The 72089-nt window shown below is 39.1% G+C and overlaps 1 protein-coding gene across 1 annotated transcript; it reads left to right on the top strand.

Annotated features, from left to right (window-relative positions):
- The first annotated feature begins 9571 nt into the window (after positions 1–9571).
- Positions 9572–52621, top strand: LOC107207949 (vitellogenin-1-like). Its single transcript, XM_033516462.1, has 35 exons — positions 9572–9611; positions 10153–10304; positions 12738–12989; positions 15128–15289; positions 15976–16127; positions 18819–18969; positions 19067–19224; positions 19325–19490; positions 20565–20687; positions 22250–22468; positions 24529–24746; positions 24826–24923; positions 29051–29175; positions 29261–29362; positions 29447–29566; positions 29820–30009; positions 30098–30191; positions 30299–30484; positions 35536–35680; positions 37209–37428; positions 38302–38471; positions 39101–39527; positions 39935–40200; positions 40283–40339; positions 41156–41362; positions 42374–42580; positions 43624–43766; positions 44268–44406; positions 45576–45711; positions 46400–46586; positions 46999–47096; positions 47667–47761; positions 47862–48021; positions 49195–49356; positions 52315–52621. The coding sequence occupies exons 1-35, from the start codon at positions 9572–9574 to the stop codon at positions 52431–52433; spliced, it is 5646 nt and encodes a 1881-aa protein (XP_033372353.1). The 3' UTR covers positions 52434–52621.
- The last annotated feature ends 19468 nt before the right edge of the window (positions 52622–72089 follow it).

The raw sequence follows: 72089 nt of genomic DNA on the forward strand, positions 1-72089 counted from the left end.
AGCTCCCATTCTCTGCCCATCTAACCCATGAGTACTCATGAGGTGTATTCATCCCTCTCATTTTCCTGAAGCCCCCACAAAGTAATGTATATTATTGAGAGGTTTAGAGAGCTGCAGGATGGGCTTTTTCAGAGAGCAAAAAGCCATCTGAGGAATATTGTTGCCCTCGCTTGACTTTGAGACAGTTTCTATGTCTATACTGTGACAAAGCAAGAGACAAGCTAAAAACGGTGGGAGATGTTCAAATAAATTTTCTAGATAAAAAAGAGAACCTAACTGGAAAAAAAAAAATATATAAAATTCAGGGGTCTTCCAGAAGTTCAAGACTAAGAAAAAGAAGATATCTGAAGTTCTCTTATGTTGTTCTGAAGGATCTGTGAAGGCATCAAAGAGAAAAATATAAAGTTTTCCCCGGTTCCTTTTTTTTCTTCATTGTACACTTGCTCCTGGCTTTCAGATAAGAGACTGGAGTAGACACCTTTTTCCAGCCTTCTAATCTGAAGTATATTAGATGGACTTCAAAATGGAAAAATAAAATTCTCTATATATGTCTATCTTTTTTATTGTGTAGCTTCAAATTATTCTCATTTGTTTCCAGAGTAATTTTTAATGCGTATTTATCTAAAGTGTTTAAAACCTCTCTATTGTCTTTCATATTCAAGGGCAAATCCATACCATTTTTCCCCAAGACAGAGAGACAAAAATAAACTACTTAATACTGAGGTAATAACATGGACAAAATGTCACTCGTGTCTTTCAGTTTAAATCCCTTTTTCCCTCATGTTATTTCGATCTGCCTATTGAGGAGACCTAAGAGTCTCTCTGTAAAAACAATAGGTTTCCAATTAAGTCTCATTAGTAGGACAAAACCACCTGTTTTGGGTTAAAGATCTTATAAGACTCTAGATCAAAATGAGTGACAGTGAGGGCAAAGTGTTCTGATGAGAAATCGAACAACTCCTTCCCTGAGAAGTCCATCGTCCCTTCCCGCTCTCCAGATCAATCTGAAGCTGCTGTCAGCATCTTGTGTCATTCGTGCTTTTTAGCAAAACAGACTCCCCTTTTCTCTTGGGGTCTGGGAATATTCTCATGAAAAACCTGGCTGCTTCTCTGAATCTGCGCTTCCATACAGTTGTCACAATCTTCTCTTCACTCCTTGTGCCACCTTTCATGGCAGGCAGCTCAAGCCTGTTTCAGGAATATCCTTCCCACTGTTTCTGAAGAGTCACACTGCCTCCTTTTGCCTTCGGTTGTGGTCCTTGCACCTTATTTCTTACAGCTGGAGGCTGATCATCTCAGTCCAGGTCCATTTTAAAGAGCTGCCCACAGGTCTGACTGTTCCTGCATGAGGAATTTTACCCATTAAATGGCAATGAAATCTTATTTGCTGTAAGTGCAGGATGGAAAGGCAGACTGTTTCAAACCCATTGCTAAACTGCTCCTTGGAGTCAGAGAAAGTTATCTAGAAACTCCTATAATGGTCTTCATTTCAATGTGCTTTGAACCTGCTGCTCCAGTAATCTTCAGTGATAAGGTTGGCTCACATACCTGTGGTTCCATGTGTGCTGTAGACAGTTCTATAATTTTAGAGCCTATTAACCAGTAACTTACAAGTCTCTGGTACTTAAATTTTGTGACTGCTTTGTGAGGCTTAGGCTGATAGCCTATTTTCTTGGTTTGCCTTTTTTTCTTGTTTCCCAGGTGACTGGCCTGGCTTTTCAAACTGTACTGTGAGATTGGTTTCTTTTCTATGCTTCATTAAGACAGAACATTTGTTACCCTCTCTTCAGACATTGCCTAAGTCTTTGTACGTGGACTTTTATCTTTTCCTGTACGTTTCCCAACACATTGAGTGAGTAGAAATTTACAGATGGAGCTGCTGATGTGCTTTCATGTAGAGCATATCTTCTTGTACAGCTGCATGTCTCATATTTTGATTTTCCTTTGCTGATACCTGCAGTTACTTTTATGCCTTGAAGACGAGCTCTTCCCACACTCCTCCATAGTTTCTCCTAGCAACATTTCTTTGTGTACTGGTTGGTGAGGAGAGCTGAAAGGTTATAGGGCTGCTACCTTCCAGAAAGACACTGAATTATTTAGTATCACCACTTCTACCTAAAATGATAGCATCATTTAACTCCAAGTTCAACCGTAGCACTGCCATCATCTGCTCAAGCACACTGCTGCTACAGAAAACCCAGGAGCTGTCTGGAGAGGCTAAACATGAGCAGATTTGAAAAAATCTTTAATGTTCATAAGTAATAGTTACACTAAGAATGATAGTTGAGCTTCATAGACACGAAAATCTTATGTTAAGAGTCTTGGCTGCGTTAATAGGCCCTTCTGCTGAGACTCTGTGTGAGGTGGCAGCCACTGGCACCTGCAGTGAAGTGTAGATGCCTGTGATGGATGGACCAAGAACACAAGCAGTATAAAATGTTTGTATAATTAATCAGGAGTTTAAAAAAAATCTGTATGCTTAAATGCACATATTCATTACACCTGACTGTGGTATATGCTGCATGTATTTAGAAGTGCACAAGCACAGAATGGAGTGGTTAAAAATTAACATTCACTTCTGAAAACTCACAGAGATATGAATCCAAATAGTTTTATTTGCTGCAGGAAAGATCTTAAATCAATCTTTAAATCAAGAGGAAGATAAATTTCCATTCACTTGTGTCACGGTGTCCAGAAAACCTGGGAAGATGAATAAGAATGCTTGAATCATTTACTAGATTGCACGTATGGTTCTTTGTGTTTTGCAGTATAAGTCCTCAATTAGAGAGTTAATGCACTAGTAATCAGTTCAAGGGAACTTAGTTTCCTGTTAGAAAGTCTCTAAAAAATCAAGAAGTTAGTATCAACCAACATCTTCCTAGGTTAAAAACTGTAAAATACTAAGTACATAGCTGGAGTAAACTGACCCAATTCCATTTAATTACAGCTACATCAGTTAATTCCAGAAGAAATTCAACCAGTGAATTAATTACAAATAAATTTTCAGAGGAGGAAGGAAAGCCAACAAGACAAAACTGCAGAAAATATCCATGGAATCTCTCTGGATTTATTCCGTTGCCTTCTCTGAAGAATTAAAAAATAGATAATTATGTCCAATTTAAGTTTTGAGATTGGCATTATTTGTTGATCAGTGCAAGCATTCATTGAAAATTAAATTTAGAAGTTTCTTTCCCAGTTACTTGCCTTTGAAAACCAAGAAAATAACAATCTTTCTAGTGTTCTTTCCAAAGGTGAGCAAAAGGAATTTACCAGAGATATTATTATTAAAAAAAAAATAATTGAATAGTTAAAAAATTGGATGGTTTCTTAAATAAAGTTATCATATAGCATTTTTAATGTTCTGAGAGGTACCTATGCATGACCAGATTTTCAAGCCCTATTCATACTGAGAACAGTTTTACTCCTTGAGTGTTTGCACTGAAGCTACAGTAAATTCTAAATAAGCAAATTAGTGTCAACATACACTAGATATAACTCCAATTAAACTCCATGAACAGATATCATTAACTTCAGTGCAGGGTACAGAGAGTAGAGAGCAGGGCCTGCCTTTAAATTTTTCTAATTCTTATATTTAAAAGTCTTGAAAATAGAATTTGGGTATTTACACATGAAGGCTGCACATACCACACTGGAGAATAAAATTTTAGTGATATATGTTCTTCTTGCAGGAAAAGATGGTCTTTATCATGTAAGAATTGTTCCCAGACAAATGGATAAGAGATTTTCTGCAAGATGGGAGAAAATGCAGTTCTGTAAGTGCATGAGACAGCGGGCCTGGATCTGCATCCAGATCTGATTTCTCCTGGCTATACAAATTTGTTCAGCCTTAATTTTTTATACTAGGGGGATTAAATTAAATCTTCATGGTCTTAGCCCAAGGTGTGTTCAAGAGTTAGTTTACCCTCTGATTTTTATGGGTAATGCTGAACCATAGTGCTGCAGTCCTTGATAAGCAGGTATGAATATCAGTGCTCCATTTAATATTTTATCTGTAACTGTCTTTTAAAGAAAATATTGTGATGAGTAATACATATTGTTGTGGGAATAACCATGTAGCAACTTTCTTTTAAACTGATGTAACATGGTGGCCAATTTATCACTGAATAACTTTCACATTAACTTTAAAACAAAATGTGTTCTTATTTGTATATGATTAGGCCTTTTATACTTTGGAAGTCATGGTCATTCATTAAGTACCAGTAGGTGATTTTGCTTTTTTTACCTATTTTGTGAGGGTAAAGTCAATGCCTGTTGTTTGAACTGGCTGGATATTATCTGCTCCTTCCTTAGGAATAATACACAGCTTATCTTATCTGACCCATGACCTAATGTCACAGTGACCCCGTGCTGTGAAACTAACGTATTGCTCACCTCATATATTCCCTACTGAGAGAAAATTCATACCCAGCTTCCTCCTGACACCATAAACCTGTCTGTTACTCTGGCACTGGAAAGGGATGATCCAGACCCATCCTGCTCTTGCACTGGTTCTGTGATACAAAGGAATATGTTACTAAGATGAAGGCTCATGAAGCAAAAAACAAAATCATCATTATACCACACAACATTGACTTTTAAGAAAAAAAACAATGTTTTCCCCTTCATTCTTAAAAAAATTTTCCACATTTTGAGTGGAACCACAATATAAGTAACAATTTTAAGAAATCGTATATTTTTACATCTCCACACTTTGAAAATGAAAAACAGTATGGCAAATTCCTTTCTTAGGAGAATATGGGGTTTTGCAGTGGAATAAGCTTGGGCTGTTGAAAAGAAAAAAGAAAGCCTCGAGAATTTTCTTCTTTTTAAAATGCCTCCACCACTTACTTGGGCATTGTTCCTCCAGGGATAGGAAGGCATCCTCATGCAGTATGGCAGAGGGTCATGGGTTGTTTTCTGAAGTGGCAGCTGTTTTGTGTGTTCACAGGACCCTGAAAAAGGGTTGTGATGCTGGGTCAGCTAAACTGGGTGTTCTCCCTCTTCCTGCTTTCCATCCTGAGCACATGGGGTGCTCTGGGTTCTCCTCACCTCCCTGCAGCAGTGCTCACACTGTATATACAGTCACAGTTCACCACAATAAACATTTCACAAGTATTTTCCCTTCAGAGAAGTTACCAGCCACGACACCCACAGCCAGGCTTGCAGCACCTCAGCCTGCTGAGCAAGCCTGTGGGTGCAGGGCACAGAGCTCTCTGTGTCCTGGCTGGCCATCACCATTTCACCCCAAAGGGACTGAGCTGGACTCCTGACACGGCTAAATTTCAGGGCTACCCGATTTCCTGTCAGCACCAACCCCTCAGGACCTAATCACTCTGACCATGAAGTCTAAGGGTTAAGATAAACTTATTAGTTATCTTCTAGTGCAATGGAATTACATAGCAAACACCAGTCCTCAAATATGACGTGACTCAAACCTCAGATGCAAGTTGTCTAACATTTAACCCTCCTGAATGACTTGGGAAACAGTATATCCTGGAAGGGGAAGGGGGGAAATCCTGAAGCCACTGAATCAGTATGCTGGCTGATGAGCCAATGATGGCTGTCATCAATGCTGGTGGACTGTCAGGCTTCAGAATGTGTTTTCCATATTTGAATACAAATAAAAACCTTTGAGCTTCTTAGTAAAACTAAGTTGTATCAAAACAATCTGTTTTAGATTCCACACTCCTCTTTTTCAGTTTCATTCTTTTATCTGGAAATGACAGGCAGTGCACGCTTGGCCTTAGGAGGAGTCCCACCAACTTCTTCACAAAATGCACCAAAATGTGGTTTTATCTTAGCAGCATATCTTAGCAAAAAGCAAATTTATCAAAATAAAATTCTACAGCTATTCTATAAATCTAGGCCAATAGTATCTTTCAAACCATGCATACATCAAAAGTTAGAAAATACGTAATAACATTTTCTACCTGTTTTAGTTTTCAGTCTTTCTAACCAATTTGCACAGTTATCAATCTATTGGTGGTGTGCCAGCATCAAATTGGGATAACAGTCAAAAAAACCAAAAACCTCTTTTAAAGAAATCTAATGGAAAAAAATCCCTTTGTGAATGTACTAGAACCAGCATATGGCAATTTAGCCCAACCTAGAACACATTCTTATTCATTAGATGATGTCTCTGGAGAGAATACCAAACATTATCTTGGAAGCTATGCCAGACTTACAAATGCTGAATGTTTTGAACAAAAAATTCAAGGAGCGAATGTTAAATATGAAGTAGGTGTGAAGCTTCTTTTTAAAAATCTTTTGAAATGAGGAAAACTGAAAGCTAAAAATCTCTTCACCTAGCCAACTGGTTATATCTATTTTAACCTGCTATGGTTGCTTGGGAGCTGTTTGGCTAATCTCTGCTTTGTCATTAGGCTATACATTAGCAGGATGGAAATGGCATCACTGCACCATAATTCAGCAATGTGAGTACAGAACAAGGAGAGTGCAGAGCTATCAGTGGCAGTACAACAGCAGATAATAGGACTCTGTTACTCAAGCAGAATGTGTTATGCAAAGACAATTGCTGTGTAGAAGCAATAGCTCTAATCAGGTTAATTAGGCTGTATTCATGTTTCATTTATGGTGCAAGTGCCCTGTAAATTCAAAGCAGTCTACCTCCTCTTACTGCACTCCTTATACAGCCATCCCGTTCTTTGTAGCACTCAACACCATATATTTTCTTCTTTAAAAGAAAAAAGTCCCAAGATATTTCCCACTGCTTTTTAACAATTCCTTTTCTTCATTTTTTGCACCTAAAAGAAGAAAAAAAGGAAAATATACAGGCTATGTATAAAGCCTCTGCCCATATTAAATTTCAACCTCTGCAACCAAATTAGGTACTTGGAAATTGTTTGTGGAGGGCCTGTTTCATTGTGGATTATATACTTTTCATGTGTTTTCTTGCTCACTCACATGACCTGTTGAATGTTTAAGAAAAATTGTATTGCCTTTAAAAAGTGTGGCTCTTACCTTTTCTCCTTTTATCATTTCCTTAAAGTGATAGATCTCCTGTTTATTCCCTCAGAACCAGCTGGAATGATGTGTCTACTTTGAAGGAAGGATTAGAGCTCAGTGCTGTGACCCTCAGACTCTAGCTGTGTCTCCTCTCTACTTACTGCATTTATTCAGCAGTTCCTTTAAAGTAATAATGGGTACAACAATTCTGAGATCACTTTCTTTTCTCGCCCAAGAAAACAAGCCTGGGTAGAGTGGAGCTGTTAAAAAGGGAGAGTACATGCTGCAAATGAAGAGAAAATGGCAGCTCGAACCATCTTAATTATTACAGTTGTTATTTTAGCAATCAGGTATCCACATGCAGATTGTAAGCTTAGATTCAGTGTGATTCATTAGAAAAAAGAATTGCAGTATTTTCACTACCCATTTAGGAGATATTTATTTGTGTTACACCTTAATTATAAAACCTTTTATTAAACTTGAAAAATGCTATAGTTCTGTTTTAATATTTATGTGTCCCTCACACAGTATTTCAATGAGCTATTAATAACAATGTTTAAATAAATATTCTTTCTCACACAGTTCTGTATATAATAAAAACTTTATCTTCTACATTCTGCCCAGTGGAATGGAGCTAGTTGAGCTCAATAAGATAGCACAATATTACTGCAGAGGTCAAGCTGTGGCACTGATGAGCAGTGTCATAAAAGCAGGGTGATCGAAGCAGGAGTTTTGCATGTTATCACCAACAGTATTGCTTTGCTGCTGTGCATTTACTTCCATTCTGGCTGCAAAAAATGTAACTGTTTGTAAGGAATTTCTGACTACATCTCACAGCACCAAGGTGCGCTGCTGAATTTCACAGGGCTCACAAACATGGTCTATCTTGTCATAGCTCACAGCACTTAGCACCCTAGGAGAACACATCAAGGAAAATCTGTGTGCACTCAATTTTTCACCACCTGAGCTCACACTGAACCAAAGATGCAATTATTAATCTCTTTTAATGGTTCATATATCTACTATATTTAAATATTTTACTGGACAGGTTTCATTTCAGGGAAGGTCTGACTACTCATGTAATTCTGTGTCGCTCCCTCCATGAAGGAAAGCTGTGATATTAAAATCCTCAGGATTTCAGGACGTCTTGGTAGTGCAGGACCCCAAGCAAGGGAGCCCTTATTTGACTCCTGGTGGAGCAATGATGGGGTAGAAGGACCATGCAACTGCATCCCTGACTCCAGCTCAGGTGTCCTGGCACCACAATGATGAACTTGGCTATTCCTCAGTCTGGTGGCATCGTTCCCAGTAAATGAAGCAACAATGGAAAGGACTGCTTGATGGGGCCTGAAGGGGAAGACTTCAGGACCTGGATTTAGGTTTTGCCCTTCTCCTGCCTGACAAACAACACCAGCAGAAAAATCCTTGTTCCCCTCCTGGAGGATAAAGTCTGGGTGCCTGACTTAGTGCAGTATTTGCTGTGTTGCACCTTCCACAGCCTCGTGGAAATAGCAGGTATGCATTCCTGAGCTCTCCTTCCTGCCCCCTCAGTAACCTTTGTACGCAGGTGGTTTTTTACATGATATTTAATTTATCATTTGAACAAAAGACGAGCTTAAATTCAAAGTAAATGTTAAATACTTGCAAAAAAAGTACATATAACTGAAGTCAAGGAGCAAACTCCCTCCTGACACAGTTTTGCTAAGGATTGATCTAAATGTTATTGCTACAAGTGGGAAATGCTGGATATATTTCCCCAAGAGTGACAGCAGCAAAAGCCCCATGAGAATCTACTGAGAAGCTCCCAATGCTCCCAACTCACTGAGGTCCTGTTGAAAATGTAACTCACTTCTTATTAGATTCTCCTTATAAACAAAGAGTTTAATTTCCCTCCTGTTTTCATAGGGAGCTTTCACTCTTAGCCATAGTCTAATGTGATGGTCATACTGACAAGTTACATCTTTCCAGGTGTGGGTAACAAGATAGGCTTGCAAAGACAGGCATGGTAGATACCATGGAAGGGCAGTTTCTCATTGCATGCCTATGAGCTGTAAGGTGTCTCAAGCCTAAATCTGTATAATCAACCACAAATTCTCCTCTAAAAGTAGAGTCTCAATGTGAAACTCTTGGAGGGTTTGTCTCCAAAGCAGTGACCACTATGAAGAGTAAAATATCAAAAGATTAAAGACATGACTGGAAGAAAGATAGATAAATTATTTCAGTTATGATGGAGGAACTATAGTTGAATAATTTAAATTTTAGGATTTTTTACTGTATAAATAAAATGTAGAGAAATGAGGGGGAATAGCAAGCAGGATATTTTGAAAATTAAATCTCTTTTCTAGCATATGCCTGCCAAGGTGTCCTGCAGAATTTCACAGGGCTCACAAACATGGTGAACTATATGGAAAGTAAGGTAGCTGAAATCATGAGGTGATTTGAAGTTGTCAGCATTTGTGACCTCAGAAATGTTTATTTTTTGATTGATCAATATGCATTCGTGAATACACTTATTTGTCAAACCAATGTGCCAAAAGAAACATGTGATATCACATGCCTTTATAAAAGAGGAACCCATCACATTCACCTTTACTTTATCCCCATCATGAGGGGCTTGATATTAGCCCTGGTTTTAACCCTGGTGGGTAAGTATCTAACTTATCTGCTTTGATGAATTAAAAATTGTATATTCAGGAAAAGGCTTCAGAATCTAAACATAAGTTCACTCACAGACATGTTGTAGAAAAAATTATTTTATTACTTCTTTTGTTGTTTAAAGAAAAAAAAAGGTGTTTGGCTGGTGCTGAAATAGAAATACAGTTAATTAGAAAGGGTTATGCTATATGTGCCAGATGATTTTATACTACAATACATTAACATTTTGGGGTTGTTTTTTTTTCTTTGTCATTTCATTCCTCTATTTTTTTCTTCTCTTTCAGGGAGCCAGCATCTTAATTACCGTAAGTAATTTTCCTATCAACTAATATAATTATAATGAGTGAAATTAAAAACAGAATCTAAAAAGTATATCAATGTTTAGTATGGATTTACAACACCTAATTTCGTTCAGGTACAATGCAAAAATGAAAAAAATTGGGTTTTTTTCGTTCCATACATTATAATGCAGGTACTTTAATATGTTCTGTATATTCTGTAAAATGTTTTATGGGAACCTTTTCTTTGCAGAACCTGATTTCAGTGAAAGCAAGGTTTATACATTTGATTATGAAACCACGCTTCTCAGTGGACTTCCAGAGAAAGGACTTGCAAGAGCTGGAATAAGAATAAAAAGTAAAGTGGAAATTAGTGGTATTGGGCCAAAACTTTGTCTTATTAGGGTAAGAAAATGTATTCAATTTGAAAGGTAAACTTCTCATCATACTTAGCTTTTTTTTTTTAAGCTTTTGTAAAGTAATTAAGTTTCATTGTGTGTTGTGCTTACTCAGGGATAATGTAACTAACGCTGTTATTTTTTATACAGTGCCCTAAATTCTATTTGCACTTTGCAAGGTAATTCTCAGCTCAAGCCAACCTTGAGTTTGAAGGATTTCTTCTGCTTTGTGGTCAGGGAGACAATGGAATGTAATTTGAAATGCACAATAATTTATTACTGGATCAATCCAATTGTTTCAAACTGTACAACCTAGGATTATTTAATCAACTGATTTCATAACCAGCAGACAAAAAGCAATAAAACATGTGACAGTAGTTGAATGATTCAATATTTAGCAAAATTAATGTCATCTTTCTTTTTTCTGAAGGGTCCTGAGTGACATTCTTTGTCATCCTCAGTTGTATATTTTTACTGCTTGCTGAGTAATTACTGAGGGGTTTGATTGTGTGAAATACACTTTTGCCTTTAACAGGAGCCTATACCCACTTATAATGAGTATATAGAAGTGCACACCTCAACTGCTTTACACAAACTCCATTTAGTCTTGTGTTACGCAGAAGAAAAATGATATTTTTAAAAGCTTTAATTTAGCATATTGAAAACTTTTCTGATTAAAAAGACTGGTAACTGTCTGATTAATGTTTGTAATGTAGCCTTCCAGCCTGAATTAGCCTGCTGTTGCTAAGTGTTTTTGTTAGGTTCAAATTATTATAGACCTAGACAGGAAATATTGCTTTTCCATGACATTTTTAAGGGCATGGATTTCAAAACAAAAATAGTCAAGGAAATAAGAGTCACGCATCTGCAGTGTTGAGTAGAAATCTTCCCTGCCAGAAAAGAGGCAGAAGTAGCCTAGTCCTTATCCCAGATCCTCCTTCATTCCTGCCTAAACAGCTCTTGGTGTGCCAGGGTGAGTCTTCACCAAAAATTGACTCCTGTTCTCTAAAACCTTCTAACATCATTTTACCAATGTTACTGCATTTGTGAAAAGTTTCCATTTCAGAATTAATTTCAGGCAAGAAAAGGAGAAAAAGAAAAAAAAGCACAACTTTTTGGGCAAGTTCTAAGCTAAAGGTAATAGTACATTTATTCCCTTCTTCTCTGGGAAAAGTTTATTTTGCTGCTGTTATATTTAAATTAGACAGTTTGGAGGGATGGTTCAGGGAATTAAACTTTCATCTGCAGCCTACTAGTTCACATTCAACCCAAATAAAAAGCTGTGTTCCCTGGGCAGTTTCCAGCTGACAATTTTTTCATCACAAACCTACAAGTAAGAATTGCCAGCTGTGTTCAAAACCAAGCAGACAGCCTAAGTCCTGCCTGGGCCCCAAGGGCTGGGGAAAGCTACCTCGCCCTGACCCTGCAGAGCACTCCCAAACCTGCCTGTATGCAATATGCCAGAAGCATGTCCAAGAGGCAGCATGAGGGATTTACTCTCTAACAGCCTTGCCTGTAAGCTTCAGTTGCTGGGGTTGGCAGTAATCTCCACCAACAATAACAAAAATAAATATGAAAGTGCAGTCTCCAGTGATTTTCTGTATGAGGATTTAGTTTGTGTGGCTTTTTGAGAAATTAATCTGTGTCTTGCACCACATCGCCAGCCTGAGGTGTCAGAGAAAAGTCTCTTTAAGTTGTCAAAATATATAGAAGGGAAGGGTCCTCTGAGAAGCTAAGCTAAACATGCCCATTCCCATAGGGTAAGAATTATTCAAGTTATGCATAGTTTAGCACAACTTTCTACTTGTTTGGATGTGCCCCAGGTTGAGGCTGGAGCATGAAGCGCAGAGTGGGGTTGGAGCCAGTGCCTCAGCCTTTGGTTTCACAGCAAAACATGTAGGGAAGGACAATTTCTGTAATCTGCTGTCCACTGCTCAAACTAATTCTGTGTGTCTGGATGGCCCAGAGGCCATGTGTTTATTAGTTTCAGATTGCTGCCTACGCTCTGTGACCCCAGCAAGGGAAATGACAGAGTTCACAACAGGAGTTAATGATGCTTTATGCAACATTAACTTTCTCCTGCAATTTCCTGCAGATCTTCCATGCTACTTTTGGGTAGCAACCTGCTTCATGTGGCTCTTGTCTGGCTCATTTCATTGCACAAGTCAGCCTTTGGCAATATGGATTGTCTATGAAACAGAACAGTGCAATGGCTGTGGAAATATCAGCCATTTGCAGTCTTCTCTTTCCTTTTATATACAGAAATACGTGCATCGACACTAGTGGTGTTAAATGACAAAGTTCTCCCTTTGAAGAGGCTTTGTGTTATTTAAAAGTGTAGCTTTGATGTGGTTAAAGCTCTAGATGCTTATGTGTATTGGAAAAAAATTAACTGGGGAAAAAAGACTTATAGAGGCATTTTATTCCCCCTTTGTTGTAGATCCACTCGATCGAGGCCGCGGAGTACAATGGTGTCTGGCCCACGAGCTCATTCTCCCGATCACTGAAACTGAGCCAGGTCCTGACTGGGCAGCTCAGTAGCCCCATCAAGTTTGAGTACAGCAATGGCCACATTGGAAGCATTATGGCTCCTGATTCTGTCTCAGATGATGGTCTGAACATCTACAGAGGGATTTTGAATGTGCTGGAGCTGAGCGTAAAGAAGACGCAGAATTCATACAGTTTACAGGAGGTGAGTTTTGAGTTTGGCCATTGTGATGCCTTTGTAAATAAATAAACTTTCACTTCAGAATCTTCTACTGCATTTTCTGAATTCATCCTTGACATAAACTTCACTTATAAGAAAGAAAGCTTATAAGCTTGGGAAATCATGATTAAGCTTCATATGGGACAACATTTGGTGGAGATGTACTTAAACAGGACAACAGAAGAGCATACTTTTAAACTGGTTGATGAAAGTATTTCAGAAAATACATTTGCAGAATTAAACCCTTAGAAAACCTGGCTTGTAATTCCAGAGAAAGTAAACTGTGAAAGATGAAGCCCACATAAAACGTCAACAGTGTACAAGCTTAACAATATAGTTTAATATTAAAGTCAAAATAACAGTAATTTTACTTTTTATACCAATCATATATACTTTAATCTCTTCTAGCTCCTCTTTTAGGAAGAAAATAGCATATATGTCATAATGTAACTGTAACAGTTTTGACAGTTGCAGTTGATACTCTGTTGGAATTTTCACTGTTTTTCAAGTTTTAATATATTAGTCAAGGTCAATCTTCTGATATTACTATTCACCACAGAAATTGCAATGTGTTTAGTTTTTGTGAAACCATATTTACATTGATTAGACTACATTCAACTCAGAGATCAGCAAAAACCTGAAATTATTGTACTTTCATGTTATTTTTACTGAAACTATAGAGCAGAGTAACTCTAATAATTTTAAATTTATTTTTATGTAAGTAGGGTTCTTTCTGGGAAGGGAGCTAGGTGATTTAATTTTTTTCACACTGTTTGCTGCACATAAAAATCTGGGGGGTGTTGTTGGATATTCTGCAACACTATTTTCTCATATCTAGTTTCACATCTTAATTCTTTCTAATTCAGTTAGCAATATGTTCTACTCTCACTGCTAGGCAGTAGATGTGACTTCACCTCCTAGAATAATTCCCACGTTTTCTTTGCTTTTCTTAGAGAGCAACTGATTAATGAGCTTTGGCACCCTTGCTTGACAATCTTGAGTCACTCTGCAAAGGAAGATAAATATTATTAGTCCTAAAATCTGAGCTGCAGAGAGGTTTAAAGGACTAACCTGGGGAAGTGTACATCCCATCCTGTGGGTTCAGGGTATCTGAGCTAGCTGAACTGCACACAGCCATGAAGTCCAGCTAGGCAGGAGTCTTCTTCATCCCACTGAACTCTCTGGGCTGGACTGTCCCATTTAAAGTCTGGATGTCTCTACCATACCCTGCAGTGTGCAGAGACCCACACCTGTATTTGCAGATTACAAGACTTCCAGAAAGCTTGGGCAACTCCTATTTCTAGCCTTTCCAAAGACACAGTGTCTCAGGGAATTCTGTTAAGCTGAAGATGAAGTGGGTACGTCTTGCTTCCTAAAAACCACATGACCATTTCACTGCTCTCACATAGCCCAGAGCTGGTCTCTGCACTAGCTATGCTATAAATAACAATAATAAAAAAATCAGCTCTTCCTCCTAAAATGCAGTCAAGCATTTTTCCTCTACAAAAATCTCACTGACTCTGGAGACTTAAAAGCTCTTATAAATGTATACGCTCAAAATATTATTGAAGAGCTCAGCTAAAACGGTGAACTCAAGAAGACCCACAATCAAAACTGTTATCCTGAAATTCTTTTTAATTATTTCTGGTCACATTATGACAGATCACCTGATATTGCAAGGCCTTTTTTGTAAGCTGTCTGTAAAAGCAAGTTTTAAGGGCAGAATGTCATCTCCAACCTTGAAATACTTTGCTGTTAAGACTTCATTCTGACTGATCAAATTATTTTGACACCTTTTTATTAATATTCCTCAAATCCTATTTCATAATTAACAGTTTTAACTGAAGATTGCTACTCCCCTTTCCTGAGGTTCCAAATGAAACTTCAGGGTGATTTAGTTCCCTCGGTGTAACTCTGATTTGGCTTACTGACAACTTCTACATGTAAAGAAGAGATGAAATTAATGATCATTGCAATTTTGCTTCTGAGGAATATAAGGATAAATAAAGCATTCATTTCCATTGGTAATTTTGAAAATGCAGAATTAAACAAGAGTTTTCATGTGGTGAAGTTAAGCTTTGCGTGATAGAGAACTTCTCTGATCCTGTTCCCATTTTTGCCAGGCTGGGATTGGAGGTATTTGTAACACAACATATGCAATTCAGGAAAACAAGAGAGCAAACCTAGTCTATGTGACCAAATCCAAGGACCTGAACAGCTGTGAAGAGAAAGTTCAAATTGTCACAGGTTCAGCATACACTCATCCATGCAAGACCTGCCAGCAGGTAAACCAGCGTGGTATTATGTATATATATTTTATATTCTTATGCAGAACACCATTTGATATCCAAACAATCTCTTCATTTAAAATACTAAAAATGAGGGAAGAATCAGATCTGCTGTATCCAGTTTTCAATATTTTCTTTCTGTAAGAAAATGATCTCACAGAGCAGCAGAGGTCTGGGCTGCACACTATCGTGTACTGCAAGCACACTTGAGCTAGCTCAAACTAGCTGGCTTGGAAACCATTAAGTATCAGCATGAGTTAATTCACCTACTCTGTTGAGTAAAAAAATAGTCATGATGTCCATTTTCTGCTATTCAAGACAGGTACCACTGCATTTTATTATAATCCTGTCTTTGAAATAAAAAATTGCATGGTTTATGCAGCTGCTCTCCTCAGAAAATGTGTCTGCTTCTCGAGGGAATGACCAATTACTTAGATTTGGGAAAAGGAAAAAGCAGCTAACACTTCTTAGCAGTAAAAGTAATGGAGACAGGCAGTGTGGCTGACCTCTCCCATGGAAGTGAGTGCACAGAATTCACAGTGACTGCTCTTAAGGCCAATGAACAAAACAGCCCTGGAAAACAAATGGGCTGAAGTGCATGATGTAATAGCCTCTAGTCAAAGAATTTCAAAGCTCAATGACTTTTTATTTTCTTTGTTTCATTGCTTTTCTATATTATAAAGAGGAACAAGAATTCCCGTGCAACTGCTACTTACAATTACAAAATTAAATATACACGTAGTGAAGCTGTAATTACACAAGCTGATGTTGAGGAAATCCACCAGTTTGCACCCTTCAACGAGATAACAGGAGGAAATGCTATCGTAGAAGCAAGGTACTGTATATATTCCATTAATTCAGCAACTCGGTAATCTGAGTGAAGGTCCGTAAGTGAAATAAATCCTTTACTTCCACAGCCTATTGTTTGCCAGTATTTAATTACATAAAATCCCAAACAGCTCGTAAAAACAACCTTTGCTGTTAGTTGTAAATCTGAAACGTGCACATCACTATCCAAATTTTGTTAGCTAAACTTGGCAGGACTTGGCTATTTTATTTCTCAGGGATATTTGATTTATGCCATAAAAGCCAAAACAAATGTAATTCCATCTGAGAAATTGTGAACTAATATATTTGAAGTAAAATACTTTGAAAGACAGTTACTCAGGAAAGAGAGTTCCCTGGAAAATAATAATGCAGTAAGAGATCCTTGGAGACCAGTTCACAAGAAACCTAGGTAGTACTTTGGATTCCTAAATACCATGGGCAGCTTGCAAATCTCCCATCAAAACTGTTTCTTGGTAGGAAATCAGGTTTTATTGCAAAACAATTGGGCAAAAGGCATGTTAAATGCATTTACTTTTTCACAGCAAATTTTTCATATTTCTTACAGAAATTTGAGGCAAAACAAGAATATCTTTGTTTATGAAATTGTGCCCCTAGCTCAAGCACTCAAACTTTCAGTATTGAAAATTTTTTCATCAAATTAATTTATTGAAAAAAATTTCAGTTATTTATTTAGTTATGGACTCTGTAATTAGTAGTGCCCTACTAAAGGGAGAGGCTTTTTGCATAAATGTCACAGTGCAGAAGGTATTCTTCAATCCCACTCTAGGTGCTGTGATCTTTATTGCTCCGTTAGCTTCTGCAAGGATCTATTGGTATAATAGACAGTTTTGGAAACAGCAACATCAGAAAGTTTGTATCAGTAACTCACTGATTAACTTCACATATATAATGAACACGTTCAATTTGCCTAATTGAACAAAACAAAAAAAAAAAAGTGGCTTTACTGTCTTATGCAGTCAAGGAGTCAAGGTGTAGATAGAGACAACTGCAGTGCTTTCATGAAATTACAGGTTTTTGTGAGTCAGCATTAGTCTGGGGGAAATGGATTTAGGATGCTTTACATTCTCCTTCTGCAGCCTGTAGAGATTGTCTTCAGTAAGGTCTTTCTCAGCTCCCAGAAGTGTAGAACCTTTATTTTTTCCATTTTCTCTGCATTTTTATCATTACCCAGCTGAAGGGGACAAATATAAGATAGTTGGAAAGATGTGACTATCTTACTCAAGTCTTCAGAAGATATTTCCACAGCGTATTCTCTATTAGAAAAAAATTATCTATCAAGGCCTTAATGTACTTGGAGCTGAGTTTTCAGACCTGCATATGACTCTTGCAGCACCTTTTAAGGCCAAGAGAGGTTTTACTACTGTTTCACCCTTTTAATCTTTAGCATTAATTTGCTCTTCTCTTCAGAATACAGCATTTTCCTATCTATTCTAGGCAGATATATCTCTTCCCAAAACAATGAAAATTAAGACATAATAGATTCAGCATGATTTGAAAGGGAGAATTAAAGCTGGCAAAGTGAACCTGATGTTATACATTCTGACCCAAATGCCCTCTCAATAATATTGTATGAAATGTTGAGAGAAAAATCTCTACTGATTCTGTAGCAGTTTCTATTCAAATTCCAGCAGCTTGTCTATAAAGCAGTTATATGCTATTTTTCTGCAGCAGTTCTCTACAATCCATATGGAAGAAGTGAATAAAAATGATACAGAAGATCATAGAGATTCCAAAATAAACACACCAATTTTCTACAGAGATTTTGAGAGACTCTGTAGTACAGCAATATTGCTTTTGGAATGTTTTCTGTTGTTCAGTGCAAATGCCTAACTTTATTAGAGTGTCCTAAATGACCCATTTTAAACATAATTGGTAGGATAGGCTACATTCTTTAGCTGAAAATGTAAGAAGATAGCAAATATTTACAAAGACAGTCTCTCTTTGGAATTATTCTTAATAAAAAATGATGAAGGTTTGTAGTTTCTGAAAAAGTTTTCAAAAGGTTGAGCACTTTTCCAAAGACTAATCCTGAATTTATGTGGTCCTTTTTGTTTGGTAAATCCAATTTAAAGTGTCATGAGAACCTTCTTTTGTAGTCCCCAGGATATTCAGCTTACCAAACAAAACTGTTGGTGGGGGGGGTGGTGGGGAGGGGAGGGAAGGTTGCAATAGTTCAAGTAAAAAGATTGTAGCATTTCTTTTTGTATCTAAAAATTTTCAATTCCATTTAAAACTTCCAGGAGAGACACAGACACATGACAGCTTTTATGGACTTCTTAGAATGTTTAAATTAAATGATTATTTCTGAGCAAGTTTTCCATTTTTGTTTTTCTACAGTAAAGAGTTTACTCCTTAAGACACAACAGGTGCTTCCTGTGATATTCTTCAGGCCACAGCTGCTCACCTCCCTCTTCTTCCATAAATTCTCAAGCCAAGTTATTGCCTAAGGAAGGCAAAGGCTGGCTCTGATCTGAGCCCTGCTGTGAAAGTGCACACCTTCTCAGAGTATGGTTCTGAGCACCATGTCCAAATGTGTCTGTAAATATCTTTGCCCTCAATAAAAAAACCTTTTGTAGTTGCACTGCAATATGGGGAAGCAGAATTACTGGTGGGGTTTTTTTGTTGCTGTTTTTACCCTGCATCCTGTGATGTTTTCTTCCTGGGGTCTCCATTGCAGGCAGAAATTTGCTTTGACTGATGTGCAGAAACAGAGGGCAGAGGTCCCACCAAAAGAGTATAAGAATCGTGGGTCTCTTCGGTATCAGTTTGGCAGCGAGTTGCTTCAGCTTCCTGTCCACTTATTCAAAATAAAAGATGTGGAAAATCAGGTAAAGCCCAGCCGCTGGACACTCTTTGTTGGTGATTTAAATCTCTGCATGTGGGAAATAGTGCATGTGAGCTTACTGCATTTTCATCTTTCTGCAGATAGAGGAAAGCCTGCAAGAATTAGTAGAAGCCACCTCTGAGCAGCTTCCCAGTGATGCACCAGCAAAAGCTCTCAAGCTTCTGCACCTCTTCCGTGCAGCAAATGAGGAGAATTACGAATCGGTGTGGAAGCAGTTCTCCAATCGGCCAGCATACAGGTACAGGCAATAAAGGTGGTGCTGCTTCTGCTGGAGACCCTCTGGAATGCCTGTGCTCAGAGGCAGACTTGGAAAATGCTGCTTGCCTTTCCCATTACAGGCGCCACATTTTGGATATAATTCCTGCAGTGGCCAGTCACCGTGCTCTCAGGTTCCTGCGGCATAAAATGGAAAGGCAGGAGCTCAGCAGCTGGGAAGTGATTCAAACAGTGCTTGTGGCTCTGCACTCCAGCACTCCAACGTGGGATGTGATGGAGGAGGCAACGGTAGGATTCTCTAAACACTCTCAAATCATACTTTGCTGGTTCTAGCATCTGTTGTATTTATTCCTTTGACAAGATAGCAAAGTCTCTGAAAAGATAAAGGTTTTATATCCTCTAGCAAGGCTGAAAAGGCTTTGTTTCCTGAGTGTCTTAAGGGGAGGGGAATACAAATCAAAAGGGCAAAAATGAGTCTGGAATGAAACAGGAAATAAAGACTAAAATACCTCTCAGGGACAGAGGTTATTGCTGCAAACAGTGGCTTCTAGTCTCTTTTTCCAAATGTACTTTATAGTTACATCAGATTACATCTCTGAATGCCTACAAAGACAAGGGAGCAAGAAACACATATTTGTTACATCCAAATATTTGTCCTGTTTGACCTAGAAGGAAGGGTATGAATTTGAGAAGATCTGTCGAAACCAAGGGAGTTATGTCAATGTGAAGGCCAGTAGGAGAAAGTCTAATTATTTTTGCAATTTTTTCTGGATATGCAGGGTTTAATTCCAGTCTCAGATGCAAGAACTTATCTCTGCCTACCCTAGGCAGAAACAATGAACCTCAGACTAGAGTTTTACCCTCAATGAAAGCCATGACAGCCCAGCTGTCACTGTGTTCTGGTGCTCTGCTTCCCACACAAGAAACCAGTGAGCTGGTGCCTCCTGTCAGCTCCTATGTTTATAAAAAGTATTCCTGTCTGCCCAAGTAGTGAGGTCCATACACAACAAATCTTAAATTCATTGTACCTATAGCTGAGGCAATCATAAAGCATGATGAATATTTCTTCAATAATGTGCATTTTTCCATTCCATAACTGGGTGATTTATTCCCTTTGGATTATAGGCTATGCCAAATTTAAATCTGAAACACTGTAAAAGAAACAAATCTGCCTTCCAGATGTTACTTTGAATCATTTTACAATTACACTGTCAAATGCAGTACTATCCACAGATTAACTGAAAATTCATCAACAAAAATAGATATCAAAAGCCTGGTTTTGTCTTCCATTGAGTAGAAGCATATTTTCCAGTAATGTTTCTCTTCATTAATGGTAGTAACCAACAAGTGCCTTCTCCCCAGCTCATTGTGAAGAAGCACTGTCCACGCTCAAGCTCTGTGCTTGGGAAGGTTTGCCACCTCAGCTACGCGTCACTGTGCCACAAACAGTGCTCCTCATCAGACTCCTGCTCCGAATGTCTACAGGTAACCACCCTGTTAGTTATCATTTAAAAGAAAAATTAAGCCTTGAGTCATTTCTTCCTTGTTCAGAAAGCTGCATTTAGCTTCACTACAGTGTTTTCTCTGGGGAAAGAAATCTCAGTTGGTTAAATGCATCATTTTTATCTTTAGATTAGCACACAAAAGGGAGTGAGAAGAAGAAGCAGACAATTCAGAATACTTTCCAGCTGAGTATCTCTGATTGCTTTATTGCCAATTATTAGTGAAGTCCCGTGACATTACTCAAAAATACTTTAAATATAGGTATTACATATATTTATAAATTAACTGACACAAAGGCCCAGGTTTTTGTCAGAATTAATGTATCCCAGCCAGAAGCAAAGCCCTGTCATCAACAGAGGCTATAAGGCTGTTAAAACAGCAGTAACACCCTCCCTGTTCTGCACTGCTTTTAATCAGCAGGCCTCCAAACAACTTGAGTAGTCATTAAATAGCATTTCCCAGTTCTAAAAATGCATGTCATGTTTTACAAGGGCCAAACACTCAGATAGTAACAGGGAGGGAAAGAGAAATGTGTGTTTAGTCTTTGGCACCCATCAATCCACCATCCCCAGTGAGAGCAGGGTGATACAAATACACTGTGTGCCTGACATGAAATTTTTCCTGTAGTATGCAGGCATGGCCAACATCCCAACATAATCTCCTGCGTTACAATTGCCACCATTGCTCTTGAGCTAATTAAATCTGAGAAACCCTGTGTCAGACAATGAAAATTCTTTCCCAGGACAAATTATTGCTTAGGCTGATTCAATGCATTTCAGGTGTCCCTTCATTGGGCTGGTAATATCAAGTAGAGTGCTTCTGCACCATCAAGGGATCTCAAATGTGTTATTTTAAAGTACAGAATCTGTATTGAAATTATCCTCTAAGATCTCAATTTCTTTTTTAGTGCCATTTGTTATCATTTAACACTCTTATCTATTAGGATTTAGTTCTTTGCTCTTACTCAGCCTTTGGACAACTACTTCTAATCTTGCCATACTAATGGAAGTGTGATCCAGTTGCTCACAGTGAAGGCTGTAAAATGAGCTGATTTTTTGGCACTGATCTCATTTTCCATCTATTAATCTATGCTGAAAAGAGACTATCCTAGCTGGTTAAGGGCACCACCACTAGCCATATTTTCAGGGATCTTTTTTAGGGTCTGAAGCAATTGTATCTGTATTTTTGCACCTGTCTTCAGCTATGAGAGAGAGAGGGATGCTCAAGCAGCATTATTTCAGGGTCCCAACTTACCCTGAAAGGCAGTGGGCACAAGGTCCTAGCCATTATTTTTTCCTTTAAAAATCTTACTTGATAACTTCAGGGTATAGTGTTGAAGAAGCTGCCCATTGCAGCTTTCTTGGATATACTTGTTCTATGAATAAAATGTTCTATTCATGAGGCAAAAAAAAAAGAATTTGAAAATATTTAAAATAAATGAATTGAACAAACTGAAATTATGAAGTCAAACCCAGAACAGGCTGGTGGATGGAATATAGATAAGAGCTGGAATTGAACTCAACAGATTTGTTTTCATTTTTCAGCTTCTTCATGGCTTTGCAGGAGAGGCATTGAGCAAGTCTAGCACAGAAGAAATTTCCCTGGCTTTGAAAGCCCTTGGGAATGTAGGACATCCAGCCAGCATCAAGCACATCAAGAAGTTTTTGCCAGGATATGCAGCTGGTGCCTCGGATTTGCCTCTCAGGGTCCATGCAGCTGCTGTGATGGCCCTAAAAAACATAGGCCTCAAAGACCCCAAAATGGTAAGAAAACAAATCTGCCTCCTTTGCCTTTGTGACTTCCACTTACAAGGCTGCTACTAGATAATGGGTGATGAGGGAAAAACAGATCTTTTTTTTTTCAAACATTATGTTTTTTAAAAAAAATACGAAGCTATTCCTTGGTAAGCATGTCTTATTTCTTTTGACATTAACCTCCGGTATTTCAGACTGCACAAAAAAATCCCATTAAAAGGATACATTCATTGTTGTTGGAGACAAATCAGTATTTCCATTGCAAACATTTCATTTCCAAGGACATTAGACAGAAAACTAAATTATTGACCCAAATGTGTTTAGTAATACTTCACCTTTGGTATGTGAGAGAACCACAAAACAAGGTTTTCAGAGAGCTGACATTTAATACTGAGTGTCACATCTAATCGTAATTCAAGACCGCATTTCATTGTAAATAGATACCAAGGGTTTGCATCCTAATTACAAATTTACAGACATTGTGCTGGTTTAAGTCATAAACAGAGCATTTACTAAATGTGACTTTTGTCCCTGACTGAGATAATTATTAGATCTCTCATACAATGCCTACACCAGAATACTCTCATCTACTGCAGACGTCACTTTACAATCATTTTCACTTTGAAGCAATCTGCTTTTAAAACGAAACCTTTTCAAGGTTTTCAAGATTCTTTTCCTGATGTTGAAATTTTTTGTTTTATATAAGTAAATTCTTAATATAAAAAGTACACTAAAAGCTTTCATTAGCTATTCACCTACTAATCAGTATCAGTGTTTCCATTATACTCATTTCTTGCATGTGCCTCCCAGTTTGAGTGTACACATTGATCCACAGACAATAGTGTGCCAGGGTATGCTTTTAACCAGAAGAATAAAGAAACAATTTAGTAGAGTGCAGGAGCTGGATAGGGAAATGCAGGGGAGGGAGGGGAGGGAATTGCAAAGGTAGAAGTTACAATCTTTGCTGTGGAAAAAAAAAAAAAAGCCAATTTGGTGTTTGAAAATAACACTGCATCTCTGATTGCTCTTTGGCCTGGCTTTCCACTGGTGTCCCAGACCACTCAGTTTGATTTTCTATGCATTTTCTTTGGAGAAAATTGATCTGAAGCAAGTTAATGATTGTGACCACTTTTTTCATTGTTCAAAAAACTGTTTAATGTCTGTTTTGCAGCTAGGTACACTCCCATATTTGGATCAAACACACTTAATTCATGGCCTTTTTTATTGTTTAGTTTGAAAAGCCTCATTTAGGCCTGCTACATCTTTGTCACCTCTTCTACATTGGCATTTGATAATCAACATATTCAAATTAATAAAACCAGTCAGGGTTTTCCCAAAGTTTGCTGAAGTTTCCTGGGTCATTCTTCATTTCAGCTCATGGACGTGCACTCTCCCAGGCAGGACAGGGATGTGCAGAAGGTTTGCCAGAACATTTGGAAACCACCATCACATCATCCACAGTTAGGGCCAAATGCTCCTGTGCCCCCCTGGAAGCTGGAAAGGTTCCAGTACAAAATTGGTCTTGATAGTGAATATTGCTGAGGGAAAATACATCAACCACAAGTACTACTAAGGAAATTATGTTTATTGCATTAAATTTTGATTTAAACTGCCTATATGGCATAGAGATTCCTGGTAATAAATTGGGCTTTATTTGTTTCATTTTTATTCTAATATTTAGCAGAAAGTACCCCAGAAGATCACATTATTAGAAATAAGTTGTACCTTTATGCATAGGGATAAGTGATCTCTGAAATCTCTTCTCAGGTATGTAAAGAATTCATGAAATCTCTTTTACCTAGAGTGGGATCACTCAAAAAGGGATAAAAGATGTGGTGTACAAGTGAAGTTATCCAGTGAAGTTCTTTGGTTTTCATTGTGTAGGAAGTCAGTCTATATTACCATAATGCCCCTTCCAGCCCTCAGACTATGAAAGCAAGAATAATAATTAAATAATCCAAATTTTTACTGTGCTAGTGATGAAACAGGTCATTCACTGGTGTTGGGTAGTTGTTAGCAAAATGTTCAAACATGCAGTAAAAGTAGGTATTATTTTCTATTATTTTCAGGTCCAGGCTATTACCCTTGAGATTTTCCTGAATCAAAAATGTCAGCCTCGAATCCGAATGTTAGCTGCAGCCGTGTTGCTTGAAACCAAGCCAGGACTTCCAATCGTGATGGCATTAGCTGATGCTGTGCTGAGGGAACCTAGCATGCAAGTGGCAAGTTTCATCTACTCTCACTTGAGGGCCCTGGGTAGAAGCACAGCTCCGGATCTTCAAGTGGTGTAAGGGAAATTCCTTTCCTAGAAGAAACACTTGTTGCAAGCTAATTGAAATGTTAATGTGCTCACTGAACCTTTTCAGGGCTTCTGCCTGCAGAATGGCTGTCAGAGCACTAAGTCCCAAATTTGACAAATCCGGATATCAGTTCAGCAAGGTTTTCCGCTTCAGTGTCTTTAAAGGTGAGATCCAGTAGATTTTGTAGAGAAATATATGTTGGTGAATATGTGGGAGAAAAGAATTGTACAGCATTAGAGCCTAATTCTCCTAGCCAGCTGTTAGGCTGCATGTTGTTCCTCTGTATTTTCTCATCTTCAGTGAAAAAAAATATAGGAATCTCAGGCTCTGCAGCTGAAGAGTATTTAGGTCCTTTGTGTTTTGAATTGTACACTGCCAGCCTGAAATTACCAGAGGGCTTGTGGGGCTATAACCCTCTGTTTTCATTAGTCAGGGAGGCACATGCTCCTGTATCAAATGCTGTATTCTCAGTGGTGTTTAACAATTTCATACCATTGTTCAGCACCAAACAAACAGAAGGGACCTAAATTACTGCTGAAGTGGATTAATTTCTACCAGTGTTAAACACCTACAGCTCCTTCTGCATTCAAATGTGATGCTAAATAGTCTTTACCCCAACAATTGTGCCCAGTGAAACAGAAAACTCTGAAAACATTCAGATGTGACAATTCATTGCACCCATGAGCAGCTACGTCAGGTTTATTGTCTAAAGATTTTTCTTGCATCTTCCTACCAAGATTCTTTACTAGAATGAGTGGACCCACATATGGTATCTGGAGACTGGCCAGTTACATCAGAGTTGCACATAAAAATGTAGTTAAAGCAGGGAAGGACCAGATTAGAAGACAGGTTCTTGCTGGCCCACATTGTAGTTTTTGCTATTTTCCATGTATGTTATTTTTCTCAGATTTTTTTAAAGCAACTCCCCTATGTAAATGACCATGACAGCCTCAGTGATTTGGCATATGTAGCTGGCAGACTAGAGAGATTATAGCTCCAAACACAGTCCCCTTACACATGCTGTTTATCTATCAGGAGTTGGATGTTTTTACATCTTGTGTTGTTCACTGGTATGTGTTAAGATTCTTTTCAAAGTAATCAATATTAAGAGACTCTGAAACATCTGAAATCCACAGTGCTGAGTGTACAAGTACTTCTGCCTCCTTTTTGGAGAGAAGGGTGTGACTTGAAGGACTTTTGTAAATCTTATTATTGTCTTGCCCCAGTTTCATGGATTTTACTTGACCATTTAATGTGCTCTATAATGGAAATGAATATAATACATACTGCAAGAATCACAGTAATATACTATACGTATATATATATACAATATATGAGGCAGTGCTTGCTGCCTCAATGATGGAGACAGCAAGTGCCCAAAGAAACACAGTCACTAGTATACACCGTGTGAACTTTTGTACTACTTTAGATACATTCAGGGATAGATACATTTTTCTGTTAATGTGAAGATATGTGTTTCTTGGTTTAGGCACTCATTTTGACTTCTAATTTTTGCTTTTAAAATTAAGCCAGCTAAATTTTCACACTGCGAGAAAGAGGGGTGCAATATGTATGAGGGATGGGGGCTGGAAGGGGGCTATGTGAAATGGAATATTTTATTTTGGCTGTAGCCTGAAAATGCAGTACATCAGGGAATTGCTGTTACTTCCTGGTGAAGACCATTGTCAGTAATTTGACTGCCATGGATAGGTAGCTCCTCATCCTGAAGAATAAAAAACATGATCTTTTTCCCACGCATGCTAATCTTAGCCTTGTATAACTCAACTAAATTAAGTCAATCTCCTACTACACTAGTATGGGAAGAGGATCCATCCTCCAGCTTTCTAATTTAATTTGTTTCCACTAGCCACAGGTAAAATGTGTTTCTGTGAGTCCATTCTGGAGGAGTTACCATAGTGACGGCTGTAATGCAGTACCTATTTCCTTGATAAAAACAAAAAATCTGCCCTCAGCATCACAGATCTTTGTGGTGCTAGATGCTGAATTTTTAATGACAGGCAGTAATGTCAGCTGAATCTGCCTCTAATCTGGAATTTGTCACACATGGCCACCACAAATAGTGCTTCATGCTCTACATTGCTACTGAACTCAAAGGGATGACTCAGGTTCTCCTCAGTGTGAGGGCTGTTAGAATATGATTCTCAATAAGCTCAGATTCATATAATTAAATGTGTACTAATGTTTATACATACCTTTGCTCACTAAGTCTTCTTTCCCTCATCTTTGGGGCAAGGCATTTAATCAGATATATGAAGGTGTCATCAAACTCTCACAGTGAAATGGCAAATATATTCCTGGAGCATTAGCACTATGTAATGCCTGAGGTATGGAAAATATTGCTGCTCTTTTCAAGTCAATGAATTCTATACAATCATTTTATTATTTATAAGCAATACTTCTCATTAAGTATCAGGATGTACCATGGACCTTTTAACTAACAGGTTTTGTGGTAAGAACATAAAAGATAGCTTTAACAAATTCAGTTAAAGTACTGTGCCTCAGTTTTAGTGTCCTGTCCACAAAACACCTGGAAATGCTCTGGCTAAGCTCATGCAGAGAAAAACTAGTCTTCACATTTCCAGGTTTCCTGTCAGCACCCTAGTAATGTACCAGTGTGACACCACTTTGTTGTTTTTTGTTTTCTTTTTTTTTTAGTAGATTACTAGCTACTAAAAGTGGGGTGGGATAAGTACCTGTGTCTTGATTGCAGGAGTTGTTCCTCTTGAAACCCAAGGAAATTTAGAAAAGCAGTGGGATTAGTTTAACTCATAAAACAGGACAGGATATAACTGTGCCAAGACCAAGAGGAATTCCTGACTCTGCTCTGCACTGATTACCTGTGCCTAAGAACATTATAGATGATAAATCTAAGCAGAGAAATAAACAGAAACAAATTATTCACTCAAAGTTCACTCAATAGTTAACAGTAATTTAATAATTGGTGCATTTCATGTAAGGGTTACAGCATTTTGAACTAGATGCATTAAATTGAGTCATTTGAGATACAAATCTATAGATCTATAGCTCACCATCTGTACTTATAGGACATGTGTATCACTTTCCCTGAACTATTAGCAAAGGATGGCAAATCTGTTTTCATTTCTCATCTCCTTTGTCAAGGTGCCTTAAATGATGTCTCATAAAAGCATTTCATAAGCTGATTTTACAGAGTGTGGCTGGATGTAAATGATATGGATAGGCATATTTTCCATACTTGGAGAAGCTCAAGAGGTGGGCCCATGGGAATCTTAGGAGTTTTAACAAGACCAAGCCCAAGATGCTGCACGTGGGCACCCTCCATATCAATCCAGGCTGGGGAATAAACAGATCATCAAAAGAAGCCCTCGGAGTGCTTGAGAAGGAGAGCCTGGACATGAGCCAGCCATGTTCACTTGCAGCCCTGAAAGCCAATCCTGTCCTGGGCTGCAGCAAAAGAAGCCTGACCAGCAGGACAAGGGGGAAATGCTGCCCCTCTCCTCCGTTCTTGTGGGACCCCACCTGCAGGGCTGCATCCTGCTCTGGGGCCCTCAGCAAAGGACCTGTTGGAGCAACTCTTAAGAAGGACCAGCAAGATGATCAGATGGGTTGAACACCTCTCCTGTGAGGAAAGGCTAAGAGAATTGGGACTGCTCAGTCTGGAGAAGAGGCAGCTCTGGGGTGACCTAATTGTGGCCTTCCAGCAGCTGAAGGGAGTGTGCAAGAGTGTGGAGAGGGGCTTTATACAAAGGCATGGAGTGACAGGACAACGGGGAATGTATTCAAACTGAAAGGGAGTCAGTTTATATTAGATATTGGGAATAAATTATTTTCTGTGAGGGTGATGAGACACTGGTACAGCTTGCCCAGAGAAGTTGTGGATGCCTCAGTTCTGGAAGTACTCAAGGCAAGGTTGGATGCAGATTTGAGCAAACTGACCTACTGGAGGGGGCCTGTGCCCATGGCAGGAGGTTGGAGCTGGATGATCCTTGAGGTCCCTTCCAACCCAAACCATGCTATGACTCTATGATATAGCAGAAGCAACTGGAAAAATAACATAACCACCATGCAATGATCAGCCATGCATCACCATGCAATGAGCTTGTAGCTTTGCCCATTATTAGTTAAAAATTCAGAATATTCTGTTTATAACTGTTTTAGAACACCGGTTTTATAGCTGAGTTTTCCGGCCTTGCTCATATGATGCCGACTATTTAATCAGTAAATAGATACAATCTATACACTCTGACCTAGAAACTAACTGTGCTGTGTCTTACTGCCTATTTTTCTGCAGAGTTGCTTATGAGTGGGCTGGCAGCTAAATATTTGGTATTGAATAATGTGGGTAGCTTAATTCCAGCTATGGCAATGTCCCAGCTACGGACACATTTCCTTGGAAGAGTGGCTGATCCCTTGGAGGTAATTTGGTCTACCCACAGTTTACCCTCTATTCCCTTCTTACAACCACCATCCACTGGCATCTGCACTTTACTTCTTCCCACAGGTAGGAATAACAATTGAAGGACTGCAGGAGGTGTTTGCTAAAGGTTACTCTCCTGACAGGGACTGGGAGACTGACTATGACTTCAAGAAAATTCTGAAAACGGTAAATTCTGGGGGAAAATAAAATCTCTGATATTGCTTTCTCAAATGTTATGAAGAATCAGGTTTTTTTCATCTTCTCACACAGCTCTCTGACTGGAAGGCATTCTCCAGTGACAAACCTTTTGCATCAGGCTACTTGAAGATGTTTGGCCAAGAGCTGTTTTTTGGTGGACTTGATAAAAACACCATCCAAAACGCACTGCAGGTATCATTTTTAAAGCACCACTACCCAAGCATTAAAAGATCAAAAATACTGTTGCTTTCATACATTCTCTCCCTTTTATAAATCCATGGTTGGGTTTTTTGTCTCTAGTATTAGTCAAGGCAAATAAGGTCAAGTTTTGATCAGGATTATTTATAATCATTGCTGGCAGAATTTCCCCTGAGGCACAGTTAATGACACGGATCATGATACTCAAGTTCTGCTTATTGAGACATGTTGAACTCTGTAATTGCAGGCATGGTATGGATCTGATGAAAAAATCCCTTCACTAAGGAGAATAATCAGTAGCCTTCAAAGTGGGGTAGGGAGGCAGTGGACCAAAGCTCTTCTGTCCTCTGAGATCCGCCGCATCGTGCCCACCTGCACTGGCTTCCCAACAGAGACCAGCTTCTATTACTCTTCTATCACAAAAGTGGCAGGAAATGGTAATATATCTCATTGCTTTGGCAATACAAACATTCTTGCTAGGACTGGAGGGCATTCTTAACCCTTTCTTTGCTTTCTTTGTAATAGTTCAAGCACAGATTACACCTTCTCCAAAGTCTGATTTCAGATTGACTGAGTTACTAAATGCCAACATTAGGCTGAGATCCAAAATGAGTCTAAGGTAGGTGTTTAGTATAAAAGAATAATATTTTCAAGTGACAGAGGACATACATATTCAACAGCAGTTTGCTGCATGAACATAATTATACCCTCATTCTACCTTTTCAGCATGGCCAAGGAGATGACCTTTGTAATGGGAATCAACACACACACAGTCCAGGCAGGGCTGGAAGCACGCACCAAAATGAGTGCTCATGTACCTGTGAATGTTGTTGCCACTATCCAGATGAGGGAAAAAAATATCAAAATTGAAATTCCACCATGTAAAGATGAGACTGACATAATTAGCATAAGGTAAGAAATAGCACTTAGTATATTTCTATGTAGAAAAACAGGGTCTCCTAAATAAATCCAAATATATTTAGGAATCTTGTCTTTGACTTACAGCTTGAATAAGTGGTGGTGATTGGTATGGTTGATGTTTATTTTAAATGAAATGTCATGTACTTAAACTTTGCTTGAAAATGTGTGTTATCTTCTGTGGTGTTCACCTGAAAACCCTCCTTAGGACTATATCTCAGTTGTTGAGATCTATAAGCTACTTGAAACACAAATGACATAAAATTTCTATCTTGATACAAATATTTGAACTGGGAACATTATGGAAGATATAAGTCAGCTGAATCCTATCAGTTAGAACAGTTAACCCATCTATATTTGCATTAGATGCCTTGAAGCATAGAGGGTTTGGTGTTTCTTATGTTTTCACCTTGTTCCCCTGTGGCTGCCATTTGGTTTTCTTACCTGTTAGGACTCCTTGATTTATTATCAGTGCATGCAATTACAATACACTCTGGAAAACTGTTGTAGCCAGATGCCAAACAAATGAAAACAGATGGAAATACAAATGCAAAGAGCAGGAGGAAACAGAAAGAGTATGTCCAAGGAATCAAAGCAGTAGACCAAACTTAGGAAACCCTCACACGTGCACACATGAAAAAAACCTGAGAAAGAGAAGCTGAAAATTCATCACGAAGGAAAAAGCTTCACTGACAACAGAAATCAGCGATTACACAAACCACTGAAATGTTAACAGGTTTCTGCTCTAGGAATACAGCAGTAACAAAAGAGCTCAGTTGGTTGATCCAGCTGCAATTAGCATTCATGGCTGCTGGCCCAGAGACGCTCTGTAGGTCTCCTCAATTTAGCCACCAGTTAGGTTCATCATTATTTCCCCTTGTCCTTCAATAGTCACTGACCATTTGACATCTCATCTTCCTCCCTGAGACAATTCCTCCACTCCATCAAGTGTGGTTGTAACAAGGGTCTCTCCATGCAGAGGTAGGGAGGGTCTCAGCATTTCAGAGATGAAAAGTTAGCTGCATGGGTTTTTTGGTTCAGTTTCTTATGGAGGCCAGGACAGTCTGCTCCTAAGGTCATCAGGGACTGCAGGCAACAGCTCTCACTAGTTCCCAGTGTTAGAGAGGGTGAGGCAGCTATTAATGAACTCAATAAGCACACTGAACTGAAATGAGAATATTGAATACTGATAGGGAGTTTAGAGCCTCAAGCAGAGAGAAATTTTAACAGAAGGATCCTCCCTGCAAATAAATAAAAAATGGTCTCTTTTGGCTTAAGGGGAGATCAAATGAGACACAAAAAGGGTTAAATACATTGCCATAAAGCAGAAAGCAACTCAGTGTCAGAAACAAGGTATTACAGCAGAGAAGCCCATGAGTTCCAGCACAAACCCTGCTCTAGACCCTGCAGCATTACCATTTATAAAGTGAAGCAGTCACTTGGAAATAGCTCCATAATGCCAAGAATATGAGAAAGCTAATAGTCACTAGATGACTTCTAGCACCATCAATTTCTCTCCAAAAAGCATTCCCATTCACTGTTACAAAACAAATGGCCAGTGGAAACCACACAGAGCAATGAAACAGCAATGAGTGCAAGTGAAGGCAAAGCAATAACTGGAGAATGTAACATTGAACCACATCACTGAGGAGGTCAAAGACCAAGCAAAGTAAAATCTTGGAAACATGAAGAGAAATGAGCAGGCTTGGTAGAGAGAAAAGATAAATATATATTTATATAGATAAAGATATATAGATATATCTATATATAGCTATATAGACTGAGTTTAAAATTTTAGTTGAACATAGTCTTTTTCTTTCTTTTGCATAGATATACCAAATAATAAAGATCCAATTGAAGTCAGTATTTTAGAGATATTGTGACACCTTCCCTTGTTAGCTTTAAATTCCCCATTTAAAGAAAGCTATTGATCTTTCTTGTATTTGTGAGCTCCGTTCAAAATATTTTAGTATTGGGCACTATCTTGATGGTCAGCAGGTTACCTTCTGTAGTCCCATCTCATTAAAGCTAGACAGGATATGATATTATTTTCCCCAACATATCTCATATTCAGACACATGAAGCAAAGGGTTTTCAACAGCATTAAGTTCATTTATATCCTACACACCATAAAGGTTATAACCTGTCACAGCAGTGGGATTTATATAAATTTTCAAGAGCCAAAGAGAAATTCAGGTAAGTAATCACAAGCTCAAAAAGAAAAAAAAAGAAAACTTTGGTGATAGAGAGGTTGCATTCCCAAGACAAATCAGCACATTATGGGCTCAAGTCTCTCTATAGCAAAAATCAGAGCACAGTAATTAATCGTACTATGGAGAGAATATATAGCATGTGTTTCAATTCAATCCTATCAAAATTTAATTAAAAATAATGGTTATTTTTAAGGCTCTTTTAGCATAATTATTTAGTATACTACAGATGGCTACTTCAACATACTTTTAAACAAAATTTACAAGAAGTAAAAATCAAATAAATTTCAGGGGAAATTAGAGCTCTGTGATTAAAGTATAAATATGGAGAGCTGCCAGAGAATGCACTTTGCTAATATACCACATATTCATAATGACAGCATACTGAAGTATATACATAATCATGAATTGAGCTTGTATCATAAGGTTTTTTGTTTATTTTAGCTGTAGGATAAGCAGAAATTTCTTCACATAGGCATCTTATTTATAAAATGAAACAGGTAATTAGAAAACTCCTTTACCAACATGACTACATACCTCTATACATCTATAGCAGAAAATGCAGAAGAGGCAGCTTAGACTGTGATCTTGTTGAGGCAGTGAGGTGTGTCTGGAGGGCAGAAAAGGGAAACAGGTGGGGCTCCAAGTCTCTCTTTTTATATTACCTTTGCGCCAAAGTTGGAAAGGAGATGTATAGGAAAGGCAGAATATTTTGTTTCACCACATCAGAAAGATAGCTAAGGATCTGGCTGACTGATTGTATCTTGTTGCTCATTTGTTTACATGTGATGTCACACCTGGGAAAATAGTTTTTCGTTGATTGTTTTTTGTTTTAAACAGACATTTGAGGTCTTCTGTCCCCATGTTAGGGATGTGTGTAAGGCCACACTCACTGAAACATCAGTGGGTCCAAGATAGCTGAGTTGCTTGTCCCTTACCCCTGCAGTGAGTTTGGCTTATATTATAGCACAGCTTCTTCTCTCATCCAAAAAATGCACTAATACATATTGGAAAACCTCCTTTTTATTTTTTTCCCCTTGTGTGGGATCAGAGGGAACAGATTCTTTCATACCATAGCTTTAGGCCTTCTTTGTGACTGTTTTTTCTTGTTAAAGCACCAGAGCTGGCTCTTGTAGCCTATTTTTACTGTGCCGTGTGATTCTGCAGACATTGACACGTGTCACCTGTGATGCTGCTACATTTGTCCGCTCTCTGTGCTCAACAGGGAGGAATCGATCCTTCACTTTCATTAGGTGGCAGGAGTAGACTATTGGCATAAAAATACTAAAAAAAAATTGGAAAAGAAACCCCAGGGCTTTCTGCTTGGAGATCCAGCCTGCAGTTCAGTGGTCATTTGAATTATTGAATGGGATTAAAATAAAACCATTTCCCTTTTTGTCTCTTTACCCAGATGAACCATCTGAAATGCAAGTTGATTTGTATTTTCTTTTATCCCCTCTGCTTGTTAGGGAGAATATTTTATTTCAGATTCCATTCTTCAAGGTTCTCCTATCACCCAGCGTGGAGCGTTGCTGTCATGTCCTTATCTAAAAAAAGAGAGAGATGGAAAAGAAAACAAAGCCCACAGGTGACACACGTTTTATTGAGGTGTTCCACATGAAGAGCAATTGTGTGCTTTACATTGCACACAGCACGGTAGGAGCCTTCAAGAGGAAGAGAGGGCTATCAAATGAATACAAATTCATCTTTCAAATAGGTTAGATTGGAATTGCTCAGGCTAGTACAGTGTGGACCATATTAAAATAGAGACCATTTTGAGACCATCTTCCCATTCACTGTCACAGCAGCCACCTCCATTGGCAGACCACAAAAGCCCCAGGGCAAAGAGATCAGCTCCATCCTTGAGAAAGAGCACATGGGGAATTTTGAGACAAATGCTAGCTGATAATGGCTAATAAGGTAGAGCTAGCACAGTGTTAACAGCTGAGGGAAACAGGCTTTTGTCTCTCAACAGCATTTCAGCATTTGAGATGTTTCTCTGACCCAAAACAAAACTCTCAGTCCACAGAACCATAAAAAGTTCCCTGAAGAATGTGGGGTATGAAGCCAGGGGTTCAGAATATTTTATCATAAGAGCCTCAGTCTCATGCTGCACCTTCTATCACTGGTCTGAGATCCTGCAAATGCACTTAGAGTTCACAGCACTGGGAACAAAGTACTGAGCACATTAACATAAATAGGCTCTTAACCTTCCTGCACACCTCTCTTGACCTCTTGCCAAGTCATGGCCAAGCCATGAGTATTAGTGAATTTAAATCAAGCTGGAGACACTTTCACGTTTTCATGCTCCTTTCTTTAATTCTGCTTTAATAAAAATAACACAGGAAACTGTTTTCAGTAGCCACCAGGTTGTTTTTTGAAGTTATGGCAGTATTTTTCCAAATATAATGTCAAAACATATTAGAAATAAGGTTACTTCAGTGAACACACAAATGATGAGTTTAAAAATATAGAAGTCCAGGAGCTCAAAACGGGTGACTCAAAAATTTAATAAAGTAATCCACAGCCGAACTTCTAAGTGTGCTGTTTTTCATGGTATTAGGGTATGAAGATCCAACCAGCTGTAAGGTTTTTATCCTGTACTCATGATTCTAAAATCCTGACTGGGCTATCTGCCCCTGAGATTGGTTTGTGTCTTTATTGACTCTTAGCAGTCTTTGAAAACACAGATAACAGGAAGGATGTTGTAAATATCTGTAAAGCAATTTGCAAGGTATGATACTTGTTGCTGAGTGCAGGCTACAAGGCATTATTCAGGTCTTTTCCTCAGCAGTGCTTTATCAATACTGGTTTCCTCTAATGCTTATTTTGCAGGTCTAAGACATTTGCTGTTACACGAAATATTGGGGATTTGGATGCTACTAAGATGACTCCAGTTCTTTTACCTGAAGCAGTGCCTGACATAATGAAGATGTCCTTCAATTCAGATTCTGCATCAGGCGAGACTGATAACATTTGGGTAAATGATGTTGTGTCTGAATACTCTTTTTTGGGCTTCTAGACAGGAGGGAACCATTTCTTTTCTCAAAAGGGTACAATTCATCTCTGACCAATGCTGCTTCACTTGAAATAAGTCAGGTTCAATCTAATAACACAAAGAGCTTTACAGTAACATTATTTTAAAATCTGGACTGTAATACATCAAATTTACAACACTTTTTCTAAAGCAAAAGTATTTTCTTTGGTAATTAATTTTGCACTGCCATCTACAGGCCCATGATCTTTAAATACTTCACAGCCATTATGCAAGCATCACATTCCTGGGGCAGTCACAAACGTTCCACAAGATGCTCCACTGCTCAACTCAGAGAGCCAAATTTAATGCTCATAAGCATCCTGATTCAAGGATGGAGTGCAGTTTGGGTCATGACTTCCTGAGCCAGGTTTCTGTAAAAGCCAGGATGGGTTTCTAAGATGGGCAGTGTTGTGAAGGCATCGCTGTGACAATTTATTCAGCAAAAGACTGACAGAGGTGAAGAATATGCTGTCCTGTTCTGGTTTCATTGTTATCCTGCAACTCTGAAGGGTTTTCAGATAAAATAAGAGATGAACAGAGGACAAGAGCAGCACTTTCCTGTGGAGAAGTCAATAGACAAACGTGCTATCAGTGAGAGCAGTTTCCAATACCCTGGAACAAGCTTTATTTCACTTTGTGCCTCTGTGTTGCCCTTCCTGAAAACTCCACAGTTATTCTTAAATGAACAGCAACTGAAAAATGGCACTGACTGGAGCATTTCCCAGTATCACTAGAAATTCCAGGGTTTTTTGGTAAGGTTCATACAAGGCTGGAATCTTGTGAGATATGATACACAGCATTAAAAAACTAAATGCAAACCTGAATTATATGTGAAATGAAAGCTTGTGTTTATTGTATCTTTAGGTATTTGCTTTATTGCTTCAGGAAATCATAGTTTTTATTTCATGGATTTGATTCCAATTTTAATTAATTTTAATTTGTTCTTCTGTAAGCATTGCTTACTACATGTAAATTGCATAGATTTTAGTGGAAATTTCTAATATATTATATGTTTTGACCATTTAATTTATATAGTGTCACATTCATGTCAGACCTCATGTGAGTCAGAATTTTTGTGGACATAGTTGAAAGTTCTGTTGTCTGACACATCAAAAATCAAAGGAAAAAGCTCCAGTCAGTCTAAAGCACAGTCAGCTTTATCAAGAACCTGTTAACATTGTCTAATATTCCAGGAAAAAAAATTTAAATATTTAGAATTAATTTGTGACATAATTTTCCATTCTTATAGCCTGAAGCTCCTTTTATGGTAGGTAGTCTAATCAACCCATTCAGATCAGAATTTTGTCCAGTTTAAAACCAAGTTGTCCTATGTCACTGCCTTGGTATCTCAAATAAACTGGTTAATTCACGCTGCAGGGTACAGGTAACTGTTACCAAAGTAAGGTACATAACATGCAGGTATTCTTCTCACTGCTGTCTGAGTTAACTTGACATGTGTGCTATCTAATAGGATAGACAGTCTGCAGAGGATGTGTCATCAGGAAATCCCTTTTCTTCTGGACATTCTTCTTCCCTAAAAGAGCCATTTGTTCGGTCCGTGTGCTTCAACGCAAGTACATTTGGAGTTCAAGTGTGCATTGAGAAGAAAAGTGTGCATGCAGCATTTATCAGGAACGTGCCTCTTTATTACCTGGTTGGAGAGCATGCCCTGAGAATGACCTTCAAGCCAGGTAAATACAACTGGGCACAAAAAAGAAAATAGTGGGTGAAAATACGCACACACACAGGCATACAGATAGATAGATACAGATGTATATGTACCTATATATTTTTTGCATCTTATGTGTATCACTAAATCCACAATTAGAAGTACAAGGCCTGCCAGTATTGGCAACAGGCTATGCTCACAGCAGGAATCCATTTCTCCCCCAGTTGCCTGAGAAGCAATTTCCCAGCTCTCCCAGCAATGTCACTCAGCGTGGCCAGCGTCAAGCAGGGCTGATCTGTGCCTGCAGAGTGTGTCTGATGCATCCTGAATCATTGGATTTGGGATGCAAGCACGAAGCAATTGGACATGGGCAACAGATCTGATGCAGTGTCCTGTAGCTACATTCTAAAACCCAGACTCTAAAAGGGAATTATGGATTAACCCTGCCAGGATCTAGTCCTTAATGTCTTAATCCATGATCATAAGAAATAAAAGCACAGCAGGCCACTGAATCTGGCTTTTCTAAGTACCAAACTAATGGCCTAACCATTGGGCCATTCTGTAGCGTTCAAGAGTTGAGCCTCTACTCCTGTCTGACATTTAATTCATTAACCCATGGTTTATCTCTTTAAGCAATCCAATTCACTTGACTAAAATCTGCTGATCATTCTGTTTATTGGCTAGAAAAAATCCAGTATCATGGTCATATTTTAAAATTTTATTGCCATTATGTGCTTTAGCTATATGAGAAAATTTTGAACAAAGTTGCTCAATACCAATAATAATCATTGAATATTTATATTTGAGGAAAAATTGCCAAATTATGGTAAAATTGGCTTATTCTCTCATTTAGTTGCTAATAGTAACAGTAATACTAATTGTCATGAAATTTCAGTTTACACTGAGGCACCCATTGAAAAAATACAAGTCACAGTTCAAGCAGGAGACCAAGCTCCTACAAAAATGGTACGCCTAGTAACATTTGAAGATCCAGAAGCACAAGCATCTTCCAGAAAAGAAGCAATTAAAAAAGTGAAGAAGATCCTTGCTGACACTGATGATCAGGTACTGCTGCAAAATTCCACTTCTGGATTTGTGGGAGACATTACACAAAGCTTACTTTTATTCCTTCTACTAAGTAGCTTCCTTTGTTTAGATATTATACCAAAGTGGAAAATAAAGACAGACTTTTGGGTACACAACTCTTTCAGCAGGTCTTTTGTTGGCACTCACCCTTTCTGCAAATGAAAGACATTAGAAAGAGCAAGTTGGTTTTGTATGCTTTTCTGAAAATCTCTTGTAAGAGATAAAATAGCTGTTGTGTGGTCAAAAAGTAGTCTGTTATTTACAGCTACTGCAACTGCAGCAAAATGCTCTGACACCAACTACACAACCTGCCCTGAGACAGTGACAGCTACAGCATTGTCATTACTGATACCAGTTACATGTCATTGTGTGGTCACCTGCTGCATTCTCCTTATCACAAAAGTGTTTGGGCCATTGTTCTGCTTATGTGTGGGTTTAACACATTATTATGAAATTGCCTTTGAATTATTGTGATGTGTTGCAAGAATGTTATCAAGCATACACCTTGTCTTCTAAGGCAGCAGAAATTCTGCATCTGATTTTACTTATGCCATTCTGCAGGAACACAAAAAAATAATTATTTTTTTTCCAATGTTCCCCTTGACTAGGGGACAAGAAAATATAGGAGCTCGTCATCCAGTGCCAGCAGCGCCAGTGGGAGTGCCGAGAGTACAACGAGCAGCCCCTCCAGCAGCAGCTCTGACGACAGAGCATCACAGGGAGGAACCCAGATAAATCTGAAAACAGGGCACTCCAAAGCCAAAGGAAAGAAGTCCTACCCCTTTGCGGGCAGTGGCAGTAGCAGCAGTAGTGGTAGTAGCAGTAGTGGTAGCAGTAGTAGCAGCGGTAGTAGTAGCAGTGACAGCAGTAGTGGCAGTAGTAGCAGTAGTAGCAGCAGTGGCAGTAGTAGTGACAGTAGTAGCAGCAAGAGCAGCAGTAGCAGCAGTAAGAGTAGCACCAGCAAGGACAGGAGCAGTAGAAGCAAGGACAGCAGCAGCAGCAAGGACAGCAGCAGCAGCAAGGACAGCAGCAGCAGTAGGAGCAGTAGCAGCAGCAGTAGTAGCAGCAGCAAGGACAGCAGCAGAAGCAGTAGTAGCAGCAGCAGAAGCAGTAGTAGCAGCAGCAAGGACAACAGCAGCAGTAGGAGCAGCAGCAAGGACAACAGCAGCAGTAGGAGCAGCAGCAAGGACANAGCAGCAGCAAGGACAACAGCAGCAGTAGGAGCAGCAGCAAGGACAACAGCAGCAGTAGGAGCAGCAGCAAGGACAGCAGCAGCAGTAGCAGCAGAAGAAGCAGTAGTAGCAGCAGCAAGGACAGCAGCAGCAGTAGCAGCAGCAAGGACAGCAGCAGCAGTAGGATCAGTAGGAGCAGCAGCAGTGGTAGCAGCAGCCAGAGCAGCAGCAGCAGAAGCAGTAGTAGCAGCAGCAAAGGCAGTACCAGAGGTAGTGCTGGTAGCAGCAGCAGTAGCAAAGCATCTGGTATAAAGCATAAGGCTAAGGAGCAGTCCAAGACCACATCATTTCCACTTGCCAGTGCTGCTAAAGGAGAGAGAAGTGTCCATGAGCAGAAGCCTAAAACATGGAGTAGCAGCAGCAGTGAAAGCACTGGTGTTTCCCATTGGCACAGCAAATCTGACAAACGAGCTGAGACAAACCACGTCAAGAACCGAGTGAACAGTGGCAGCAGTCACTATATTTCTACAGAATGGGTAAATTGTCTAATACTTCGACTTCTGCTGGAAGGTGATCTTTACTGAGCTGTAGGTAACAACTTCTTTTGGAATTTTGCAGGAATCTCACCTTCCAAAAGTATACAGTCTCCGCTTCAGGCCTGCTCACATCCACTGGGTAGGTGTCTAATTCGAGTGCACATTGCCATGGTAGCTGCAGCTGATGAGATCAAGCCTTTTACTGAAAGACTTTGATTGGGCCATTTCCCTTGACCATTCCATAATGCCCAATAACAATATTAATGATGTACAAAAAAAAGCAGATTTATTACTAATATGTTATTACACTACATCCTTTTGGTGTTGCAGCATTTGCAATTCTCAAATTTGGGTTAGGAAACACAAATGCAGCCAAAGCTAGGTTAACACAGACCATGGGGGAACCATAAAGCAGCAGGACCTTCCAAGGTCCACAGTTCTTAGGCAACCATGGCAAATCATTACACAGATTTTTTCAGAAACCAGGTTCAGTACACATTATGGCACAAAGATATTTTTAGCATTTATTAGAAGGGTGATAATGGCTTTTGTAGGTGTTACCTGTACAGCTATTATATATCCTGCATGTGAAAGAGGAAGAGGATGATTTATAGTGTTATTCATAAAATTGTATTATCTTTTTTTTTCTGGATATGAATGTATTTGACCGTTTATGAAATGCCACTTTTCATTTTCCCTAGCATTAGATCTGAACAGTGTGATGTTGTCATTTGCAATCAGTGTCTAGCAGTCTTTCTTTCAGCAGAGATGTCGAGGTGGATCCGAGGCACATTCCAGCCTAACATAATTCATGTCTATATATGGAAATAAAAATATCACTCTAGATATGTCCAAGTCTGTTACTTATAAAGGGAGGCTGATAGCTGTAATTTTGATATTTACACTGTAAAACTAGAGGCTACCTCATAGATTTCTAACCTATTTTATCTCATAGCATCCAGATCATAAAGGATCAAGCAGCTCATCATCATCTTCCTCTGAGCTGGGAAGCAGCCACAGAAACAGCAGCAGCAGCAGCAGTAGCAGCAGCAGCAGCAGCAGCCACAGCCACCACCATGGAGAAAATTCTGCTCACAGCTCAAGGAGGAGCAAAAGAGTCAGAATCCATCACCACAGCCATGGCTCCAGCCTGACACGTGAGGTACAGCTCTGTGTGTGGTACCCAGAGTAGCCAGGCTTAGCTGGGAGCTGTAGATGTGGTGGCACCAACCAGCTGAGGAGGTTAGGTTCAGGAAGGACACTAAAAGTCAAGTCTGTAGATTGAAAGTCAAAATTCATTGAGATATTTCCCCCTGAAAAAAAATATTTTTTTTTTTTTTTTTTTAAATCCCCTTGTGTTCAGGCTTTTGTTTGCCCGTTTCCTTTACTTCATTTCTGAAGGTGTTTGCAGTATGTGAAAGACTGGGTTTGGAAATTATACACGTTGAAGGGAATGTAGCTGTAAGTTAAAGAAGAAAGAATTTTCTTTTCCCTGTGAAAGCCCAGAATACAAAATCAGTTCCTCTAGGTAAAAATGAAGAAGAAATAAATAAGTCTGCCTAATTATTTTTAAATGTAGACTGGAGGTCATGAGTGCATGCAGAGTATAACTAAAATCAGACTTTCCATGGACATTACTGATTGGTAAATGTGCAGGTCCATTAAGCACAGATCATCTTTACCTTTATTATGCACTTAGTATTCTATAATTGTACTGCATAAAGGTATCTACATAATAATAGAAAAAATAGTTTTGCAAATGCAGGCAATGTCTGGGGTAATTCTGCTACTAAGCAGGATTTCAAAATATCTGATTGGCTTGAAGAAACTGTAGTATAATAAAGTTGTGAATGCATATACTACTCTGCATGTCTCTAGTACATATTGTAGGCAGCTATTTGAAACATTAAAATAATGAACAAAATCTTGCTATATGCATAAAGATAGCTTGGAAGCATCTTGGATCCCTCATGAAAATAATCACGTCTTTGAATAATTGAATTTCCAACCAAATTCATCCTTAACTGTTGTGGATATAGAAATAAGTACTGCAAACTAAACTGATGAAGGACAAGGGCTGCTGCCTGCTATCAGCACACATTAACTGGACTGCAGGCTCTCTGGTGAATACACAAAAATACTTAAGCACAGATGGTTGGGGGCTCTTTTTCAGCGCAACTTCCTGGGAGATGTAATTCCACCTGGCATTACGATTGTGGCACAGGCAGTAAGGAGTGACAACAGAAATCAAGGTTATCAAGCTACAGCATATGTTCGTTCTGATGCTGCCAAAGTTGATGTGCAACTAGTTGTGGTTCAGCTGGCTGAAACCAATTGGAAAGCGTGTGCTGATGCTGTGATACTGCCTCTGAAAGCACAGGTAAGTGCACAGGCAGCTCTGCACTGAGACATCTACAAAGCCCAGAGTAGGCACTGAGAATCTGCTGATTAGGAGTATTAAACAGGAAAGGCATATTTATTTTGAAATGTTTCGTAAAGTTTCAGAAAATGTTTCACCATTCTTTTGAATTAAAAATAGATAATATTAAAAAAATACACACTTCAAAATCTGGCAAAAAAATACTGATTTTTAAGATAAATCAAAATATAAGCAGTAAAATAATAAAAAATATTTGAAAAATTGACTTCTTCATCACAATTTATTATTTGTTCTACTCTGAGTTCACTTGGGAGTTGAACTCTTTCCGGATGGAGTTGGATGATCCTTCTCGGTCCCTTCCAACTCAGACTGTTCTGTGATTTCAAAAGATTCATAACTCAGATATATTTACAATGTTGTTTTTCTTATATTTATATGAAAAGACAGACAAAACAAAGTTGGGTAACAGGTTGATGCCAAAGAGAGCATCATAAGTGAAGGAACAGGTCCTTACTTTTTTTTGCATATCCCTGTGCTGTGCTTCTCGTGAGCTTTTTAGAGCAAGAGATGTTTGTGCAACAATTTGCAAACCTCTGCTTTTTGCAATTAACAGATTCAGCATGATATTCAGTATTGAAGAAAGTGGGGTGGGTCTAAATCAGGAGGTCTTGGGAAAGGTGAAGAGAAATTATAGTGCATTAAATTTTATAATGCAAGAAATTAAAGTGCAGTCCTCTTCTAGGAAAAAATACTTTTGATTAAGTTACCACATCTAAGGAAATCTCAATATGTTTCAGAGGCTGCTTTGAGACAGGAACATGTATATGTAGTTCTACACAAACCAGAAAACTTTTTTCCTAATATACCTCAGATTTTGTATGAAGAAGTCAAAATTTCTCTGTGAGCCGGTTTAGAGTAAAAGATTGGAAATATGAAAGAACAGTGCACAAATCAGTGAAAGAAAATTTTGCATTTTGAAATGGTCAGGGTTCATTCTGGGATTGTTTTTTGAGCTTTGGGTGACTGTTTCCCTGTCTACAAAGGCCAGACTGAGATGGGGCAAGGAATGTCGGGATTACAGGATATCAGCAGTGGCCACCACAGGAAAACTGGCAAGGAAGCCAGCTGCACAGCTGAAGGTGCAATGGGGAAAGCTTCCATCCTGGATAAAAAAGACAAGCACAGCGTATGTAATTCATTATTTCCTAAGTTTTTATTTGACTTTTTTACCCTACTTGGCTTTTGAAAAACACTGAAAGAATTGAATGAAATTTTTCAACCCAAACGTACTGGTGCAGGCAGTGCTTGAATGGAAACACGGTACACAAGTATTTTATGAATGTGTTCTACTTTTTCCATGTTTCATATTAAATTATAGCCTCCAAATATTTCAAGAGCATGTTAGATTTCATTTTCCATATTAAATTATTTGTTATTTCAGTTCAAAAGGCCTTTATGTTTTAAAATATTCTTCTATTCAGTCTCAAAAAATAACCATTTAAATAGGCAAAATAAAACCAGTATGTTTCTTCTGGATAAAATCAACCATTTAATTTGACCCAAAGTATTACTTCTTTGACTTTTCACTCCTTACATTTTTTCCTGACTTTTTGGATCTGCCAGCAGTCCTCACCATCCCATGTGTGTTTTTGTTCGTGCACCTGAGTTTGCCATATCTTATCTCCAGATTCATGCGATACGTTCCTGGTGCAGCACTTGTGCTGGGCTTCTCAGAAGTACATCAGAGAAATCCATCTCATGAATTTACAGTAAGAGCAGCTGCAACATCTCCACGAACAATTGATACAGTAATTAAAGCTCCTGAGGTACGTTAAATTTTCATTTTCCCTTCCCTCACCTTGAATGATTTTCAACTTTGAAAGTTTTGACACTTAATGTAAAGAAATAAAAAGCAAAACATTCCCTTTTAGAGAAGTTGCTATATACCTAACTATATTAGGTGGGTGTGTTCAAATACATACAACAGTGCTCTTGATTTTGTACTGCTTTGGCCTGCTGCAGTAGAAGGTTGAAAATCAGACTCTGTAGTCAAATACTTTATTTGCATTCTGAGAACAGCAGTGAGGCCAAATTGTCTCAAGTTTGACTGCTCTGCACTCACACCTTTATGCATTTTTACCCAGAGTGACTCAGGGTCTCAGAGCAGATAGAGGGGGGCCTTGAGAACACTTTTCACCCTGTTGCAGCCACAAACAGCACCTGTATGTGCTGGCACTCCAGTCCCACATCTGCAGGAGCCATGCTTGATGTGACTGGCCTGAGCAAGCCACAAATACAACTCTGCTCTCACCAGGCTGGAGCAGTTAGTGGTCCTCTCAGAGCAGCCTGCACAGGCAGAGCCTGCAGGGTCCCACTAATTAATTGGTCCTTGTCCACCAAATCTCTATGCACCTCTTTGAAAAATTTCCCCTATGGATCTCTGGCAAATTAATAACAGCTAGCTATTCATGCACAGAAACTTGTGTGTCCTTAACCCTCCATTGTGCTTCAGTACTGCAGGATCTTTAATATGTGATAATAAAGAAGTCAGCACATTAGGCATTCATTTGATTCTCTTGGCAAATATAATTCATAGGCACAGTGAAGGATCTTACCCCAATGCTGAAAATGCTGGTTTTCAACCTTTAATGGATGATATTCGTTTTTCCAAACACATCCATCATCTCAGTTACTCAACTTGTTACCTTATTTTTTAAGAACTCACTCAATTATCACTTAAACTCATCTCTATCAGTTACAATGTTCTTAACAATATCTTATAAAGTCAGATATGACTAGAAGAGATGATAATGATTCCTCACAAAAGCTGAAGGTTAGGGTGCATTCTGCAGAGAGTAACACAACTGCAATTGTAGAAATGCATCTTCAAGGTGTTTGTTTTTATTTCCAAGGTAAGAGTAAGGTTTTTTTTGCAGTCATATTTTGAGTATATGGTTCAATTTATCTTAATGTATTTTCATTTCTGCTTTTCCAGGTAACACTTTATTGTCAGGGATTCCGATTGCCATTCACTCTGCCCTTAGGCCCATCTCCAGCTTACGAGACTCGAGATATCACTGCCTGGAATTTATTCCCTGAAATAGCTTCACAAATAGCACAAGAAGATCAATGTAAATGTTACTTATATGTTTGTCTCATGAATAAGCAATGTGTGTAGATCTATACTCTGCCATGGCTGGGCCTTGCCTTTCCTTCTAATGGTCTTACAGGGAAGCATAGCACCTGTAGCCCTGCTTCCAGCAGCTCGTTCCCTCACAGAGAAGCAGGTTTTTTGGCAGGTGAATGAAGAGGATTCAAAGGCTGTAAACATTCAGAGTTTGGGGCTCACTCCTGTCTTCAAGGACTAGAGGTTGTCTTTTGCCCCACTTGAGAAGGTGCCAGCTCTGCATTGAGAGGCATCAGGTGATGGGCACAAGACAGTCCGTGTATTTTCTGTCCAGTTTATTTTATTCAAAAAGGGACCACAAACTGGTTGGTGCCTAGCATTCCTGTGGGAAGTGGGGAGTTTTTATCACAGTTTGTTATGGTAACCAGTTTCTCAAGAATATTGTACATTTTAGTCCCTGCTAGTTTGAATTTTGTGTTTGGCATGCAATCAAAATCAATACTAGTATAGTCTAGAGCAGGTAGTTATTTTATAGTGTTCTCATGTCCTTACAGACTCTGGCTTCTGCCAAAGAGATGAAGTTTTCTTCCTGTTTGCTGGGTAGTTCAATCTCATAGAGGTGTCTTTCAGTACTTCACAGCAACACATACAGTGGTCATATCTGCCTCTTCTTTTATGGTTTTGTTTTGCAGCCACGTGTGAAATCAGGGAGAGAGACTTCAAAACATTTGATCGTGTGAGCCATTCATACTCTTTCAATAAAAGCTGCAACCTGGTGGTGGTTCAAGACTGTACTGAGCACCCAAAATTCATCATTTCTACAAGAAAGGTTGATCCTCAGTCTTTCTCGAGAGAGGTTCACATAAATACAACAGCAGCGTAAGTGTGGTTATACTGAGGCTTAGAAATCAGGTATGAAGTTACTCAGTGAGTTAGTCTGGGAGTGGCAGATACCCAGTTTCTAGCTGAAACTGGTTCTGAATGAGACATATGGGGACAGAATTTCCAGAAAGGATCTTCATCTGAGACTCTATGGTGTAGTTGCTCTTGTCTTGAATTCTACCACCACCAATATCTGAAAACTTGCTTACTCAGTTCCCATGCTGTCTTTTCTTAAAAGGCTGAATATTAAAGCCTACAGTCCCAATTAATTTTGCACTTTGGAAAGAAAACTTGCTTATTCATTCATTCATTCAAATTCAGATAGTCACAAGCAGCTATACTTTTCACATTTTAAATTTGCCACTAATTTATTCTTTTTTTTTTTTTTTTTTTTTTGCTTTTTCTGAAGGAACATCACTATCTGTCCTGCCTCAAATTCATCTCTCCTTGTGGCATGCAATGAAGAACAAGTTCTATCACACAGTGAAGGTTCTGATTATGAAAAAAGTAAGTTGTGATACCTAGCCTTCCAGGACTGACTTGGGAACTAAATAACAAGATTTTATAAATTTCACAGAAAAATCTCAGTGTAAAGAAAACACAACTAGAATTAATTCAAAGAGAAAATTAAAGACCACTTTCTTAAGATTTGTATTGACTTATGTTCATGTTTCCTACAGTACTCTTACTTTCCTCCAGCATAATTGACAGGGGAATAAAACCCTTTCTTATCATATATCCAGGCTGGTGATTTTTCAGAAAAGAAATTCATGTCACAGTCACAGAGAGATGCTTTAGTTCAGACATTTAGCTGGAGTACCACCACTGTCATTATAATTTCAAAATTTAGCACACTGGGTACAGAAGTCAGTTCCAACTATAGGCAACAGCAGTAAAATATTTTTGAAAATGTATTATTTCTTCTACTTTTGTTTTTCCCCTCCACTTAAATATATATATTTAGCTGTAGCAGCAAAATGTTCATTGTGAAGGAAAACGCATTGTGGTGGGTTTTGTGTTACACAGTTTCTCCATTAATTTAAGATGATCACTGCATGATTCACCATCTTTTTACAGACAATGTTAAAATTTATAAAAATGGAAAAACCGTTACCGTGGAAGTTCCAGCGCTCGGACTGAAGAAGGTGACTTTTGATGGTGTAAATCTTCAGGTACTGCACTTTCAAGGTTGCTGTTTTCTTTCTGTCTAGTGCCTTGCCAGCTGACAGACCAACACTTCAGCATTCACTACAAAGGTGTGCTACTTTGCAGGTTACGGTTGCTTCATGGATGAGAGGAAAGACCTGTGGAGTTTGTGGTAATAATGACAGAGAAAAGGAAAATGAGCTCCTCATGCCAAACCGTAGGCTGGCACACAGCTGCTCTGCCTTTGTTCATTCATGGGTATTGCTAGAAGAAACCTGCTCTGGTGGTGAGTGGATATGGAAAATCTTTATGCTTGGATAGATTATGATTTCACTTCTGGCAACAGCTAGAAAATGTTTTTTTAAAGCAGTAGATATCTTTTACTTAGAAATTTCAATAGCAATATGTATCCATTTTAATTTTATTAACCACTGAGTGTTTAAAACACTGCTTGTGAATATAGAGAATATATACTCCAGCAAAAGTCTTTGTCTCAGGTGCAATTCAATGTTAAATAATTGATTTTTATTTCTTACACTGAGCAGCTTTTTCCTTGAGAGGCAAAATCAGACCTAATCTTGTTTCCACTAAGAAAAAAGTGTGATTTTCACCAGTTTATCAAAACAGTTTCAGCTGTTGTCTGCAGACTTACTTTCACCACACAGGTTGCAGACCATGCATGCAGTGTCAGATCCTACACTCATGTAATTTTCCAAAGTGCAAAAAGATTTCATTTTTGTTCTGCACCATGTGAGGGTCCAATCTCAGGAAAATATTTAGAACTCCTACAGTAAAGAGCTTCATCTCACATGTAGCTGGAAAAACAATGTTAGACTCTTATAACATCAATACAGTTTTGTTTGATAGGTCTCCATTTACCTTGGACCCCAAATAATTATATTGAAGTTAATATTTGTTTTCTCCTTGACTTCAGTGGCAGCAGAATTGTACTTATCTGTGTGTCAGGAAACAGAGTCGTAGCTGGGATCCTGTTAAGTTACATTATACCTTTCTAGTGAGATAATTGCAACATTATAAAAATCATCCAATACAAAAATTATCCCAGTTGTTATTATATAAATGCTGCCCTCTTTTTTATCCATTCACTACAGTTGACATTTTTCCTAATGCAATGAAGTAGCCATTGTGCTTGCAGTATCTATTCTTAATAGCTTTCAGACATGAAAGATTATTTTCTGTGTATTATGTATTTCTAAAAAACTGAGTATACATAATTCCATTTGGGTTATATTGTGCAATTAGATTTTAAAAATAGCTCCCTTTCAGACTCTCATCAACAAACTTATTGTCCTATCTTGATAACCTCACTACAGTAAAAATGGTTTGTCAGATACCTGCGTTTTTATAAAAGCTGAAGAGAAAATGTGGACCTTTATTATTGCAAGGATTGATTGGGATTTATTCCTACAATTCTAACTACCCTTCCTTTTCCTCTTAGGGTGCAAGCTGCAGCGCAGTTATGTGAAGCTGAATCGAAATCCTACTGTTGATGGTGAGGAATCTACGTGCTACTCTGTTGACCCAGTACTGAAATGTATGAAAGACTGTACTCCAATTGAAAAAGCTTCAGTAAAGGTTGGCTTCCACTGCTTCCCAAAAGGTACAGTATTTTTCTCCCTCTGTGTGTCACGTACTGCAGGAGCTGTCAGAGCACTCGAAAGAACAAAACGCAGCGCAGCCATGCACAGACCTGTATTGCTCCTCTCAGAGCTGCTGTTTTTAATCCCATTAGTATTTGCTATAACTGCTGACAGTGCTGGCCAGCTAAAAGCTAGGTTAGGTGATGGCAGGTAGCATCATCTGAGAAAAACATTTGCGGAGGTAAAAGGGGCAGCAGCGATCAATAAAATCACAAAATAAAATTTGTCATGTCTTCAGGATCTCCATAAAGTTGAGATAAGCAACACTGAGCCGTTTTATGTACATTACAGCCTGCAATTTCGTGTAGACCGGGGCAGGCAAGGCAATTGAAAGTCAGTCAAGTAGTGTGACATGAGTGCTGTAGTTAGACTGCCATGCTATGGCACTGTGCAATACATCAGCAAAAACACATTGCTGGAAGTTTCCCTAGATTGTTCCAGAAAATGGTTTGGTTTTTAAGGTATTTTATACACACATACTCATGCCCCAGATTAAAAAAAAAAAAAAAACACAAGCCCTTTTCTCATTTCGTTTGTACCAAGATCTGAGGCACTGTCTAACACAGATTCACACTGAAGTTCATAATCATGAAAAGAGAATCCAAACTGGAAACTACACATATTTCTGGTGCAGAAGTCTTTTAATTAGTTACCTATATAGCTTACAGGAAAACTCACCATGAGGAAGTATCTACTGAAGTGGTTTGTTCTTTGTTAACCATGGTTGGTCAAACCCATTGTTAGCTGGGATAATCCAGTGTAGTTTCACTGGAGACAATGCACCCCTGTGTTGAGTAGCACTGGAAAGGACAGGGTATTTTTATGTCTGAATTTAAACATCTGTGTAGAACTTTGCACTTTGCTTGTGTTATTAATATCTGCAATGTGCTGAATCAGCCCAGGAAAGTGCAGAGGATCTCTCTATAAAAGTCAAATATCTGCAACAGCCTATTCAACAGGTAGCACAGAGAGAGTGTTAATAGTTTTCTGATAGCTTCCTGAGAAGAGAATGGATTCATTCTTTCATAAATAGAAAAACCCACCCTCTAAAAAAAATCCTTCCAAAATCTTGTTATATCCATGTTTCACAGATTTCTATTGTGTATCCAAGTCTGTATCTCTGAAGTGTCATAACCCCAGACCACTCACTGTCTCAGAATATTAGGCTTTAATAAAGCTGTCTCGTTCTCTCACAAAACTGTTTGAGAAAAGAGGAAAACCAGAAAAAAAGATATGTTAGTTGTTGCAGCCAGTGCTGCTTTCAGAGCAACTGCAGGCTTCTCTTGTCCATTTCCTGAAGTAGAGACTGGGAAGCCTGCTTGCAAGATTTCTAATTAAGGCCTTATTATTTTTTATTTATTTATTTATAAAAGGAAGCAGAAAAAGAGGAGGAGAGGGAGAAGGAAGAAAAAAATATGCCATTTATTGTTCTTTATCTTGCTAAACTGATTGATTTTTCTTAGTCTAAGGATCAATAGGAATACAAGGCCAGCACTTCAAAGCTATTTTTTTTTCTTTCTTTGTCTGATGATTTGGAGAAGTAGTAGAAGCAGTAGGGATCTTTACTTTTCTCAATCTAGGAACATACATGCACAGGACAAAGAACTTTTCTCAACTCTTTATATGAGTATTCAGACATGATAGTTTGCTGTTTCAAAATTGAAGGACCCCATCACTGTCACTAGTGGAGCAAGGACAAAATGAAGTACAAGAATGCATAATTTCTCCTGTTGTCCTCAAATCAGCAAGACTGTGGCCTTAAGAACTTGACTGAGGCAGGCATCACTCCAAGTTTCAGCCCACATATTGGTTTATATTTCAAACCTCCCACAAGGCCTACGCATGGGGATCAGTTACTCAGCCGTGATCCAGTTTGCAGGGAAACTGTTTCCTACATGGATATGAATGTGTTCAGACCCACAGTGTGCCAAGAGTAAGAAACATAATGTATATAAAAAGCAGAATTCAGACATTTTCTTTTATTTCTCATTTCACAGCCTGAAAACATAGTATATATATTTTAAAAGCATCTCCAGCATCTTTCTGGGAAATATTTATTATCTAGCTTATTATGCAAAACCTGCAGTTAATGTTGGACAGTAATTTAGCCACAGAGAGTGTTAACCTTTCAGAAGATAAGTGACTGATCAACCTGAGCTCATACAGCAGTGACCATATTTCCCTGTGATGAGGGATGGTATGTTATAAATGTACTGTCCAACTAAGGAATAAAACAAATGGAAGTAAAATTATGAAAGCTTTACGCATTCTCATTATACAAACTTAATCTAAATGGATGTCCTAATATTCTTCCAGATGCAGTGATAAACCTCCAACTAGCTAGGAATATTTATTGGGAGGATGAATATCATTATTCCATTTAGATTATTTCAGCATTAAGGAATATGGCTTATTCAAGCTGCTGTTGATAAAGCAGTGTGGTAAGGTTAATGCTGCAACTGACAATGCTCTGCCAGATTTCACAATATATGGGAAACTTTAATTAGAAGTTTATGAACCTCTGAAAATTCTCCAAAGGGCTTACCCTTCAGAAATGAACTTCGACAAACAGTCAGCTGTAATACCCAGTGATATGCAGCACTAACGTAAGCGACTGCTGATGTGGATTGGTACGTGGTGGTCTTATACTGACAGGGGCTACCTCCAGCACTTTCACAGCCTCCTTTTGTCTTTGTGCTGCATGAAATGTAATTCATTTTGGTTTGGGGGAAGTATTACAGTAATTATATCATGGATGAAAATCCTGTTCCAAGTCAATGAGTCAGTTAGATGTCAGCCGTGAGGGCAGGATTTCATTCTTTACTTGATGAGGGAGCTGACAGCCATCAAAACAGTATTTCTTTGAAATGTGTTAATTTGCTTGATGTTAGTTAACAATGGCTTTGCTCCTCTGACAGAAACTGCTGTAAGCCTGTTGGAATGGCAGAAAAGCAGCGATAAGAAATCTGCATCTGAGGATGTTGTGGAGTCTGTGGAAGCTGACATTGATTGTACCTGCACTGGCAGCTGTAGTTAAGTTAAACGCTTTGGCGTTGTGCTATAGACATACTACACAAATAATTGACTAGCTGGACAGATAAGAAGGGAACATAATAGCTGTAGTAAAATATTAAGAAAGGTGCTTGAAGAAAATAAGCCTACTGCAAAGTCAAATGCATTATGTACAGTCTGCACTGCTTAATAAATATGTTCATTAAATAAGTATTCATGTGGTCTCTCTTTATTTTTCCCTATCAACAAAACAATCAGGCCAACTATAATATTATACAGAAATTCTGCTCCCTTTTATCTGAGATATAATTACAGCAGTCCGCTCTTAAAATTATATTCGCTAGGTGATGAAAAGAAAACATGATTACGGCTACTGCTAACATTCCATTGTGCAAAGAATTTCATATTTAGCATACTAAAGACACAGTAAGCATTTGTTTTCTTTTATGTTTTCTGGTAAAGAGCAGCGTCTGTTCCTGGAACCGTTCTGCAAAAAAATATATTTTACTCCCAGCAAGACCATTAGCCTTAGTACATTCTACAAAGGAATGAATTGGACTGCTAGACTCCCACTGTAGCTTTCCAGAGAGCTATAGTGTGTGACACAGTCCCCATTTTCATTTAAATTTCAATGGATGTGCTGGTGCTTCATGAACTAACTGAAAGTGTGAATAGGAAGTTTTTTTTTGCTTTACCATCTCCTATTGTATATTTATGAAAATGATGGCTTCAAAAACTTCTGGGAACAATAATACATCAAGTAGCATTCCAAATACTCCAAAAAGCAATATATAGAAAGATATGTAAGATCAATAGCATCATAAAGCTGAAATAAAATACAAGAAGGACAGTCAGACTGTGTTTAACCAGTGAAGAGTCAATCTGCTAGCTTTCACTGTACAGAAAGGTAATTCCCTCCCACCCCAGGGGACCAGGAATAGGTGGCACCTTCAAACCCCCCTGCAATGGCACAATATCTCCTCACCCTGTGTCACAAATCAGCCGTGCACTGAACCGTGGTCTGTTTTCCATAACAGTGAACAGCAGCCAGCACTCTCCTCCAAGAGAAGCCTTAGCGTGGGCAAGGTACAGCTGAACCCAACCCCTGGCAGGAAACTGTCATTAAAGAAAATACTTTTCTTTCTAACTAAAAACTGATCTATCAGAAGGATGATTGAAGACTAAATAGTTGACCAATTACAGCATAGCACTTCACAGCGCTTTTCTTTCAAGAGCAGAAGCATGAATAATGTAAGGAGGTACTCCTTTTACTCTCTCTTGAGTTGCTGCTTGCCACCAACTTTCAGAAAAGGCCCAGTTTTTCTTTATATACAGCCATAACATCATTACTTCCAGAAGTAAGCCATTACAGGTTTGTTCAAACTAGATGCCTGGTGCATACTGTGGGGCAAGGGTATTTGCCTCTGCTCCAAGCCTCTCTCATGGGGATAACCTACAAAGGCAAAAGGCCTGCCTCTTTCTCTTCTCCCAGCTTTAATTTCATCTATGTATTGTATTTGAGAATATATGCAAATAGCCAGTGCACTATTCAACAGCTTTTTTTTGTGCATGTGTCCCCAAACTAAGACAGTAGCGTGAATTCTTGCCTTGTGTTTTTAATTGTAATAAAGCATTCACAAATTCCCTGTACAAAAGCTGGGTTTTACTAACTCATCAGAAGCGCTAGACTGCAAAACAGCCTCAAACAAGAGGAGAGATGAAGAATTTTGCATTCCACTTTCCCTTAAAATCACACTAGTCTTGCACCTGGAGAGTTCTTTTCTTGCTGCTATTGTTTTCACTGTGGCTTATGGGAGATTTGACATTGACTTTCATAGGATCAGACTGTCCTCTTTAATCCAACACCTCTCTCTTTAATCCACTTGTTTACAAAAGAAAAACTTTTGCCAGTCAACCACTTCAGATAAGACAAAGGTAGTAGGGAGAGAAGAAAAATGAAGTTTCATGCTCAGCTACTAAAACAAGGATTTAGTAACAGCAAAGAGCCATTAGTAAGTGAAGAAATTGTGCTCCCAGGGCAGGGAATTCACTCACCATCACCCCACCAGTACTGCAGCCTGGGCTGGGGTGCAGGCTCAAGCAGGGGAAAGCAGTCACAGACCTTTCTGTGCTCTTCACAGGGCACGGGTGGGACACAGCTCTCATTATTTCCACTTCGAAGGGGCGCCTTTCCTTTCTGTCCAACTCCTGTTCGTTAGTGCCCTCTTGCTGAGACAGCTGAATGCCTTTGACTGCCTGAAAGTCTTCACTGCAGCTGTAAAATCACAATGTAATGAACATTCAAAAAGCCTGAGGTTGGTAGTGTTCACAGCAAAGCAAAAGACTTAGAACCAGCTCATTTTGCCAAAGGAATTAAGAACATTAGCAGTACAAGTGTGAAAAAGCCCTTCTGGAATTTCTAATGCACCACACAGACATTTCCAACCCATCTGGGAGAATATCTGCAGTCCAGATTTAAACCTCATTTGGAAATCATGCCTGTCCTATCTCATAAAACAAGCCAAAGCTATGTCCCCAACTGAGTGTTAAAATGTGTACTACGCAGGCTGAGCTTTTATGCATTCTACTTTTCATTCCTAGTGCTTCTCAATTGTATGTATTAGTGAATTCTGGACTTTACTGCAGTAACCAAGTAACATAATCTGGCAATTATGGTACTCTAGTATTATTTTTTTTTAAAAGTGTCAGAAAAATGATGCAGACCTAAGCATAAACCAGGCTTGAGTCCTAATTCTGCCCTTGCATATCTCTAATGTGGTTTTGCATGAAGCTGGGGACTTCTGTGTCTCATTTTCTGCATCAGAAAGATATGACTACTTACCTACTTGATGGAGTCAGAAATGCTTATGAATTTATAGTCCCATATGTGTTCTGCAAGTTCTTCAGTGATTGTAGAAATGAAAAGTAAATTTTTCCACTAGATCTCCTAACCACACGAGTATATTTTATTGCTAAGTTGAAGGTTTTCATTTTCAGATTCATCCAACTGTAAAATAACTATACATTTGGAAAAAATCAAAACAATATTCTTAATTTGTTCGCGGTCAGCTTTGGTTAAACCTTAGTGGATTATTCCTAAAAGCCTCGAACTGGATGGTGCTTTTACAGACAGGCAGAAAGGCTACCGGAGACACAGCCTTTTGTATCCTGGACAAAGACAACAAACCTTTTGTCCTTCAGACCTGGCTCTTTTGATTCACTAATTTTAAAGGACACAGTGACTCTCAGGAAAGCACAATCATCCTGCTCCAGAGAAAGGAGTTGCAGTGTGATAGGAAAGGACAAAACCACTAATACCAGACCCCTCCTGGAAATGAAATGCCGGCTCCGCAGTGTGAGCATTAAAAAAAATAGCATCTACAATTCTAACCCCACTGAATCCAATGGTTAAACTCAACAGAGCTAAGCTTTTACTCAGCATGTTTGAATGAGTTATTAAATGAACTTTAGTTGTCCCTAAAAATAAATGTACTGTGTGGATCTAAGTGCAGCTGATGAATAAGAAACCTCAGGAATCTAGCAAATACAGTAGTTAGGGCTAAAACCAGAGACAGCTCAGAAGGTTGCAGAAGTGAGTAGCTATTAGTGGCCATCTGAATTTTATGTCGAATCTCAAGGTCTCTCATGCCATCTACTGGCTTTTTCATTTAGTTACAATGCTTTAAATTTTTTTTTTCCTTTAGGTTTTTTCACAGGTCTGATATATTCCAGGTGGTTTTACATACATTCCAATCAAGGTTTGGGGTGTATTTTTCCCTCTTATCTCCACACTTGATTACTATGTGATTTTTTTTCCCTGTAAGTACATTATAGTTTGGTACCATTCTGAACACCATTTCACATTGTCCCCAGAGGAAAAAGACATTGCATAAGACATTCTTATTTCTGGTATTGCTGGATAGGCAATAATTATACTGCAAGCAGTACTGGAAGAACAGTTTACTAAGAAAATCCAAAGCTGTTCAAAAATAGTACGTACAGTTCATCCTGAATCAGTGTGAGAAGGTTATTATGTTGGTACTTGAAAATGCTTAATGTACAGAAAAAATCTGGTTATCCCTCTTTTTCGCTTGCAATTCACTTAGTTGTAATTCACAGCAAACACTCCTATGTCCTAATATTATTAAGTTGCTTTTCAGATGGGTATGGGAAGCAGGAATTATCTGTATTGACAGATCTGATCACAGAGCTTTCCCTTCATTATGCCTGTCTCTTCCTTCCATCCCAGTTTTCCTTCCCTATTTATGCATCCACTGGTCTGGTCAGGACAATGCAGGCACCTCAGCACACCCTCACCCTGCGCCTGGGGGAGACAGTGCTGCAGCTCTGCGCCATGCCACATCTATTCAGGCATCTTTGGAATTCACATCGTACCTCAGGCTAAAATATCAGTGAGCTGAAGATTTTGGAGCTTTACAAACTTGCTTCTTCTCCTCCCTGGCCTTTCCTTCTGCAGTGCATTCTGAAGATGAGAGTCCTTCACTCATCTATGATCATGAACAGCCTGAGTCAGGGGCATATGTGACACCGTAGTTCTTGTAAAGGTGATGTTGATTTTAGGCAAGGTTGGAGTTTAGGCCCCAGAACATCCAAGTTTGAACATCCAAAACCTCTATGGATTGTTTTGGATGACTTTCAATTGCCGTCTGCATACTGCAGGCAAAATTAAGTCAAAATCTTTACAGTAGCAGCTAACCCAAGTATACTCAGGTATCTTACCAAAAAGCCATATTCTTCTTTGATGAATTTGATCTTTAGGTAAATTGGGGGTGCTTTGGAGAAAAAGACTAAATGGAGACTTGTACCATCAAACCCTGAGTCCTGCAAAAAATTCTGCAAGGGTCACTATAACAAGTATAGTGCTAAACTAGGGTGTTGAAATAATAATCCTCAGGCTTTTGACACATCTCTGGTTTTTTCACTTGGAAAAATGACCATAGTTTACTTTCATACTGAAGCCTCAGGATATTTATGTGACTCTCAAATTTTTTTTTGAAAATGAAATTAATTTTAAAGCAGAGTAAATGGTGAAAAACACAATAAATGTTGTAATGTTGTGACTGGCTCCCTCAAACTTATCTCCATCTTTTTTACATTATTTCCTCCATGTATCTTCTTAACCTTCACAAGAAAAAGTAATTCAGCATACCTTATAGACATTAACAACAATAATATGAAACAATATTTAAATGCTTAGTGTAACTGTAGTCATATCTTATGTGGTCTGTAGTCTCTTATGTGGTTGAGAATTTACTCCAATTAAAGCTGCTTTGATGCTTTTTTTTGCCAGCTGATAAAAAAGATAATTACAGAAAAAAAAAAACAGAGCCAATCATTTGGGCTGAATAAGCTAACATTCTAGAATTCTACTCAGGTTCCTGCTTCTGCAGTCCAAACAAAACTATTAATATTCAAGATCCATTCATGATTTGGGGGATGATGCATAGATTAGATTCTCTGTGGGCATAAGAGATTAACACAGGTTCAGGCTGGGGCTAGAACTGGCAGAAAAGTTCTTGTCTCACCATGGCATTAACCTGCCTACGTTACTGCAGACTCAATGCAGATACATCAGTTCCTCTGAATGTTTCACCTTTGAGAAATAACACCACTTCCTTTGGATCCACACCCTGAGCCATGGTGCCCCCGTTGTCTCTGGAATTCCGAGTTGCTGTATTACAAGGCCTGACCTTCCTGTGTCTGGAGCCAGGGCACAGTGCTCATCCCAGAGCATCCATTCCCTTATTAAGGAGAGCAAACCACTTCAGCTGGGATCTAAGGCATCTTTCCCTCCAGGCCCATGCCCAGCATGACTTGAGGAGGAAATGCTGAAGATGTTGTCATACACACGGGGCCCTGGGCTGCCTGGGAACTGGGAACACACCTGAAACCACCTTCTAGGTTTTGGCACATGCATTGCCCATTCTGAAACACAGCTGGGGTGGTGGGCCAGGGAGTGGGACTCACATCTCCAATGATTGCTCAACCTGTTAAATCAGTGTATGGAAATAGGCATAAGCATAATTACAGGTGGAGTATAAAGGGAAGAGCAAGTCATGTGACGCTTTTCATATCATACATGTGAGAAGGGGCTGAGCCCTGCAGATTTTCCACCACTTCTGAGCAGAAGCAAGGCTTCTTTGCAGGATACTGGAGAGCTCTACAGCTTGTGAAAATTAGCAGTGAAAGACTTCACTATTTAAAGGTATAGAAGGGAGTCTTGGGTATAAGCATTGTATCTAAGTCTTTTTCTTTCCTCTGTAAAGCTGGGCATTGGTCTCTACAACACTACAGCTCCACATTGGAAAATCCTAATGCAACCAAACTGAAATGCTCCAGAGGAATTAATTGGTGACCTTGCTTGACAGACCAAAATAAATCTGGCAGGCAGGTTGCCCCCTTTGCCAAGTCCTCAGATCCCCAGCTGCAGCCATACGGATTACACCGCTCCCTGGGCCGGGTGAGAATGCCAACTCCGAGTCCAGCTAGCAGCCAACTCCCCCGTGCTGCCTCCTGCCTTCAGCTTGGCTCTGCAGGCTCCTAAGCGTGCCCAGGGCCAGCTGCTTAGCACCAGGCAGACAGGGAACCTGGCACTACCCCCACCTTTTGGCCAGCTGGTAGGCCGACAAAATGGATTGCTCCACTCATGAGATATTCTGGGATGCCGACATCCCCCTCCTGTGCAGAGCAAGGCATGATGTGACAGCCCCAAACTGCCCTGGGAAGTGAATTCTTTCTGCAGCACCTGCAGGCTGCTCTCTGCCTCACCTTCTTCACTCAGGCAGGGGACAGAGGAGCTTTTCTGGGATGCTGTGATGAAGTTTTTTCATTTGCATTTCTCAAAGGATCTGAAGCTCAAAGCACTGAATTTTTTGCACATCATTTGTTATCCCATTTCAGCTTTCTCTTAATGAGTAGGCACAGACTGGCTGAATTAAAGGTCATATTTTAGGTTATAGGCACAGGCAAAGCCCTGTGCTCTGTGTTCTACCAAATCTGCAGCTTTACATGAACAAACACCTACAGAGTAAGCCCTGTCCTGGCCAAGCAGAATCATAGCTCAGAGCACAGTATGACTCTATATCATGCCAATATAAATATAATTAAGAAGTATTTCTCATTTCTTTCACAGCTTCTATTAACAATTCTAAGGGTAACTCCTTTATGGTACGAACATTTGAATGTCACCTTCACTCACCTGCTGTATGCTTTCAGCATGGTGCCGAAGAGTAGTTGAAATGTGTAAGTTTTTGCTCCTCCTGAGCTTGTTTCTCCTTAAAAATCTCATTTTAAAGGAAGTTCTTTTAATTATTTGTATATGCATCTGATTTGTTCTGAAATCGGTGATCAGGATTCTGTGCCCGAATGGCCCCATAACGGCAACAGAAATATTTCCTGTAATTGTGTCCATCCCTTCACCATTGTTCCAGCCATCAAGTCCCCTTTTAACTGCAGCTCCATATGGAGCAGAAGAGACAAGCAGTGCCACAACAGCTTACATTTGCATAACCTCTGGGCTGGAGACAGTGTGAGATTTTCACAACTGCTAGCTGGAAACATATTTGTTTAGCCAAGCTGCCAAAACTCATATTTTAGTTCGGGAAGTCTCTCATCCAAAAAGACTCTCATTACAGTTCCACTGTTCTACAAGCACTTCATCCTAAGGCAATCAAGACAGTAATAAATAGTGCCTTTTAAAAACCAATAGCCCTGAGTCATAGGTGTTTGGAATACAGATGGAGTGGGATCACACAGAGTCAGCCCCTCAGGAAGATACCTGGTCATTTTCTCCTTACATCATCCTAAAATGTCAACCATTTCCTCTATAGCTGCACTAACACTGAAAACATGAGCTTTGCTGTTTTTCTCCACATAAATATGCTCTTAAGGAAAAAAGGAAAAAAGTTTCTTCTGCCTCAAAAATTTTGATAGATCTTTTAAAACAGTATATGAGAAATAAAATGTGTGGCACGGTCTGCCTTACTATTCAAATGTCTCAAGACTGAAAACTGCAATAATTTTCCTGAATGACAAACCAAGCGCTTTTCTTGCTTGGTGATCACACAGCAATTTCACAGCTACTGGGTTTCATTACCCTCTTCCCTCCCCAGAAGATTTCCTTCCTATGAAAAGACCTTTCCTGCTTTAAATTCTTCTCTTTGCCTTAATTCTGCATTATGCTATTTGTAGGGTTTATTTTTCCCTTGTTAGTCAGTAAGCAGGGCTGTCAGGAAAACACTACATAATCAAGTGTGGCTCAACAAGCTGAACAGATTCCTATGGCAAACCCTCAGGAAACCAGACTTCAGCCCCCTCTGCTCCTACCAGCTGCTTCTGCATTTACCTTCTGGATAGGAGACTTGGTGGTCTCCCCTATGGTTTTACCCTTGAGGGAATGGAGCAGCAGGAAATAGGTTTACTCACACTTCACCCTCACCTCTAGGTGAGAGGAAGCCTTCCCTGTACAGTTACACGCTCACAGGAGAGGCTGATGAATAGACAGAACCATAAAACAAGCAGAGTTAAATAAAATCTGTTCGTGATGTTCTCTGCTCCTCTTGGACGCCTCCGGGGCTCCATCCGCTGCAAACTCACTGCCACTAGAGGGCAAACATGACCGAGCCATTTAACAAAAGAAATCCCTGTACATTAATAGATAATCAGTTCTCATTATGGCTAATTTTGTGAGAAGAAGCCTCTTTGCCTACTTGCACCTTCGGAAAGAATACTGTGGTGGTATTTTCTACCAGAGACACGCATATCAGACACACTAAAAATATTCATGGTTGGAACTCTCCCAAAACACATGAACACTTCCTTATACATGTCCCTAAAAAAAATTTATAACTGCAAGGAAACAAAACATTCTCCACATATATTCGAGAAAAAATATGGTACATGCATAGATGTTCTTCAAACCAATACAAATGAAAACAAACTTGATATTTTACACTCTATGGAAAAGAATTATTTTGAAAAAATATATTCAAAGTAAGCAGTCAGAGGTCTTCCAGAAAACTGTTGAGATCCCACTGTAGGTGTTTTCTATTAATGCAGGAGGTGATACAATGAGACATCCAGACTGACTCCCTCTACAAGCCTCTTGTCTGGCTTTCATCCCATTCTGAATGAGCACATAGGCAGCTCAAGTCTGGTTCAATAACTCTTCATAATGATTTCAGGGTCTGTATGTGGAGTTAGTTATTATCACGTAATATGGAGTTTTAGCTATTCAACTATTCGTGATACAGAAGTATTCCTAGTGCAGCAAAGTGAAAGGAGAAAGTAAAGAAAAATGTGTAGAGAATCATTCAAGATGTAATTTAAACTATGAAGAGGAAATAGTATTTGTTTGATAATTTCTTGAAAGATTTGTGCAGGTGATTTTTTTAATGGACAGAAATGATAGGTTTAGAAAGGTCCTGCAGAATTGGTATCAAAGTTCAGAAGCTGGTGAGTCTGTTTTCCCTTTAATGTAAGGAAGGCAATATTTTTTGTTGACAGGAGGTCCAGCTCCCTAACTTCAATGAGATGCAGTCTCTGGAGCTGCATTTGCCTGTGGTATCAGTAAGTCACCTCCCAACATCGGGATTTTACAAAGATTAGCCCAGCAAGCACATAAAATGTCAAAAGCTACAGGAAATTTTCAACATTTTCCTCCAGCTTCTCAGAAGGAAAGTTGTCAAAGTAACTGTCTGCTAAACATATCATCTGACTTACTATAGAAAGAAGGATGTCAACACTGCATGTCAAATCCAACACTGAGATATATTTTTTAATGGGCAGGATCTGACTTAGACAGATCCCAAATCTCTCTGCAATTACCTGCATCTGTAGGAAAGGCACAAAAGGATTTATCTTAAAGAGCTCTCAAATGATCTTCTGGCCTTGCTTTTTGTGACAAAAACAAAGTAAAAGTCTTAGGAAAATATTTCCAGAGGCATTTTTTGAGGAGACTGTGTTTGCTGCTCCCCTGCCTGCACAGCAGCAATGGTGGTACGTGGGTGCAGTTTGGCTGATGACATTTGCTTTCAACCAACACCTTTCCTGGGGGTCTGGTGACCCTTCCCACAAGAGCTCCGGCCCTCTGTCAGCAGCCAGACACCAGTAGCTTTCAGGAAACAATTCACAGGTGAGCTAATGCCACCAGAACTATTCATCTACTACTGCAGCCTATTGCCTTCAGAGAAAGTGTTTGGGACAACACACTGAGAATTGAAATTACCCTCTCTGCACCATCCCTTAGCCAGAGACCCTCCAAACATAGGGAGAGAGAGAAGAGAAATGCAAGAATATTAAAAATAAAAATAAAAAAAAAAGCTGGGCACTTTCAAGATGTTTCAGCTTGATGAGCTGAACCTATGGAGGGTGTCAGTGGTCCCCTGACAGAGCCAGCAAGGACACGCCATGGCAGCAGGAACAGACACTGCTTCCTGAAGCCAATGTTCACACAAGTGGAAGAAGCAAATTAATTCATTCCTGCCAACATGGACTATCATCTGTTCCCTGCTAGGTTTTCTTCCTGTTCAAAGCATACTTCAAAAACAAGCAGTAATGTGATCTGAAGTCTAAATTTTGCTACAAGAGCTTCTGCTTGTGGGAGGTCTTCCCAGAGGTTAAGGGAAGTCATGTAAGTCAGGTGTGAGAGTCACCATGTTTCATAGCTGGTTTCTCAGCTATCCCCCTGTAGATGATCACTTCAGAGATCTATCCAGCCACTACATCCAATTATCCACCCAGTATTAGCCCAAGAGCAGGTCTACAGATTCAAATCACAAACAATGCCACTTTAGGATTATGACACGTGATCCTTTATATCCTCCTTTTTGTGTGTCATTTTTACACCCACACAAGGTGTGTACAGAACCCTAATGTCTCTTTTTATAAACACTTCATGAATGTCCACAGAAGGAAAAAAAAAGCCCTTAAGGTTAGAGCAAAATTTTTGCCTTTGTGACTAAGCCTTACTCCCTCCTGGATTAGATTTGCCAAGCATACAAAGATGTGCTTTTGTGGCCCAGGAAAGAAAAGCTCTGGACAGGTTTTGCAAGTGCCCCTAAGGGATCTTAAGTGGAACACGAGGAGCTGCTCACATTTAAGCCAGCAGTGTGCAGGTGTTAGAGAATGAGACAGCACATCATCTAACAACCAGCCTACCTCACTCCCCTTCTCCTTCTTTCCCTAATTATGCATGAGAATTTAAAAAAAAAATTTAAAAAATAAAATAAAAAATACATTTCATAGAAGGTAATTGTCAAAAAAAAACATATGAACAGGATATTTTCCCTTCTAGGGCACTCCTCAGCTGCGTGGGTAAACTCCTGCTGTTCTAGATTGGGATGGATGCAGCAAATCATGCTAGCCCTTACTTTTCTTGAGCTTGTCTTTTTCTCTGTTAACAGAAGATCATTTATTCTTTAAGGAATATGTATCATTTCAGGATACCTTAATTTTTTGAAGGTGAAAAATGACTTTGAATGGTCACACGACTTATGTACCCAGAGTATGGTGATCCCTACTGGGACAAAATGATGGCAGAAATGGAGTACAGCTGTGTTCTCCTCAGCTGACATGCTTGAGTGAGAGGCCTGAGCACCTTCCTCAAAACAAGGAAATGTTTTCCTCATTCTAGGGGAAAGTATGCTCTGGCACCAAACAAATGGGCAGCCTTCTAGGAACTGCTCCCCAGGAAGCCTCTCTACAATTGCTTCTGGTTGAAGCTCACACAAGAATTCAGTTTTTCACAAAGGTATTAGGTAGAAAAGCTTTAATTATTAAAAGAGTGTGAATTAAGCAGACAGTGTGCTGCACCTACAGTGCCTTGGTGAGAAGGCACTCTGTAAACAGAATTATTATTTCATCAACACAGTAGACTCCTCACTTAATGGCTCACTAACTGGGCCAGGGATGAGATTCGATGTGAAGAAATCAATGACTCAAAGCAAGAGATTCAGCAAATCTGAAACACCTAGCTCTGTGCTCTTAGGATTGCATATTGTCTCCTGTGGAAGTGACTCGTATCATGCAGGGAGAAAATAACACTCCTGCTGCTGCATCCAACTGTATCCATAGGAGATAAGACTGAACTGGTGCTTGCCAGCACTAGAGTCCCATACTTCAGGGGGTGGGTTATTTGCTTTTTGGTGCTCTCCTTCTGTGCTGTATCTGCTAAATTAGTAAGCATTGCTACTTCATATTTTCAAAATAGTCTTACTGCTTGCTTTCTTCCTTTTGTAATTCATGACTTCAAAGTCAGTATTTCTTCGTAATGGTAGCCTTATTTTGGTGTCCACCAGATGTATACATCAATCAGAATGACTCTGCTGTACCACAGAGCAGAAGCACCAAAGGGCATCCTGCAAAATTAAATGGGGAGAATAATGAAGTCCTTCACAATTCTTCTCTGTTCTAACCATTATAACAACTCGAGAGAGCAGAGAAGATATTTTCAACATGTGGCTATAGGTGCATGACTCTTCTTAAGACAGCTGGCTAGAGGGTAAATGGCAAGAGCAATAAGTATCTATCTCTCCTCCCGGGAGTGAGCGTGATTCATGGATGAAGAATGCTTTATTTTCCTACTCACCAGCACACTGAGGCTTTTCTGTGAAATTACTTCTTAAGTTTTCTCCTTCTCTTCAGTGCTAATTTAGGGATATAAAACTCACCACGCTGGCTCACTTTTCACTGAAGTGATTTCAGCTTCACTTCCAGATTCTCAGGGAAAATCTCGGCTTTACATCCATCAGCTCCTAATGAAAAACAGCAAATCTGACTCTGCAAAGAAAGGTTCCTGGTGTAGTGAGGATTGTCTGTGCAAAGAGGGAGAGATGAGTTAAATTGCAGAGGAAATCCTTCATTAATAGTGCCAAAGGACTGCACAAAACCCAACTAATTCTTTGAACGAAAGAAGGATTAATATCCCATTTTATAGGAAGGAAAGTGAGATAACAGAGCAAACATCCAGGAAAATTAACAGACAGGACCACTGCAGCTTCAGTTCCACACCCATTCCCATGGGTGGAGAGCCAAATTTGGGCAGAATCTCTTCTATTGGTATGGCAGTTTGTTTATTTGTTTAGAAAATCCTGCCATTTCTCGTTTGGATTTTTTTCCTATCAGCATGCATCTTTACCAAACAGGACAGTTAACAGTTAATGTGATGGAAAACAAATATAAATTGCACAAAACTGTGTTAAAATCTGACTGACACCTTTCATGTGTTTTTGAAGATAATGTCTTTCTGTCACACCTTTCTGGCTGCTTCTTGTAGAGAGGAATAATACAGCACCGGAAAATGGCAGCTTACAGTGCCTTCCTCAAAAAAATAATAACCTTTTTCTACACATAATTGCACTAAATTCACCAGGAGTACATAATGCACAGGAATACAAAATGAATCACAGCATTTCTATATGAAACAGCTGTTCATGAACTGGCCATGATGATTTTTGACTATGTGACTGCATCTGTAGTTTGGAAACAATTAGCCAGGAGCAATTATTTATCTTGAGTTGTCACACTTGTTTTATCAGCTCTTTAGGGGGTACTCCTGTAATCATACAACTTGGAGAGCTGTAAAAGCAGGATTTTCCTACTCCAGTTGGACCAAGAAATAAAATGTAAATCAATGACAGGGTGTTTAAATAAAATTTGTGACATCCAATTTCATCCATCATTTTCTTCCTTTCCTTGTTAAGACAAAAAAAAATATTACATTCTCACTAAGACTCAAGGGATCTCAAAATATATTTAGTAGTCACACCAGTATACAGGAATCAGGAGAATGCAAATAAATCCCATCCTTCATTGCCTCATACTTTCCACTCCTCTAATTTGCAGTGGTAAATTTGAAATCCGAATAATGCCATTTTTCAGCAAGCACTGAGCACTCCTGGGTGCCTTTTGCTGCCACTGGGACATGCAGCTGTGACATCCAACACCTATGTAAATCTGGGCTGAGTTATCTGCCATGAGACAACTAATGCAGCTGAGAAAAAGAGTTGCTTTACCATCTCACAAGGGAATGAAATATCAGAAGTGAGCTGCTGGCTCTGTTAGAGGTAACTCAACAACTTTACAATAATGTAAGCAGCCTATGGAATAGGCTAAAAGTCATTAGGATGTTGGTTTTCAGAGCATATCAGGAGACAATATAAGGCACTGTCACGCACTCAGGAAATCATGTTCAGGTTTTATAAACCACAAATGCAAATAAAGCCCTGGCAACCCTTATACTATGAACACATAAATAGATGTAGTATGTATAAACCATTGTGTAACACAACTGGAGAATTAATACTGTCTGGGAAAAGATGCCAGAGCAGTAAGAAGTTTCTGAGTACCCAGGACAGACATATCAGGCTTTCTAATTTCACATGTCTGAGACAAGAACCAAGACACAAATGTTGTTGACATTACACATCATTTTCCAGGACATCCTGAGCAGTTAGCCAAGTGCAGCACAGCTGCACAAAAGTACTTGCTGTCGCTTGGTATTAAGTTATCTGGCTGCTTAGGTATGGGCCACAGCCTCTGGACAGTTCCTCTGAGAGCTCAGCTTGTAAGCAATAAGCATGACTTTTTGGGAAACTAGCAATGGTGAAACATTAACTGCTCAAGTGTGAATTTCCTTTCAAAGCTGAATTAAAATTTGGGCTTATACAATTCTTTTTAAATTAACCTCTTTGTTCTACCTATAACCTTTATTTCTCCTTTATTTTTAAGAAGCAGCTTTTGAACATATAAGCAGAATGGGGGTCTGTTTATGCTTTCCCTCTTGATACATTCACCAGTCTCCTGTTCTGAATTTTGATTCACTGGGTGCTGTCCCCTGCCAGGCTTGTGCCCTCAAACAGTCCAGCACTGCTCTGCTCTCACTGCACTGTTGCTCCTCAGCCACAAACCCTTTTACAGGAAAGGCTCTGGATGCAGCTGCTATAGGTGCACAGGACAGGCAATGCACCTCATCCTGAATGCCAAACACGAATACTCCACCTCACAGCTCAGGGGGTAAAGAAAACAGAAGACACAAAGGGATTTTGCACTAGATTTCTGAAAAATCCAAGCTGAGCTGACAATCTAAGCACTTCTCTGTCAACAAAGGCTGCTTGGGATTTACAAACTAGCTGTCCCTCCTGAAGAGCCTGATTTATTTGGTATGCTTTGAGCAATCTTAATGTATGCCAAGTTTTTATTCACAGACATGGCCTTTTGCATAATACCCGAATAGAGTATTTGCTCAGGAAGCGGTAGACCTGAATTCCAGGCTTTTCCCTGCTGAGGAGGGCTGAAACTATGGCTTCTACTTCCTGGGGGAAAATGCAAAGCCTGCAAAAAAAGGACAAGCCTGGATTTGAGTAGAAGAGACCTGGGACTCAGCTTCTGCTCCCTGGGATGTTCAAATACCTAACATCAGATGGCATCTGGATTAAAAAACAAATACAAGCCAGAAATAATCAAGGACTGTGAGACTGGGACCAGGAATACATCACTCTTGGCCAAGCTCCATAATCACTAGGTTAGATAATGATGCCAGTCCTCTTGGCAGACCTTATTTGCAACATGCTAGTGCAATTGTATTATTTCAGTTCTGCAGCAGCTTGAATGTCTCTGCATTGCCCCTCCATGGCACAGTGCAGACATACTTTCACTGAAGTACAAGCTATTGTATTCCCCAGGCCAGAGAGAAGTTACGTGTAATATAATGTAATATGTGTAACATTAATGTAACTACTGCAGCTTCACTATCCTTATGCACTCCTCTTTGGGACTGTACATATCCTTGGAATCCATGGTACTGGCTGCACCCAGAACAGGAAACCTTTCCATTTAATTTCAAAAATGTTCTATGATTACAGTAGTCATCCATTAATTGGGGCATCATACTCCCACCCCACCCCTCCCCCCATTTCAAGTAATATTTAATTAGGTTGCAGTAAAAAGAAAGCAAAATTGAGAGTCCCCTATCCAGGAATGAATAACCTAAAGTATTTTAGAATAAATACTCTCGAGGATTTTAGAGTAAAGATGATTTGAAAAGGAATAGTATGTTATAATTCATCTGCTCTTGTCTTTTCTAACAGAAAGACATTCTAGAAAATTGCTTACCCTCTCTACAATGGGGATGAGATTTTCTGGACAGCTGCATTTCCAGGTCAGCACCACAAGATCAGGGAGCATGCAAGGGGCACTGCTTCATTCTTCCTCCCTAGGTGGAGTCTGTGGTGTACAAAGCTTCCTGCCTCCCACCCAAAGTGCCTGTCTGGGGGAAAGGACAACCCAGCCTACTGAAGCAGCTCAGAGCATACCAGCTTCCAAGAATCCCACCCTTGAGCCCTACTGATCCTCTGGGCTATCAGGATCAGGCTACATGCCCTGACTGGAAGCATAAAACCTCTTGTATGTTCTCAGAGAATTAGCCCCCACTTTCTCTCTGTGCAATTCCCATCTAACTGAAGCAGTTCAGGCATAGATGCACTTGGCCTTCGAGCACTTGGACTACTTAGGAATGGGGAAGAACCTAAAATTCAAGCACCACAAGTGATCTCCTAGGAGAGCATGCATCTACTTTAGTTAGTTCCTGAGAAAAGCCACTTTCCCAACCACAGTCAAGAGCAGCTGCTGCAAGGACTATCTGCCATGCAATTTGTGTCCGTGTCACACGCTTGCCAGGAGATAGAGCAGTGCAACATTCAAAGTGGGTCACCAGAGCTTTTTAATATTAACCTGCCTTTGACTCACATTCCACAATATTTAGGTAATTTCCAAGGAAGTCTGTCACACTGAATGTGCAGTTTTTAAAACCTGATGTTATGGCTGTGCTATTATTGTGCAGCATGTGTTGCTTGCGCAGCAAGAGTAGAGACTTGTATCCAAAATGAGGGTCAAATTTATAAACCTGCATACAAGGCATTGTTTCTAATAAGATATTTTTCCTTTGCACTCTTTCTTGTTTAACGCAAAATGAAATTCCATTTCATTTTTAGCAAACCTTTCAGCTGGAATATAATTTTGACTAATAAAACATCTATAAACACCATCAGTTTTATTATGTATGACTGCTAAGTCAGACCTTGAAAACAACACTTGGCTTGACTGGCAGCAGTGAGGTAACCATGGACACCGTTCTTATTAAGAAGAGATAAAAAATTACATTCCAGTAATTCAGAAATACTTATTTCCTCTTGAATGGGAAAGTGAAAAAAATATTTACAGATCCATTCCCACGTCAGATGCCGTGATTATTACTGGTAACATTAACATTGTTATCGTTTTAGCTGCAGTGCTTGGAAACACCAGCCTGAGGTCAGGGCTACTGAGGTCAGAGAGATGCCTGAACAGAAATTATGGTCCTTGAAATTCAAGGCCCAGAATTGGAACAAACAAGGTAAACAACTAAAAGAGACTGCTTTTATCTCCATTTTTAAGATAAAGAAACACAAGATAAATCTTTAACTAGTCTCAAGGACTTTTTCATCTTTGGAATGACTTTTTCTGTATCTATTAAGCATGAAAAAGACATCAAAAACTGCTATACTGGTCAGTCCTGAATGAGTAAAATCGTATCTATGTCCTCACTAATATTTTGCATTATTTATAAACTTTTTATAGACATATTTTAAATAACAGTTTCTATAAAGACTGGTCATACAGTACACTGTTGACATTTTTATGACATTTTATGGTCTGCACAAACCTCTTGAATTCTGGAATTTCAGCAAACTGCATCCCTTAGGGAGCACATCAATTTTATCTGTGCATTTTTCTAGCCAACTTGCATTTTACTCTTTGTGCATGAATGTCAAAAACTAGAATATGTGTTGACCCAACTCAAACCAGCTGTTGGTTTTCTTGTTTGAATCATTTTTCTATCACACCCTGCTTTTGCTCTTTTCCATACTGACAGCTTTGCCAGAATAAATCTTCACTATTCAACCAGACTAGAAGACATCCCCCAAATAAGGTTATTGTCCTTTTTTGGCCAGGTATGCACAGCCCAGATTGCTAAATCCTGACCAATGGGTCAGGCTGTTTTCACATCTCTTATTCTGTATTATCAAAATGTGTCTTTGAGTACATCTACCTGTATGCTAAAAGATAAATCTTCATGTGTCAGGATGTTTGTACTTGGTATCAAATATGCACAACATTATCTCCTCTCAGTCCAGATAATTTAAAAGAATCTATCCAAGATTCCCAGAGTAACTTAAATCTAGGCAGAATAAAAAATAATACAAAAGATATAAAAGGCAATAAACCTGTAGTTCATTGTAGCCCACGGTGTGCTCCCTAACACTTGTTGTTTTGAAATTACTTCTGTCACAGTGGCAAGCAAGAGTCTGTGCTTTCATCTGGAAACAAAGACTGAATTATTGTCTCTGATGTCAAGGGAATGTTTTAATTTCTTGTGTTACTGTCACTTGAAAGTATGTCCCCTAGCCTACAGATGGAGAGGAAGGGCTGGGGTTACACACTCTCTTGTGTTCCCCATGGAGTTTTGTACCTGCTCCCTGTCTGAAGCTCATCACTGTGGTTCTCGCAAATAAAGCATGATTTTAAAAATACAGGCACTGGGTTCAGCTCTTCAATTACAGACCTCATTGTGTGTCTCTTGAAAATGTTCCTTATCAGGGCTATTTCTTTGGAAAATTATATCTCTCCATGCAATATTTGCTTCTAAAGAAGTGTCTTCGTCCACTCAGCACAAACTGGGAGATGTCAGTTTCATTATGTCCCATCACTTCTAAAAACTATCAGTGGAGAAAGGATGGGATTTTCACTAAGATTTTAGCTGAGCAGAGAATGTGATGTAGAGAAGCTGAGATGGCTGAAAATGTCTAGCAGTAATGTTAAGGACCCAATTATTAATTCTATGCATATATCCACACTAAAACATGTAAGTAGATTCTGAACTAACAAAAGTCAAGGGTTCATAACCCATTCTTGTGTATTTATAATAGCATGTAACCAGTATGAAATTTAAATGCAACCCTTTACACAACTATATAACATCTATATATATTCTGTTTTTAAAGACATCAGGTTTACTGAGTCTCCCTTGCCTTTCCTCTGACACATACCTTGCAGTCCCAATTAAAAAGGGGATTGATTGTGAAGTTTCTCTGGATGTCGCTTGCTTTCTTTCATCTCTGTGTTGAAAAAAATGTACACATCTGAGGCTGAACACTCTCAATCTGGTCTGCAGCTTTGGACTCTGAAGCAATTTGGGGTTAATATTTTTGTTACAGGGTATTTCTACCACTGTGGAGGATTAGATTTCCTTAAACCCCAAATCCACAGCTCCACAGCTTTTATCTGTACCTTTCAATGAGCAGGAGTAAGTCAGCGAGGGCTGGGCTCTATCCTGGACTTCCCTGTGGTCTCTAAGTTTCAATACAGAAATGAAAACCACCAGCAGCTTGAAGGGGCAGAAAATAACAGAGTGAATAGCAGGATGCCAAAATGAGATGACTTTCACTGTTACCAGTTGCAAAGAAAGAACAAAGATTCATTAACCTGGTTCACCAGTTTGGGAGCTGGCTGACAATGCATTTACATACAGCCCAGTCCAGCCCAATGCTATTGCATAGCTTGGCCTCCTTTAAATAGAGATCAGTATTATCTGTAAAGTCATTTTATAATAAAACATGCACCACAG

This window comes from Parus major, chromosome 8, assembly GCF_001522545.3.
Source record: "Parus major isolate Abel chromosome 8, Parus_major1.1, whole genome shotgun sequence".
NCBI lineage: Eukaryota > Metazoa > Chordata > Aves > Passeriformes > Paridae > Parus > Parus major.

Coding starts and splice junctions, on each gene's coding strand:
- LOC107207949 (XM_033516462.1), top strand. CDS start 9,572: ATGAGGGGCTTGATATTAGCCCTGGTTTTAACCCTGGTGG. Junction 20,688..22,249: donor CCTGCTCCGAATGTCTACAG/GTAACCACCCTG, acceptor TTCATTTTTCAG/CTTCTTCATGGCTTTGCAGG. Junction 29,363..29,446: donor TCAAGAAAATTCTGAAAACG/GTAAATTCTGGG, acceptor CTTCTCACACAG/CTCTCTGACTGGAAGGCATT.